Below are 55,492 nucleotides of genomic sequence, written 5' to 3' on the forward strand. Positions count from 1 at the left end.
GCGGGACTGCTACTCGTGAAAGTTAAAACCACGCTGGAAAAGTTCACAAAGAACTGTCTCCCGTGGGAAGGACGCCACGGCCCAGCAGAAAAAAAATAAACTCCTTTCCCTAAGCGAACTGAAGAAAGATTTTTAGAAGCGACAAACTGACTAAAGAGCCCGTGTTTTGTGTCTCTGTGCTGTCAGTGGGAAAGAGGGAGGGACTGTGAAGAAAAGGTGTTCTAAAAGTTTATTTTAATTCTCATTACCCTTTTTTTCTATTATTTCTGTTAATAATAAATTTTCTTTATACTGTTTAAGTTTTGAACCTGTTTTGCCTTAGCATGTTTTTCCTGTAATCCTTATCTCAACTCATGAAACCTTCATTTTGTTTTCCCCTCCTCTGCTCAGCTATAGCAGAAGAAAATGACTGAAACATTTCTCGTGAGTACCTGGTGCTTAACCAGCATCAAACCCTGACATACACTATCTATAAAATAACTTTGCTACTGTATTTGTTCTATGATCCTGACTACAAGTTATAATGGTTTCCTTCCTGAACTCTGTGAAACAAAAAAACACCTTGCTATTCTTCCTGGTACAAATGGTAACATTAATATTTTGTTTTGTGGAAGCTACACATTAACAAAAGCTATACATAAGATGCTACAAAAACTCTGAAATAAAATTTGATTTTTACCTTCTTTAATTTTGAGGCTGTGGGCTTGGTGTTCAAAGCAAGAGAAATTTTTGTGGATTTTTTTCTGAAGTAGCTCTCCTGTCTTCAAATGACCACTGAAACAAACCTGTGGAGAAACAGAAAGGTTGTGAGACAGATTAATTGCATTTTTACAGAAGCAGACTGTTAAAAGCTGAGGTACAAAATGGAAATTTGAGTATTCTGACAAAAAAATCCCAACAAATTAAAAGCAGTCATAATAATCATTGAAAAATCGTAACTTTATCTTTTACTTCACCTCTGCCACCTAAAATAGAGAAAGAATACCTTGTTTCAGGTTTCAAAGGACTTGAAAGCACTACAGAAACTCATGTTAATGTCATCTCTCAAAGATGAGCTCAGATTTTCTTATTTCTTTTTGAGAGTCCTGACCCTTACAGGCTTTTTTCAGGATTTACTGCAAGGTTAACTTCTCTTAGGTTGGTTTTTCTGAAGTGAAGGTATATTTAAAAGGAAATAATACACAAGTGGTGGAGAAAAACTGCCTTGGTGACTGATGGTCTGTGCTAACTGCATAGTTAGTCATCACTCCTTTGCAGAGCAGCCAGCCTGAATGGAAGGTATTTCATACATGTGCATTTTTGTTAAAAAGTTCTTGTAGTCTCTTGATATTGTTCCTTTCCCTGATTAACTTTGTGTAACTACTACTGAGCTGTCATACCTGATTTTACACCAAGCTATGTGAACATGTGAACAATTTATATATATGTGTGTGTTTGTGTGTGTATATATATATATGTATCTTCATCTACGTTTGCTAACACATGACTGCAGAGAAGCAAGTTCAAGTCCACCTGAAGAACAGAAACCTGAGCACAAATGGAACTCAGATCCTACTTATGTTACATAGACATGAGTGCTGCCAGATCTTCCTCAAACCAACAGGTCCCTAGGGTTACTCCCTTTGGCTACTAAGTATTTCAGCTTTGCATTCTACCTTATTCCTCAGTGGTCTTCATTAAGAGCAATCCCTGATACACTATAAAAACACACATCTTTAGATCAGTGAATCTGTCTGTTCATTTGTATGGCTTGCCGACAAAGTGTGGTGAGAGCAGAGATGGATGCTCTAGTAACTGTTTGTAGGGCCATGCTTTTGGTTATGGGCATGACTTTGCTTCCAGGGACATTTCCCTGCACCAGTATGAGGAGATATGCCAGTGGAAACACCACTGGATCAGGATAGCTTTATAAAAACCAGCAAACTATGCTGCTTGAAATAAAAAGATTAAACAAAGAGAAGCTGCCTACCCCTCAGCCAGGGATAAAAGGCCGTGTTTGAAGAAGGTCACAGACTTAATATTATTAGGATCAACCACTAGGCCTCTGCTCACAGTTGTTAGCAGTCTGGACTGGGCTTCCATATTGCACCTTGTCAGAGTTAGATTACCCGCTCAGTCTCCCAAACTCCAAAGAGTTGAGGAACTGGCTCTGTTTCTGGGCTTGACTAAGATGCATCCTCTGCTCTTACCTAACACACTGCAGAGATAAAGCTGGTCAAGAATGATGGAGCATGCATTAGCAGCATGGCTTTAATGGATGCTTTGACTTGTATGCCAAAGGAATATAGGAAGAGAGGATATGTAAATGTGTGCTTAGGATATATACTTCCCCTTACAGTGGAAAACCCTCTGCAGCAGTGTATGAGCATAACAATTATGAAGAAAAAAAAGCACAAAAATATGTACAGATGACTCCCACCACCTCTGGCTTCACCTTATTCCCACACAAAAGTAACAGCACTTTGTTTAGCCAATAGGGTCTAGCACTTCCAATGTGTTAGAAACTGGCAGAGCCAAAAATTCAGAACAAACTAACACCTTCCAGCAAAGCTTGGCTCACTCACAACCAGGTCACAGTATGTGTAACTCCAGCACTTTGTGCAGTTAACTTTCTGTACATAGCCTTCAGCATGGTCTGGCTTCCCATTTGGACCAACTACTACAGCAACATATTTAAAATGCTATATACTTAATCTGCCTCTGCCTTTACCCCTTATTCCTGCCATCCTAGGAAAAACCCCCAAAACCCACAATAACCAGCGAACTTACAGTTTCTTAGGCCTTCACAGTTCACCTCAGCAATGGTCTCAGTACACAAAACTGAGAGTCCTTGTGGATGTTTTACTCTTCACTATATCAAGTTCTGGAAGACGTCTTGCTACAAATTCTTTCTTCCTTGTAAAATAACATTTCAAGATTTTGTCTGCACTTCACTAGCTTTTTTAAATCTCACTTTCTAGTCAGGATTCCATTTAGGATAGACTTTCTAGGCGTGTTACTGGATACCGAAACAAAGGAGTTAATATCTGCATCCTCATTCAGGATGTGGGACAAAGGTACACAACCAGGCTGGAAAAGAGGACAAATCACTCTCCGTCAACATTGCTGAGACTCTAGTTTTCTTCCAGAATATTCCTTCCCTACCAGATATTGGCAAGTCTAAAGGATGAAAAACAAACTGATGAGAACAAATAAGTGGTTGTCTCTCAGCCAAAACCTCTCTACATGAAGGAAATGGCATGGAGAACAGACATATGCCACTGAAGGGGAAATGGGAGCATGTCATACTCAGCCATCCTCCAATGTACCATCTTGCCCTGTTGTTCAGGGTGTGAATGATCCTGAGCTTGTGACTCCAAACTGCTTCAGAAAGGGAAAGCCCAGCAGGAGTAGGCATCATGTCTCGACAACTTTGCAAAGATGAAACCAAGACTCTGCTCCAGCTAAGGGCCTCCAGGCTATGTGGGACACAGCATCCTGGAGTGTATAAGCACGTAAGTCATTGCTAGAAGCGCGTATGTGTGTTTTGGCACAAATGGTGGTGACATAGTCCTTCTGCAGGAGGCTACTCCCTCCCAAGTCATCATGGACAGGAGCTGCCTGTCTCGAAGGGATCCATGTACCATGAGTGCTTTGATGAGAGTCTGACATATGCAGTTCAATTTAAGCTTTAAACTATTCTTTGCACTTGTTTCAAGTATGAGATCAACTTTCCTGAATACCATCATCCCCAAATAGCACACTGCACTTCCAAAAATGCTTATTAGAACTTTATACAATATATTTCCTTCTCTCTGTTCTAAATATCTCCTCATGCATTCCACCTTCACACTTGCATTTCTCATCACCACACTACATTCATGATTCACAGTCATCCAGTCACCAACTGGTGCACAGAGTTATTTTCAACTTCTCTGTTATTTTCAACTAAGGAACATAGAGTCTGAAGCAGAGGCATTATTAGAGTTTGGTACTAGCTGACAATAGTTTGATTTTCTCACCCATTTCTCTTACTCCTCAAAGTCATCTGGTAAATGCAGTTTGAAATGTGATGTAATTAGTGTAATTAGGGTTCAGTTCTCCAGTTAAATTACCAACGTCAGAATCAACTGTCAGTTTTCAGTATATTTTACAATCAATTTCAACCCTCTAACCTATGCATTTTTCAGAATGCAAGAGTGCTTTTTCAAAGTCAGCTATCTAGAATATCTGGTTATCACTCTTCTGACAGAAGCCAGCTCTTTTGTATCATTAAGTACAGGCAGTACCTACACCAAAATAATAGTGGAAGGAAATAGATACAGCAGAAAGATGATACACTGCCATATGGGCTTTTTGAATAGGTACAAGCTGCTTTTTGTAATAATTAGTAATTACAGTACACATTTCTTAGTTCATACCCATAGAACAGGTTCTGCTGAGTTTCTTGACAGAAGAACCATAACATTAAAAATTACTTAAAACTACTGCATTTGCATTTATACATAGCTTATTCAAAACCTGAAGATCCAGAAATACCATAAATACATTCAGCCAAGAAAGTAGAGAAAGCATCCAGCTCCTGCCACAGCTTTAGAGAAGTCTTCTACTCTTAGTAAAGCATGCAAGAGGAATATAGGAATTCATCTGTGAACTGAAATCCCAGTTTTAAACTCTAATTCATTATTCTCTTCTGTAATGAACAGTATTAACAATTTGACATCATCATGGAAAGGCCTGCTTTATAAGAAATCGTGTCTATGAATATCCAAGCTACATCTAATGCTTATGACATGGACACACTAAATAATAAGATACTAATTCTGCATATAAATATCTGCAGTGTGTTAGGATTTCAGAGAGAAAAGAGCAGCACAGATTTTATGTCCAGTAGGGACCCCTGGTGTTTAAGGAAGTTTTAACAGGATCAACATCCCTAGCAGAAAAGGAATCCATTACTTTGGAGTCAGCTGCCTTTCTGCATCTGCACCTGTTGCATCTTCCTCTTAAATTAAGGAACAGCACATAGTTGTATTATTAATTGTGAGTGTCTTACAGATCTGTCTTAGTCTTGCAAATGCTTGCACAGCACACCTCATACTCACACAGGCCAGAAGTTGGCTACAAAGCACCTGGTTGCTCGAAGGGCAAGATTCTGGGGCTGGACTGCAAGCAAATTTAGCTAAGGCCTTGCAAATTTCCGGACACAAGGTTCTCTGCATTCTTGCAAGATACCCTAATGTCCTTGTCTTTCACAGAGGCAGCTGTAGTGAGCCAGTATGGCCTGAGAACAGACATGAAATTCTATGTAATTGCTGGCTTGGGCCAGCTTCCTTTCTGATCAACTTCATCAAAATAACTGATAAGGCCTTAAAAAAACCCAAATGAACCAACTAATTCATTATTATTGTTTTAAGTTAACTGCTATGAAGCACAGCCCACTTTCAGAGAAGCCACATATCTACCATGTAGAATGCTACAAAACCTCATACTTAAAGGTGCGTTTGTCACCCTAACCTCTGATCTATCCCAGATCTCTGTACTGTTCCTCTCCCTACACTAAGCATCTTTGATTTTATCTTAGACTCTAGCTTCTGCAGACAGTGTGTGGGGTATTCTGCCCTTTTTTAGATTACCTTGATTTTATGTCTAATTCCTGTTAGAAAATTGCCTCTGTCATTCCCAGAAATAACTAATGCTCTTGCAATTCCTAAGAGCATTCTCTGCGTCTTGAATTGGCAAGGCATTTGTAGACCTCTTCACATGGAGCTAAGTTGCCTTTGGTCTGTACTGCATTCTGGGGAATTATCAGGAGGATCTTTCCAGAGTCATCATATCCCTCCAGCATAAGTTTGAGGAATATTACAAGAGGAGAAGTACTGTAGCAATATGTCCTTATTCTATAAGCCAGCACAGAGGATTGTTAGCAAATTGAAATGTACTTCTGGCAGCATTTAACTTAACAGTATTACCATCTAACTTTGCAGACAAACATTTCACACACTTATGTAGCCTCCCATTATCTGAAGGGACCTACAAGGAAGAAGGATTCTTTATCAAGAACCTCAGTGATAGGATAAGAAACAATAAGCTCAAACTGAAAGAGGAGAAATAGATATCTGGAAGAAATTCTTTACTGTGGGGGTGGTGAGGCACTGGAACAGGTTGCCCAGAGAAGCTGTGGATTCCCCATCTCTGGAAGTGTTGAAAGCCAGGACAGGGCTTGGAACAACCTGGTCTAGTGGAAGGTGTCCAGGCACATGGCAGGGGAGTTGGAACGAGATGATCTTTAAGGTCTCTTCCAACCCAAACCATGCTGTGATTTTATGCCCTGTACCAGCTGTGGAACACTACAAATGGTACACTATGGAGAATACGTGAAAACATGGGCGTTAAGTCATTTGGGAATAAGGGGGAAGCAGCGTCACCTTGCCTCCCTTTTCTTCATTTTGCCTCTTCGGTAAACATAAGAAGCTGATTTTGTTTAGTCTTTGGTCACTAGTCAAATGACTCTGGGGAAAAAATAGACCCAATATATTTAATTCTATTATTTTCCATTTAGCTGCTTACAATGTTTTTCTATGCTTCCCGACAAGCAGGTCCCAATTAGAGTCAGACAGTCGTTGCTGCATGGCCTGTTGCCCAAAACAGCAGGGCACTGGAAACATGGATTTTCGATTTAAAGGCTGCTTTAGTTACGACAGGACGGAACGGGGGGAGCACTGCGCGCCGAGGCACCGCCCCCGGGGGGCGCGTCACCGACGGTCGGCGCGGGTCGGTCGATGCGGAGCGGTGCCGGCAGTCGCGCCATGCACTCCCTCACCCAAGAGATCCGGAGCTTCTCCAGGGCCAACCTGCGGAAGCAGCGCACCCGCGTGACGACGCTCACGGGCCGCAGGATCATCGAGACGTGGCGCGGCGCCTGCTTGCACATGGAGGAGGAGGAGGAGGCGGCGCCCGGCGGCGGCTTCGTGCAGGACCTCAGCGCCGACCTCCAGGTCGGCGTGGTGAAGCCCTGGCTACTGCTGGGTGAGTGAGCCTGGGGGCGGCGTGCAGGGAGAGGGGGTGGTGTGCCGGCCGGGCAGGGGCTCAGCGCAGCGACGGGCACGTTCTTTCTCTCTCCGTAGGGTCACAGGATGCTGCTCACGACCTGGAGACGATGAGAAAGCATAAGGTAACGTTACAGGGACATACAAATGCATCTCGCGTAATGCGTGCAGTGAGTTTCACTTGTAAATTAAAAATTCTAAAATATTCTCTAGCAAATCTGAGTAAAACTGTATTCCACTTGCATTTTCAAAAGGCTGCTCCATTTGCAGGTGGATGGGTTTCTGTTGGCTTCACGAGAAACTGAAGTGTTTTCAGAGAATACCAGAATCTTCCAAGGGACTTTTGGAGATTGTCTAGTGCAAACGCCCTGCCAAGGCAGGGTCACCCAGAGCAGGTGACACAGGAATGTGTCCAGGTGGGTGTAGAATGTCTCCAGACAGGGAGACTCCATGACCTTCCTGGGCACTTGTTCCAGTGCTTGGCCACCCTCAATCTAAAGAAGTTCTTCCTCATGCTGAGGTGAAACTTCTTATGTTTTAGTTGATGGCCAATGCTCCTCGTCCTGTTGCTAGGTACCACTGAAAAGAGTCTTGCTGCCCTGCAAGAATGATGATTGTTTAGAGCTGTTTAATGGAACAGATTTCTATGCTGCTATATGTGTTTCCACTTCAGACACTAAGCAGCACCATTCCCTCTTGCCTTATGGGCATTGATGAAACTAGAAAAACAAAGCAGCTTCTCTAAGTCTGTCCCAAACTTTTGTTTTTCTCTCCTGCAGTAATGGGGTGATAAGGCCTTTGAACAGTGGTGCTTCTGCAGGACAGAGTGTGCACCAGGTTGGCATCTGGTGCCATCTAAATGTCAATTTACTGTAACTTAACCCACAACCTGACTGTAGCCTGGACAGAGCAGAGATGGCAGGAGGCCAGAGGTGGTGTCGCCTGCCAAGAACAGTTTACTCTGTAATCTTTCTGCTTCAGCAAGTGGTTCTGGTAACCAACCAGAAGGAACATTGAGCTGATGGGTTAGAGCAGGCTTGAAATTTGGGGGATTGTTGGGTGGTCTGCTTTCATTCCTATTTTATTTTCCAACCATATGCTGACAACTCCCTTTTCTGCTGAAAATCCACTTTTTAGTCTGCATTTGAGCAATGATCTTTTCATTTCCTCTCAGAAAAACCCTGAGATTTATCACAGTATGTTTTAGCACACTTTGAAACTTTGCTTGGAGAAAAGCATACCACAGACAGCATATGTATGTAAAACTGGACGTTGCATCTTGTGTAAGGTAGAGTCTCTATATGCCTGAAGATTAACTCACCTTTGTTACTACTCATTTAGTTTGCTGTCTTCAGAAAATGCCTTTTTTTTTCTTTTCTTTTTTTTTTTTTACTTAGGTCACTCATGTTCTAAATGTGGCATATGGAGTCCAAAATGCCTTCCTCAATGACTTTATATACAAGACCATTTCCATTCTGGACCTCCCAGAAACTGATATTACCTCCTATTTCCCTGAATGTTTTGAGTTTATTGAGAAAGCCAAGATCCAGGTATGGTCTATCAATAATTACTGTTAGTAGTTATCCTGTTTAGATTATTTATTACACTATTCAAGAACTGAAGCAGCTTCTTTTGCTAAAAGAAAATACGGTACCAAATGAATAGTTTTTCCATTGTCTTTTTAAATTTTAAATAGAAAATCCAAGTAAATTCTAAGCATTCCTAGAGACATGGCACTGCTGTTAATCTTCATTCCCTCCAGCACTGCTTTTTCAGGATGACTGTCTTGAGTTTTAGAGAAATGCTTCTTTAATACAGTTAGACCAGGGGTTGAGTTTAGATAGAAAAATTGCATCCTAAATCCAAGTCAGTATCCCTGACAGAAGGAAATGGAGGAAATTTACATATCCATTGGGGATGTTGTTTTGGATTAGAAACCAGCATGGATTAGAAGCAAGAAACAGGCTTTTACAGATCTGTGTGGTTTATCATCAGCTGTTCACCATCTTTGTGCTTTTCATCATAGAATCATTGAATGGTTTGGGTTGGAAGGCACTTTAAAGATTATCTAGCTCCAACCCCCTGCCATGGGCAGGGACACCTCCCACTAGACCAGGCTGCTCAAAGAAGAGGCTGTGAATCCAAATATATACCAAGAATATCAGAGAATGTGTTAGTAGTTTTGGAGCCAAAAGTGATTTTAACTGCTCACAAAATCCTGAAAGGATGTGACATAGAAAATAGGCTGAAAAACCCTTCTTGGGGTTGCTTGGCAGAGTTATCTGTAACCAGGAACATGCTCAACTCACAGCTGTTAAATTCAGGCTTACTGTTTAATTTACGACAACCGTTGTTTTGGTATCCAAACTATAACTCAACAATCAAACATTATTGCATGTTATTCTACCATATCTGTCAGGTTCATTGTTTATGTAGATTGGGATTAAAGATGATCTTGCCCCAGTTTTCTTTGTGTCACAGTGTTCTTTCCTTCTCTCATTTATAATTTACAAGCTATGTGATAACATATTGTCACTTAATGACCTTTTCAAGGTTTCTAATTACGGTTTCCAGTTCATTTCTAAATGAGAGTGTCCATTCATAACGGCTCAATTTTGCTTTCTGCCTCTGGTGTTTATGTCCCAGTTACTATTTTGTAAGTTAAGGAGTTTTCAGGAAAACTTTTACAGCAATATTAGTAATTTTCTGATGGGAGAGGTGAATGAAAGAGAAGGTAATTGATGGAATAGTTGTTCTCCAGGATCCGTTCAAAAAGCACATGATAGTGGTATACAGAGACAGATCTCTGGGTGGTTTGAATTACTTTATTTGCTTTGTCAAAATAGTGTTAAAAGAGCTTATGATAAATTGTGTCATGAAGTGCTCTTCTGTTTAAGTAATCACAGAGATACTACTGTTTCATCTCCTAAAATGGGGGAGGAAGAGATGTTCACTGGTGAGAGAACATGATATATGAGAAATTATTTCTAGAACGTGGTTAACTCAATGAAGGAAGTATGAGAGCACGTGAATTTGAGGATGCAAGTGAAGCCTGCACTGTTCTGTAAGTCATTGCCAGCTGGGTATTTGTAACAGGATTCACTTTTCTAAGATTGTAATGGCTCAAGTCTCTAGACACCATGGTACGGATTCTGATACTGATCAGAGCTCAACTTTTCTTCTAGGCTCCAAACTGGTAGGCAGGTTTTCCATGACATGTTCAGTGACCCATGTCACGTCATAATACTGAGGGAATATGAATGAGGGATACTTTTTTATATGTTTAATATCTAATAATAAAACTTCTGAAATCTTGTGTTTCCAAAGAGAAAATCTTTGCTTATTCATGAACAACGCTTCTTATTGCTCCCTCTGTCTTTCCTAAGGAAAAAAGCCTCTGTTCCACTGCTAAGTAAAATGGATCCATAAAGACTATATTAGTCTTCAACTTCACCAAAAACGTTATGCTACTTTTAAATTTCTTTCCTTGATGAGGCTTTTTGCCCACTGTGTATAACCACTGTATAAACCTTTTCTGTTGGTGGAAGGTGATTTTGCTTCTCTCTCCATAAAAATTAAAAAAAAAGCCCCAACTTGTTCTTGAATCTTATATGGTTCTTGCAAGTCCATAGACCATTTCTAGGCAGGAAAACTTAGGGTATCAGGATCAGAGCAAGGAGTTCTTGGTAAATAGAGATGAGTTTTCTATTTGCAATCTGTTTCTCACTTTTATTCTGTATTCATAGCTAATACAAAAGTAGTTAAGAATGACATGCCAAATTTGGTTTTGTATGAATTGTAAACAATGGACTTTAGCAAGGAAAGATAAATATTCTCAGTATTACAGTTGGTTTAATATTATGGCCCAGATTAATTCATGTTCAATAATTTTCAGGATTCATGGGTATCACTATATAATTTTTGGCAGTGCAAAACAAAACAGTTATTTAAAAAGACACATCAAACTTAAATGTGAAAGAGGGAAACAAAGTATGAACTGTACAAAGGAAAAGAAAAATTGCTTCCAATGCATATTATTTACCCATGTTATTTTTGTCTCTGGGTAAAATTCCCATTAAGTAACTTGTGCCTGTTAAGGGCAGACAGAAAACAGGCTCTTTATAACTAGAATAGTTCTGTTTAGCCTCAAGTATCTGAGCACATCACGTCACGTTTCAGTATCTTCATTCAGAATATGGAGGTGCTGGGGATTTGGTGGTTTCTTTTTGTGTCAAAGGGGCATTTGGCAGACAGTGTGGACTGAGCCCTTTCCAGATCATAGTCTGACATACAAATATGACAACATCACAAAGCCTGGGCCTTGCAAATATTGCTTAAGATGTGCTAGATTGTCTAGTTGTCTTTGCATTAATTTGGGTGTGTTATTTCATAACAAAACTTGCAGTGCCTAAAAAGAGCCATTCAGGTGTCTCAAAGGTTGTGTGGGAAATGTTTAAGTAGGATAAAAACCATTAATTTTATATATAATTCAGGATAAGCCTGAATTCAACCCCCAGAAGAAGCATTTGTGAGTTTATGGGAGGTTTAGTAGTTTTGGATTCTGCACCCTCATTCCCAGTTAAGGGACCTTAGTTGTACCAGCTATACCAGCTGCTGCAGTTGTACCAGTTGTGTGATGGGAAGGAAGAGATCTGTTGCAAATCACATGGTATCTTTTCTAATTTTTCTGTTCCTGTGCATGATCCCTGTTACCCAGAATCTTCCGTGCAGAGTACACAAGAGACATGCGACTGGAACTACAAGATGTTCTAAAATCTGCCTCTGTGCCTAGCTGTTTGCTGCCTTGCTATGTTTTTAACCTTTAACAAGATCCTGTCAAGTTCCTTTCCATATTGAAAATAAAATCTATTTCAAAATTGCCACCCAGTTAGATCAGATACTTCAGTATCCCAGGTGTCTGTGATTTAGTTTTAAATGAAGGGCCTCAGGAAGAAGGACAGAGGATGTGTTTTACTAATATGGTATGAATTAGGTTTGAAGAATTTGGTAATAATAAAGGGTTTGGGGTAGAAAAGTACTTAATTTCACACTTATGCTTATATCTGTATTTGGACTTATATGTGTAAATATTTGCTTTGAGCTCAGCAAGGAGCTTTCAGTAAGTCTTAAAAGAATTTTATATAAAGTTTCTTACACTTGTTATCTACCTAATGACTATCCCAACTTATATTTCATTTCTTTCTTGGAGGATGGCGTGGTACTGGTTCACTGTAATGCAGGAGTCTCCCGTGCAGCGGCTGTAGTCATTGGTTTTCTAATGAATTCAGAAAGACTGAGCTTTGCCAGAGCCTTTTCCTTGGTGAAAAATGCAAGGCCTGCGGCTTGTCCAAATCCTGGCTTCATGGAGCAGCTTCACAAGTACCAAGAACAGATTATAAAGGCAAACGGAAGCATAAACAATCATGACTGATCCAAAGGGAGAAGTGAAATAATCTGTTTTGACTATACAGGAACATATGTTGGTTATACTTTAATGTGTCATTTTGAAATCCCCTTTCACATGTGCATTTTCAAGTCTTTATGTACCCTCCTTTGACCCTCTTTTTTCCAGCATGTCATCAAAAAGCCAAATGGTGTTGTACTGACTTCAAAGAAGTTTTGCCTAAAACCAGGGCACTAATAAAAAGATAAAGCTCAGTTTTCCTTGAAATATTAGAAAACAATATAATTATGGTTTGCTTACTGAACCATCAGAAAATGCAGGCAGTAGAGAAAGGAAATAAAATAACTGAAATAAATTGCTTTCTTTCCAAATCTGTGCATTCCTAGTTGGTTGTAAAATCTAGATAATAAAATGTTCATATAATGAAGTACCTTGATACTGGATTTTAAAATTATATTGCAACTATAGATGATATAACGGAATTTTGTGGGCTAGCAAGCCATTAATTTTTTTTTGAAATTAAAATGATGGGTCTTTTGAGGATGCTCAAAATGCTTAGGATGCTTTAATACTTTGTGTATTTATACTGTTTTTCATCTAGTAGTGATTTGAAGTGCATTATCGTGATGATTCCAGTCTTGGAACTAGCAGGTTTGGGGTTTTTTTGTAAATCATTTCAGCAGCGATTAAAAAAAATGTTGATCTGTCTCTGCTCATGGTACTGTCTTTTCTTCACATTTGGTCCTCACATGCTGTCCTCTCACTCCATTCCACATGATATGGAAAGAACAGACATCATAGGGTATGTAATTTTGACCCTCCTGAGAGACTCCAGGCTGAAATTACTGTCTTAATATGTCATGTTTTAAAAAAAAAAAAAATCTGTACAAGACTTTAATAGTATTTTGTGGCCTTCATGCCAGCTCTTAATGCTTTGATATATTAATATGCAGCAAAATAAAGAGAACACTGTGTTTGGATAAATTGTGTGATAAAGTGATTTTAAAGGTTTGGTTTCAAGATTGGTGTTCTGTCCTGGTACCAGTAGTTTGAACTGTAGCATATCATTATGTTTGAACCACGACCTCTCTTGTTCTCAATATGAATTGCTCATGCTCAAGAACATGTAGTGCCAGGACAAGGGGGAATGGATTCAAAGAAAGAGAGTAGGTTTAGATTAGATTATTTACAGTGAGGATGGTGAGGCCCTGGCACAGGTTGCCCAGAAGAGCTGTGGCTGCCCCATCCCTGGAAGTGCCCAAGGCCTGATTGGACGGCGCTCAGAGCAACCTGGGAGAGTGGAAGGTGTCCCTGCCCATGGCAGGGGATGGAGCTGGATGAGCTTTAAGATCCTTTCCAAGCCAACCCATTCCATGATTCTATGCTAAACCTTAATGCGGGGTTTAGGCAACCCCGCTGCATCTGATCGCTGGTCGTGGTCATCGTTCCCCCGTGTCCGTGCGGGTACAGCTCACTGCGTTGTCCCGGCGGATGCGGGTGGCTGTGGTGCTGGCAGCCTTGGCAATGACTGACAGCCCTTTCCCTGGGGAGGCAGTGTAGAGAAGCTGCTCTGAGTTCTCAGCCTGTGGAAGCAACCCAGGACAATCCCCTTAACGGTAACCGCGGTTCCTTCAACTCCGTTCACGACCTGGCCCTCCACGGGGGGACCGTTTGCCGAGGAGCCGTGAGGCGACAACCCGGGCCGGCCTCATGCCCGGCCCCGAACACCTCACCCCCGCGACGAAGTTCCGCCCGCCCCGCTTCATCACAATATGTCAGGGGGCGGGTCGGAAGTGACGGCGGCAGGAAGCTCTGTCTCGTTTGAAAGTGCTTGGCGGAGGCACTGCCGCCCCCTTCTTTCCGCCATCCGGGCCGATATGGCCGCCTTCGCCATGGAGCTGCCGCCCGCAGGTGAGCCGGGCCCACGGGCTCCCTCCCCACTCACGCCGTGCTTCGGCTTTGCTGGGCGCCGCTTCAGAGGGCTCCGTTTCCCGGCCGGAGGTGCCCGGCGGGTCTCCCGGCGCTGCCTGCTCTCCGGGAGAGGGGAGTGGGGCCGGGGCCGACCTCCTGCTCTAGGCGAGGGAGTGTGGATGCTGCTGAGCTGGAGTGGGCAGTGGGAGATGACGCCGGGAAGGGGCGGTTCGCGCTGGGGTGAAGCGAAAGAGGAGGGGGTTTAAATCGATCGGCCGCCACTTGTAGTTGCGAAAAATGCACGGTTGTGATAAACTTGGCTTGCCTGTAAAATGAATGATTAAACCGCCTTCGATCTCATCAATAGTTGTAAATATCTCAAAGGCGGGTGCCAAGAGGGCGGTGCCACGCTCTTTTCGGTGATGCCCAGCGACAGGGCGAGGAGCAATGCCCATAAAGCAAAACATAAGGAGTTCTATCTCATCATGATGAAGAAATTCTTTACACTGTAGGTTGCCGAGCACTGGAACAGGCTGCTCAGGGAGGTTGTGGAGTCTCCCTTTCTGGACACATTCCAAATTCACCTGGAGACGTTTCTGTGTCTCCTGCTCTGGGTGACCCTGCCTTGGCTGGGGGTCTGGACTAGATGTTCTCCAGAGGTCCCTTCCAACCTTAGCGATTCTGGGATTCTGTGATCTTAATCACTTATTGTATCTTGTGTTACATTTCTTTAATAGAACCTACAATGGGAAAAGTTAGCTCACTTGTCTTTTTCATATTTTAAAATTTTGTTTCAGGAGCTGAACCAATGACTCTTGGCTCCCCAACGTCTCCAAAACAAGGAACTAGTGCTCAATTTCTCCCTGGGTTTTTGATGGGTGACTTACCTGCACCAGTGACTCCGCAGCCACGTGCTTTATATGGCCCTTCAGTTGGTGTAATGGAAACAAGGTCTCCACTACTTGCAGGTCAGAATATGTTAAATGCTGAAAAATTGTCCTGAAACCAAAAAATTGGTTTGTCTCATTGTTCTGCATGCTGTTGCAGACTTGAATCCTTACAGTTTTATATCTTTCTATAAGCAAACTCCACTGATTGAATAAGTGGTGAACTCAGTGTATTTGATTATAATAAATGTTTTAAATGTGGCAGTTTTGGTATCAGGAAAAGTTTGTTTTACAGGAAAGGTAATAGGAACCTCTCCTAATACAGTATCAATTTATATGACTCTTTACAAGTCAGTTACACATATATTGATGTGTTCTGTTTGTTTAAAACGGAGATATCTGCTGCCAAACTAAACGCAGCTTGTGCAAACTGCTAATTTCTTTGCAGAAATTTTTCTATTTCTTTGAATTCTAAAAGGCCACTTACAGATTGTCAAACTTAAAAAAACTGGGTGGAGAAAAACTAAAAATATACTTCTTAATTAGTATCTAGTGGTTGTAGCTACAGTCTTGATATCTGCTGTCATTGGACTGGAGTAGTGACTTTTCCTAGCTGTAGATACTCATTTCTCTTCAACCACCTAATTAATCAGACTAGGAGAAGTTCTTTACCCATGTTAGTATTGTATGTTTGTTTTCTTCTCTGAGAAGAATGAGTGAGTAGTTGGCATGTCATGGGTAATCTTGGCTTTTGTACTAAATCAGTTGGCATAATATAATATCTGATGGTGTTAATTTGCTAGTCATTTTGAAGGAGAAATTGAGGATTAAAGTACTGCAAAAATTTATCTTAATAAAATATTCTCTTCTTTGAATGTCAGGCAGAATTGGATTTGATTTTCTTTCTAGGTCCCTACCAACTTAAAATGTTCCATAATTGGAGGTTTGTTGGTCTGCTTCTTGCTCTTGTCTGCCTGCCCTTATCTGTCTGGGGAGCAAACCTCTTATGAAAATATATATGAAATTGAAAGTAATCACATAAATTTCACCTAATTGTTTTTTAAAGGGTTTATTGCAGCCTCAGAGTATCAATTTTAGGAAAAGGGGAGCCAGTAAGATACTAACACAGAATTCCCAAAGGGAGTGATCAAGTAGATCACTTCAACTGAAAACCTTGATGGGAGAGTGCTTTATGTAATGCACATTATTCCATGTAACAGTATCAGTTCTTATATGTGTTAAACAGTTTAGTGGAGTCTTGAAGCTCAGAATTTAGGATTTAAGAGTAATTTGGAAAAGCTTCATTTCCAAATGTTTTGGAAGTGTAAACTTGATGCAAACTACTTTTTTATTCCCTGGGGTAAATCCACACAAAGTGTTAAGATACGTGAAGTTCTTTTAGGGAGTTTAATTCTCTGTTATACTGGAAGTCCCAAAGTTTACAAAATGGTAGGGCAGCTGGTTTAGCTTCATCCTGGCTATGTGCAAGCTAGCCCTGCTCTCAAGAGCTTACATTTCTATTTAATGTGAAATTAGATGGGAAGCTAAGGAATTTGGACAGTGGGAATGGGACAGCGATGTGCAATGTCTCTGTGCATTTTGGTATGGTTCTTCAACATGTAGGATATCTCAAGTCTTAAAAATCTTGCTTTTATGTCTCTACTATAGGCAAGTTAGTCTTTGAAGCAATTAAAATAGACTCCTAGCCTGGCATAAAATTGAAAGATACAGCCATGCTCAGAACTTCAGAAAAAGAACCAGTAGACAGTGAATAGAATGGGTTAATAAGAGGTCTGAAAGTTCTAAATGGTACTTCTGTAGGATGCCATTTGAGACACATGTGATGCTCCTACCTAGAACATTCAAACCTGAACAGTTTGCTAGGACAGATGGCTTTGCTAACCTCCAGTGAAACAATCAACAGTCTCAACAACAATCAACATGAGAGCATGGTTGAATTTATTATTGAAGAACAAGTAGCACCAAAGCAAATTACAAGTTTTCTCATGGTCTTTTGTTCCTTTGAATTACAGGAGGGTCTCCCCCACAACCAGTAGTTCCCACGCATAAAGATAAAGGTGGTGCTCCACCAGTTAGAAGCATATATGATGAGTTATCTAGTCCTGGGCTTGGATCAACACCTCTATCCTCAAAAAGACCAGTAAGTGTCTTCAGTACTGGCCTGTTCTTAGCAGAAGATGTGAGGCAGCTTACTGCATCAGTGAATTCTCAAACTTAGTTGTATAAACTGCTGTAGCAAAATGACTGATGATCCTTCAGATCATGCTGTTGCTTAGTCTGGGTTGTTCAGTGTACCTGTTCCTGTGTACACTAAACAAGAGGTGTGGTCATGAAGCAAATTCCTGTTGTTGCTAATTTGCAATACAGTAGGAAATGAAAAATGCAAGTCATGCCTCAGTTATGCTTTGTACATACAAATTCAGCCTTATTGCAGCTTTTCACTTTCTTGTAAGTTTATTGGGCTGCTGATTGCCAGAAGGACCCTTTCACAACCTGAAAGGAGGTTGTAGCAAGGTGGAGGCTGGTCTCTTCCCCCAGGTAACAAGTAATAGGACAAGAGAAAATGGCCTCAGGTTGCACCAGAAGATGTTTAGATTGGATATCAGGAAAAATTTCTTCACTGAAAGGGTGGTCAGGCACTGGAACAGGCCACCCAGGGAAGTGTTAGAATTGCTGTCCTCGGAAGTGTTCAAAAATGTGTGGATGTGGCACTCGGGGACATGGTTTAGTGGTCAAGATGGCAATGCTAGGTTAATGGTTGGACTTGATCTTAGAGATCTTTTCCAACCTTAATAATTTCGTGTTTCTATGATTATATTTTAGAAGGCAATAGAGGCACTTATTGAAACATAGCAAATTTTTTTCCAAGTAAAATAGCTAATCAAAGTTTTGGTAGACAGTTGGGATTAATTTTGAAAGAGGAACACTCAATTTCCTACAAGGTAAATTTTATAATAATCTCTTCTGCTTAACTGACTAATCAAGCATTACTAGGTCCTTTTTCACTGAACCCTTTTGATACAAGGAGAACACTTTTCATTGAATGAGCAGTCTTTCTATTGAGTGCTGCCTTCTGAAAAGTTTATTCTGAAAGCTGAGGTTCTCTGTGAAGGACAGAATCCAATAGTGTCTTAAAGGATTGGATATTAAATTTCAAAAAATGTTGAGCAGCTATCAGAACACATGTTCCTAGGTCTACAGGTACTCCAGGTTGTTTGATTTTGTATCTAAGAAATGCCATGATTCAGGCTAAAAATAGACTAAAATTGTTTCGGGTGTTGAAATCCTATGTTAAAACAACTACTACCATCTAAAACTCAAAGTATACTTTCCTTCTATGCACTAAATAGTTGAGCAGGAAAGTAAGTCTAGTAGTAGTCTCCCTACAAGTGGAGGTTATGTTTCCATGATTTCTGGACCCTTTAGGCAATGAAAATGCTGATAAACTTAGGATACTAATATCCTTCCCATCAGGATGCACATGAATGCGTGAATTATTAATAGAGCAGCAATAGTGACATGACTATTTTGAGAAGTTAAACTAAAAGGTTCTGAGTATTGATACTTAGACCTACTTTGTTTCACAAAGCATATGTCAAATATATTGTCAAATAACTTTTCATTAATACCTCTTGGTAATCTTTTATTAAATATACATGCGAATATCTGTTCATACCTTTAAAAGTTTGGAATAACTTAAGCCAAACGGTTAATATTATTACCTGAATGTTTAAATCACTTGAAAAATGACTCTTTTGATCTGAGCAGTATACCTATAAGAATGATTTGTTGTTTTCTGTATCTTAATGCAGGCCAGCTTTACTTTAACACAGAGCCCATCAGTTGGAATTCTTCCATTGACTCCGGGAGCAGGTAGATGTCCTGTCAAAATTTCTAATCTCTTTTCTTACTGTTTTGTTTAATACAGAAAAATCATCACTGTGCAAGCTACATCAGTTCCTTGCTAATTTATGAAGAGGTTGTGTATTTTTTAGCTTTTCAAAAGGTATATGGATATGAGTAGGAAATAATTATCCATTCTGAGCCTGACGGAGTTTCAATCAACTTTACATGTTCCTTGTTCCAAATGTGGTATTGAACTGAGCATGGGGGTGGTTGTAATTGAATGAAGCAGCTGAGACTGATGGATTGCCTTCTATCTTCACAAGGTTTGATATCTTGTCTATGAACTGGTGTCTTCTTGCTAACCTTCATTCTGTTGGCCTGTTTCTATTTGGCAACTGTATTAAGCTGTTGGTGTTTAGAAGTCAAAGAGAACACTAGGTTGCTAGTCATAAAAAATTATTAGTGTGTTTGCAGATGTGAAATTATGGTTGACTTACTTTTTGTGTCTGTGAGTAAATCCCCATCAAACTCTTCCATATACAAGTGAAATGCTTGACACTGAATTTATTCTTTTACTATAAACTTCTGTCTTGCAAAAGAAATTTGTTCAACAATACCATTTCAATTTAACAGCTTCAGGCATGTTCAGTCCTGTAAGTATTGGGCAGCCTAAGAAGACTACTCTATCTCCTGCTCAGCTAGATCCTTTTTATACTCAAGGTGATTCCCTTACTTCAGAAGATCAACTTGATGACACATGGGTAACTGTATTTGGGTAAGTTGATTTCCAAAGTGTTAGAAAATCCTGGGTGAAGTCTTTACAGCATATGGAGAAGAAATACTCGGGCATTGATGTTGTCTGGCATTGGTAGGTGCTATAGGAAATACAGCTATGGTTCAAGCAAGCAAACACACATTTCAGGGAGGCATCTTAACTTAAGGTACACATTATTTTTTCTGGTTAGAGAGGCACCATTCTACTGTGGGGGTGTGTGGTAAAGTTCCTAGAAGGTGGTATTTCTCAAGTCACTGCTTCTGATGTCATTACAGTGGTCTTTTCTGGATTTCTATAAATGCTTCATAGGGTTGTATCTTAACACCTGAATTCTTAAACTACTCATAATTTTTTGAGTATTTTTTTCTGTCTTTCAGATTTCCTCAAGCATCAGCTTCCTATATTCTTCTACAGTTTGCTCAGTACGGAAACATATTAAAGCATGTGGTATGTCTTGGTTTGACACTTAAGTCAGAAAACATTGCAAATTATGCATTTAAAAAACTACATTTCACAATGTTCACTTAATCTCATACAGATGTCCAACACAGGAAACTGGATGCATATTCGATATCAGTCTAAGCTTCAAGCCCGGAAAGCCTTAAGCAAAGACGGAAGAATTTTTGGTGAATCTATCATGATTGGTGTCAAGCCTTGTATAGATAAAGTAAGTTAATAGTTGTTTTTAGTTAAATATAAGGCACTGCTTTTGGTCTTTCTTTTTATTTTTCCTGACCTCTTTAATTTTTTTTTCTTTTGGAATTGCAAATTGTAGGTAGTTCATCTATATAAGATGTAGTCTGTTACACGTTTACGTAAGCTTTTTCTTAAGTATTTGTCAACATTTCCTGCTGAGAAGGATCATTATGGGCAATCTCTGTGCTCCTTGGAAGTTACAATGCACAGAATTATATTGCTATATGAGACAAGGAAGTGAAACCATAATGTAAGAGACGAGATAAGTTTCCTGACAGGAATTTCTGGCTTTTAGGGCCTGCAATAGAGACGTAATGGCAGATTAAGACTGTTGCTGCTCCTAACTGTCCCTCTCTATTTTTTTTATGTGACTGTGTGCTCCTGGCTCTTGAGTTTATCTTAGTACTTTGGACTGAAAATTTGTAAGCAAGAAAATCCCAATCCTATTCTCCCACCTGCCCCTAGAAAAACATGTCACTCTCTTGTAAGTAGTAGTTGGGGTAGACATGGCTGTCTTGTAGTCTTAATACTAACATGAGCTATTAGCATCTAGGTATTGGCAATGCCCTGACCTTTAATTCTTGCAGCACTTTGCACTAGGTACTTGTACATTAGCTTAAGCAAATAAGTCATTCTTCTATAGTGCACAAATTGTTTTGTCTCCTTTAAGGATACATGATACCAAAGAGTAATATAAGCTTTCCAATATAAACCATTCTGAGAAGGCAGCCCTAGAAATTGAAGTTGCAATTACTGAAGTTTTAGCAGTCTGAAACATTTCTTACACTCAATAAAATTCAGAAACAAAAGTAATTCTGTGTCCCTTTTCTCTGTGGGCTTCTGCTGGTGGCCTGTCCTTGCCTTTTTATTATTTTGGTGTCCAGTTTGTATCGAATGAATTGCCTGTAAGCTGAAGCTCTAGAAGTAATGATCTAAGACATATAATTACCAGGCATCTGATCTTCATTGCTTTTGAATTCTCATGTCTTCTGTGGCTAGTATCCACTTTCATATACCAATAAATAAACCTATAGTCATTAACTTGTATTTTTGGAGGAAAAAAATTTCAGGAGACTAATCCATTGAAGGTTTGGTTTTGGTAAGACTTCCCTGCAATTGAAAACTAGACATTACGGATTTGATATTAGCGCTTAGGCTTCTGATTTAAAAGTATTAGTTAGTTTCATGGGTTCCCCTTGTGCTAAGCAGAGAGTCAGATGCCACCCACAGTGTACACCAATCCTATTGTTTATTTTGGAAAGCACTCTTCTACCAAATGTGCTGGTAAATTTCTGCTGTCTTTAGGCTGCTTGAATGCTATGCTTCACTGAGTCTAAATGCAGCAAATCACATCTCCCCAGGCTGGTTGTTATTTACCATCTTGTTTCCCCTGGTTTGTTGTGGAACTTGTGGTTCTCATCAAGTCACTTGCTACCTCTTCATTCTACATGCATTCCTTTCTAAACATAAGCTTACAAAATGGAGCCTTCTGACTCCTTTTCTAGCATTTGCTAAGGGGACTGAGTGAAACTGCAAGTTGGTAAAGGCTTGGAGACCATACTGTATGGATCAGGTTAAATATTTTAGAAATATTTAGGAAGAGGGTGTTAGGCTACTTAGTTCATCTGGGACTGAAGCAAGTTACTACTTGAAGTTTATTGCAAGTCATACAGTATATTTTCTCTACATTGTTTCAAACTTGGTTTTTTAGTACAGACAGTGAACAGATTCCAACCTTCCATTACTTTGCAATGGCATAATTCAACGTGTAAATTATTGCAGTGAGGAAAATGCTTGGTGATCATGTGTACCTGTATGCTCTGTACCGATGCGACTTTTATCTTTTGCGATCCAAGTATGTTTTATCAAAAATGTTTAAATAGTTAGATAACTTTAGATGATAAAGGTTGGAATACTGCTTTTCAGTGTTTGTTTACATTATATTAACCCTCTATTTAAGAGTGTGATGGAAAACTTTGAAAGAAGCTCTACATCCTCAATGTCTTCAATTTTCACTCCACCTACAAAACCTGCTGGCACACCAATACAACCTGCAAATAGTACTACAAGGATTTCTACAATGAGACCTCTTGCAACAGCATATAAGGCTTCCACTAGTGACTATCAGGTATTTTCAAGGAAACAGAAACATGTTTTTGTGTTGTCTCCCCTTAGCTCTATGAGGCTGTACAGACATTAATTTCAATATGACCTTAGCTTTTATCTGTTGCTGTCAGTTCTTTAATGATGTCGTTCAAGTACAAGCTCAGTCTGTTGAGTCTCTAAAATAATCATAAAAAATACTAAATTAATGATTTGTCACTTTTCCAGGGATTAAGGGCTTGTTTTGAAAATATTTCAAGCATATTTTGTTATAATACAGTAGCGCTTAGGAAAAGAAGAAATAAATGGTTAGTGTAAAAACTATTAACTATATGTTGACTGATTCTCTGTATTTTCTCTTTTTGTTTTTTTTCCCTGCCTTGTAGGTGGTTTCTGACAGACAAACTCCTAGGAAAGATGAAAGTATTGTATCTAAAGCTATGGAATATGTTTTTGGCTGGTAATATCCAAGAGGAAGTAACACACTAAGCTGGTCAGGGTTTGAACTATGCTACTGGCATTCGTAGTTAGTTGTATAACTACTGGTGGCAGTATTTTATCTTACATAGCACCTCTTACGCCTTCAGTTAATTCAGAAGACATGTAGCTTGCACTTTAAATGATGGCAATGTACACATGGTTTTACAAACTGAGTAAGTGTAAATAAAAGTGCTTTAGCCCTATTTGTGCTCTGATGGCATGATTGTGAAAAAATGTCAGCACTGAATTTTCCTCTGTAATTGCTTTCTGTGAATTACTTCACAGTAAGTTGGAAATGCTTAAAAGGGCAGCTAAATTTACTGATGCCTTTAATTTTTTTTCCCCCTTCTGGAAAGGTGATTGGCAGCTTGCAGGAAGAACACTATGCAGAGCTGTCTACCAGGGACAGGGCCTGCTATTAGTAGGTGTGAATTTTTTAAAATTAGGATTTGTTGCTGTTTTACAATTATCTCTGGCATACTATTCTAAATGTCATAGTAACCTTTTAACTCTTTGTTTTATTAATAAAGTAAAGTTTCTTTTCTCAGGTTGTTTTTTTGAACAAGTATGAGTTCTATTAGGAAAAACTATTAGCCAGTACTCTTAACTGTTAAACATGTTGTTGTCTTATATTTATTGAAGTGTCATCAGCAGAGCAGGTGCTGCTGATTTTTACCAAAGTAGTACCAACCAGTATTCAAACTATTTGGATATTTTATAACCATTGTGCACTTACCTGTAGCTTTCTCAACTATAACATTTTTATTTGAAATAGCTGAAGTGAAAAATGCAGTGTGTCAATGATCAGAGCTTCTTTCATTTCAAGAGGTGTTTAAGAAAATTTCACTAGGGTATTGGCCGAATGGCAATTGATTTTCATATTTTTATTTTTTAAATGGAGTTTTTCCCCTGTGAAGTTTTGGAGGTGAGCCTCTCAAGTAATCATATGCTCTTTCATCTGGAAAGAGAACACATTTTTTCTGTTATACTTAGGAAACTACAGGCCACTATTCCTTTTTGTGATTTTATGTCTGTGTTAGTGTTGGTCAACATCAGCCTTTTAGTCTGGGTCGAGAGCATGTTGGCCAGGTGACTTTCCAGTCATATCCATTTCCATGCCTTTCTTCATGCTGCAGAGTGGTTTTGCACTTTGATGAAACTAGATTGAAAAATTAGACCAGAAGCATGCCTAATGTCCCTCAAGTGCTAATGACACAGTCCTGAGTAAAATCCCCAGAGCACTTAGTGAGAAGTCATGTTTCTACCTCAGAGATTTTGGAGATGCCTTTTATTAATTTGCTGGCTTATGCTTTCAGAGTATTGGTAACTACTTTGGTTGCTACAACTTGGTTGTCTGTTTGCTTTTTGATCAAAGGGAGCTGCTCAAACTTAATATCTGAATGTGTTTTCTTAAAATACATCTGGCTTTTTATTGACAAAAAATATTTGTCATGCAGGTGGCTTCAAAAGCAAAAGACAGTTCAGCTAAATTTTCGTTTTGCTAGTTGCTTTGTAGAATACACTTTTGGCTTGCTTCAGAACTGTGATGATGTGTACTGGGTTTGTTGTTGTGAAGTGATACAGAACAAGATGGAACTTGGACCAAGTAACTCTGAAGCTAAATATATAACAAAGAAGTTGGAGCCAAAGTCAGTAGTTTGGCTGACCTGTTTTACCAATAAGTACCAGACTTAAAACTGTATTGAGTTACTAGTTTTCTCAGTTTTGTTTCTCCTAGCTTTAGCAATGACTCTACTAATTGGTCATTACAGCTTCCTCTAGAGTAAAAGCACTTGGGATGTTGTTTGCTTTGCTCTGGAGTAAATAGGAGAAGAAAATTCAGAACTTGTAAATCTGTGTACTTCTGAATAGTATCATTAAGAAATTGTCATCATGTGGCTTCTGCTGGTGAAGACTGCTGGTAAGACTTAATATGTTGTCATGGTGTTGAGCACTAATTAAACACTGGTATCAATGATCTGGGCTTACGAAGTCTGAGAACATCACAGTTCCACACTGCACAAACCACTGTGCAGCTTTGTTTCAACAAACCTGATTATGGTGACTCCTCAAGCTTAGAGGCATCAGCATCCATCCCATCATGTCTCTGACTTTCTAATACCAGAGCCTCATATCTGTTATGTAAGGGAAGTTAGGGCAGGCAAGTTTAAAGGGTTCTCAGTATAATCATTGCTAAAAGTATTGCTATCAAGAATCCTAATAACAAGAAGCTTGTTCCTTACTGCTGACTCAACTGCCAGGTGGTATGCTGAATACTTTTATGCCCATTCAGTCCATGGGGTATTTAGCTGGTTGTATTACCTCCCTGTGCCCCCAGTAGATACCAAATGACACCCACACCTTCACAAGCACTGAGGCAAAGGTAATAACCACTTTGCATGCTCCTGATGCTGTGGACCTTGTCAATCAACAACCATCTTTGATGCTCATCAGCTTCATTTTTACATCCATGCTTTTCAGCAATAGATTACCTGAAAAGAAAAAAATGCTGTGGGAGCAGTCACAAGGGTTCAGTCCTTTTGTGGGCTTTCAGAGCCAAGGTTTGTCTGAATTCCTGTTACCCAACATTATCTAGTGAGAATGCTTCCTGCTGCCTGGCGGTGTCTTTGTATATGGCCCTGTGCAGAAATGTGTGAAAATAACTTGATGAAGGCGTGAGGGTGATACTAGTGGTTGCTCTGACTTACCAGTTATTCCCCCAGCATAGTAGCCAGGAGGCTGAAAATAAAATCACAGAATTACAGAAGATCTTGGGTTGGAAGGGATCTTGCAGACCATCTAGTTTCAATCTCCCTGCCATAGGCAGGGATACCTTCCAGAAGACTAGGTTGTTTAAGCCCTGTCTAACCTGGCCTTGATCACTGCCAGGGATGGGGAAATAGAGGCCAATGAGGGGTGGGTGATTCCATGGCCTCATTGGTCTGAAACAGGGCACACCAGCTTTTACAATCTTGCAGCAATGTTACTGCAAGGGGTCCAGATCTATGTAATCCTTCCCTTTGCCAGCTGTGATAAACTCCAGATAATGCAGACTGCGATACTGGAATACCCCCAGCTCAGGCCAGAGGGTACTACTCCAGTAATTCCTGCCTCCTCTCAGGCAGTAGGCAAACCCTCACTTCCAGGTTGAGATGCTAGGGCTCCCTTTCTTCAGGAGTCACCTGAAATGAGGAACTCCCTCCTACTTTACAGCCTTGGCAGCTCCCGGCCCCATGTTCAAGTTCATGGGGGTGGCCTCAGCTGGGCTGGGCACACTTGGGAGTCCCCAGAGCCAGGGACTCCAAGTGTGCCCAGCAGACCTCACCTCAACTTCCTCCAGGACCTGAAACACCCCATACACCAGGGAGTCTCTGGCCCCTCGATCTAGTCCTGCAAGTCCCAGAGTGGCAAGCACAGAGTGGGCAGGGGCATGAGACAGCCCTTCTACCTCCCCTGGGGCCACGCTTTGACAAGTGCTGCCCCATCATGCCCACAGACTCCCAAAAGCACCTCAGCAAGCATCCTGCTCCCCAGCCACAAACACAAGCGCCAGCATCCACGGGCCCCACCAGCTTGGGACACAGCTTCAGTAGCTCACATGAAAACACAGTGGTGCTTATGGTGAAAGCAGCCTGCTAGCACAAAGCAAAGCCCTCCTGTGGGACTGCCCCAGATATGGGCACTCACTAGCAGAGTTCGTTTCACCTCCCTGGCTTCGAGGAATGCCCAAAGGTGCTGCAGTCATCTGTAGCCTGGATGGCACTGCTGACCTCAGTGATCCTCTGCAACAAGGAGCACTTGAGCTGCAGGTTCTGAGGTCAAACAGCAAAGCACCTCTTGAACCATTGGGGTACAGAAAACTTATATAAAAATACAATAAAGGTATTGCATCACCGCACCTCTTGAACTCTTGGAAGGGCTGAGGGGTGAGCACTGCCAGGAGCAGCCTGTGGTGAGGATGGGGTGGGGGTGGGAAGGGCTTTGATCTGGACATTGAGGACAAACTTTGTGGGCTCTAACAACAGCACCCAGGCATCCCTGCCCCTGTGTCCCATACTTCACAGGATGTTGCCCAGGATTTCTTTATCCACACAGATGAGCAGCTGCTCCTTGGGGGCATACAGCATGGTGCCACACTAGGTGCACATGAGAGCAGTACAGGGGTCCTGGACTTTCCCCGTATGCTGCTGCTTGTGTTGGCAGATATACCAAGACATCAGCCCCAGGACCCCTGTGGGCTCCTGCAGTAGGCTGCTGCCCTATACCTTCAATACCTCCTTAATTCCCTGTGCACTTCCCAGCAGCTGCCCAAGAGCTGTGGGCCCTGGGGCCAGGAGCTGTTCCCTTCTTGCAGCAGACACTGCTGTCTGTTCTACCACTATTTTGTTGCCAGATGAAAAGTGATTTGCACCTGGAGGGTTAATACAATGCTCATTCTTCAAAACCCACTGCCCTACGGACCTGCACAATGCTTATTCTGTAGCAAAAAGAACTGGAAAGCAACCAGCCCAGTTGTGTCAACTTTTACCAGTTCACCAGGCAGTCAGGTATGACTTTTTGGTCAGGGACCACCAAAGAGACCCCCAGGACAGAAGAACACATGTAAAGGAGAGGGAAGATATGCTAATAATTTTGGGGAAATTATCCTATTGTCTTGGGGTGAGTTTATGATAATACTGTATTCCCTTATCATCTGCTTTATGCCCAGAAATGGGTCCTGCAGCTTTAAGCTGGGTCCAGGAGATGGGGAGAGAGCTGGAGAAATTCCTCAGCGCGGTTTGTGTTCAGACACACACTCCCCCATGTTGCTCAGCTTTGTGGCGGGAGAGAGTACATTCCTGCTTTTAGCTAGTTTCTTTTCATTAGCTGAGGCAAGAAGTTTTTCCAGGACTACAATAGCATTTCTCCAATGACTTCTGTGGCTTCTTCTGAGCTGTTCGATTTAGCTGTAATCTGAGAACCAGATCATCGGACGCTGTGGACTGGGGCAGTGTAGAGAGATTCCTTGTGGAACAGGGGCATATGATACCCCAGGAAAGATTGGACAACCCAGGGTTGCTGAGGAAAAACCCCTGAACTGGCCCCTGGCTGCAGGCAAGCCTGGATAACACCTGGCTGCAGACAGCCTTGAAAGTACTTGGCAAAGTTATACACTGGTCGGCTCCCCCATGGATTAGGGGCCATCTAGAGGGACTAGGGTGTGAATCTTTGCAAAGTAGATATAAGCTTGTATAGGTAAACAATAAGGCGGAGGACAATGCTCAAATCGTATTGATGTCTGTGTCGTTACTCTGGCTAGCTCCCCAGCACTTGGGACCGCACCCTGCAAAACCTGGCGCCTGAGCAGGGACTCGAGTGATTTTTCGCTTAAATGCGTTTCACTTAGATGTGGTTTGTTTTTCGCTTAAATGCATTTCACTTAAATGCGGTAAGACTCCGAAGCATCGTAAGGACGGTGAGGAGCCTGGAGAGCTGGGAGCGGGAGTGTCCTTGCAAAAAAGTTGAGTGGAGCTGGAGACCGGAGCTCGCGTGGCCAAGCGGGTCCCCGCAGGTAAGAAGCTATGGAATACGAGGCTGGCAGTCGTCTCCTAGCCAGTATCCTCTCTAAGAGAGGCGAGACTGTAAAAGATCGAGATCTCTATGCCCTAATTATGTGGGCCCGGGAACAAGAGTTTTTGAAATGCACTTTGCTTTTGTTCTCAACTGAAGAGTGATGGGAAGTGGGAAACAAACTGTGGCTGTTTTCACGATTGAGGGTGGAAAGGAAGGTAAAGAAGCTAAAGCTCTCGGATTAACTTGGAGAGCTGTGACTAATACCCTCACAGAAATGAAAGCAGAGAGGAAGGTGGCTGCGGCAGCCATGGAAGCCCTGGGGGGTGGCGGCCCCGGAAAGGAAAGAGACGGGGGTCTCACGGAGCGGCGGCCGGAGGCCAGGGCGGAGTCCAGGGTTGTGCAATTCTTTGTGCTGACCGCGGGTCGACCGATGAAGGGAACAGCAGCACCTGTCTGCTCGCTGCGGGAGCTGCTGGACGTGACAGGGAAGGAAGTTACCCCTCAGAAGTTTGAGGGAGAAATGGCTGCAAAGGCGGAAGTTCAGGCTCCCGACCCTGGGGGCGGGGCGCAGGCGAGCAGAGGAGAAACGAGCAGTCCTAGCTCCCGGCTGAAAACAGCAGCATGCCATCCCCGTCTGCTGGACAGCGGATCATCGTCCAGCTGCGAAGCAGCCTCTACGGCTTTGTCACCTGCAGAGCCAGAGCCAGCCAGGGCTGCCAGGGGTCAGCCCCAAGAGGAGGAGAAGCACCGAGAGATGATGCATGAATTAATGAAGAAGCTTGCTGAATTGTCTACGCGTCAGGACACGCTGGAGTCTAAGGCTTGCGAAACCACACCATCAGCACCGTGGCGTCCCGTGGACCCACTGGTCAAGATAGCCACCAGGACTCCTACATTCCCATTGGGAGAACCGGGCACAGTGCCTACGGCCCTTCCCTTCCTGCAAGAGGAGGTGCAGCCATCGCCTCCATCAGCCCTGATGGTGAGGACTGACCCATTGCGAAGGAGATGGAATGGAGTTGTCCATGACGCAACTATTGAAGGAGATTGGCAAGCCGTAGATGCCCTGACCTGCCCTGTACTGATACAGGGGGATACTGCAAGGTGGGAGCCCCATGACTGGAAGGTCTTGCAGCAAGCAAAGCAAACGGTCACCATGCACGGCTTACGGTCCGAAGCTACACGGAACATCCTGCAGTTTATATTTACAGCAGATGTCCTGTGTCCTAATGATTGCATCAGCATCACACAATTGTTGTTAACCCCTTCACAGTTCCTGCTCTGGGAGCAAACATGGAAGTGACTAGCACAAGAAGAAGCTAGCAAACACCAAGGTGATACACAGGACCCACTGTATGCGATCCAAGCCGACATGCTAACTGGGAGCGGGACTTTTGGAGGCGACAGTGACGCAACTGACCATGCCCACAATCATTCATCAGTTGTCACAGACTCTTGCCCATAAAGCCTTATTGTCAGTACCCAAAAAGAAGAAGTCTCCTCTGTATGCAGCAGTCTGACAGGGGCTGTCTGAGCCATATGGTCAGTTCATTGACCGTCTGTCAGCAGCCTTGAAGGATGCAACTGAGCTCTCTGAAGAGCTCCAAGAGCAAATGTTCCGGACCCTTGCCTTTGAAAATGCTAATAGGCAAACTAAGACAATTCTTGCCACACTGCCCCAGGGAGCAGGAGTATATGAGATGCTTGTGCATGCTAGCCGTGCGGAACAGTCATCTCAAACAGCTGCATTCACTGCAATGCTTCAGAATGTCCTGCAAAAACAGGGACAAGTCATCGCCGCAGCACTGACCAGAGGGGCACAAAGACAAAAGGGGGCAAAGGCCACTGGCCCACCTCCTGGTCCCCAGATGGGCAGAGTAGCCTGTTTCCGATGCGGTGAAGAGGGGCGCCTGAGGCACAGTTGCCAGAAAACGGTGTGGTGCCACAACTGCAATTCCAGCACCCATGCCACCATAGCATGCCACCATGCGGGAAATGGCCAGCGCAGCGTGGTGGGGCCATGCGCCAGGACACAAGCGAGTGCCCCAAAGAGCCATGAATTGAGTGCAACCCCAGTGGTTTCCTTCAACAGAACCAGCCAGCCACCCGAGGGAGCCTCAGAGTGGACGTGGCAACCTCAATAGAAGTCACGCTGACGAACCATCAGATCACCCTGATCCCGACCACAGCCAAGGGCCCCCTGTCATCAGACAGCCCTTGTCTGGGTGGCCTACTCATGGGGCGGTCATCAACCAGCCAGCAGGGAGTAGTGGTGCTCCCTGGAGTCATCGATGCTGACTACACCAGCAAAATTAAGATCGTGGCCTACGTGCTGCAACCACCCGTGACTATCCCTCAAGGCAGTCGCATTGCCCAAATCATCCCCATTCCCCTAATGACCAACGGGGTAACCAGCAACAGCAGCGACCGCAGAGATCACGCTTTTGGGTCCTCTGGGTTCAATGTGTTTGGACATTAAACCTGGCCCAGAGACCTCAGCAGCAAGTGATCCTGCGAAGAGGGGCAGAAGCCATCAAAATACAGCCAGTTTTTGACACATGGGCCGATGTTACCATCATTAACCAGGCGGTATGGCCACCTGGTTGGGGATTGGAAAAACCAGCCGCTGTTGGTGTGACCCAGCCCACTGAGGGGCTGGGGCAGCGTGTTGCCAATTAATCCCAGCCCTGGATCAAGTTTCCCGAAGAGGCAGACTCAGAGGGTGGGCTGAGGGGCAGCTCAGAAGCCTAAGCTGCACCTCCCCTGTGTAGTGCCTGGGTACAAGCTGCCTCCCCCGGTTCGGGAAAATTCTCGGTTACTCGGTTGTTTATTGGTTCTCTGTTGTAACTCCTGCCTCTCGGTCACCCCCCCCCCCCCCACCCCCAGTGGTTGTTGTTACATTGTATCCTCCCCCTGGCTTGTAACTCATTGGTTGTTTTCCCCTTTCACCGGGGTTTTCAAATTCCCTATAAAACTGAGGACAAGCCTCAAGGGAGGATCCCGTCCCATCCCATCCCATCCCATCCCTTCCCATTGGATTCCATCCCTCCGAGCTTGTTCGGGTCGCGAAACTTCTAACAATAAACCTGTTAGAAGCCAGACCTCAACAGCTCTCTGTTCCTTTGTCTCCGAGCTAACGTGAGCCAATGCCATCGGCTCCTGCTGTGTTCCCTCTGCAAAGAAGCCAGATAGCAAGCAGCTAGCAGCAAGCAGCTCTTTTCCTGACGCCAAAGTTGCTTCTGCAACGGGCAGAAGTAACACAGCTGGACTGTCTCTGACCTGGGGCACCCTAGAGCTCGTGCTTCGGGCACCAAGAACTGTGTTAAGCAGCCACACTGGTGGGGTAGGAGGAACACAAATCCCCCAAGTAAGTGCAACCCCAATTACCCTAGAGTTTGAGGACAATCAAACCATTGTGTGTCGCTCCTATGTCATGAAGCTGCCTCAGACCCTGCAAGGCCTGATCAGACGTGACATCCTTGCTTAGCTAGGCCTCATGCTCACCACAGACCAGCATTTATGCTGACGGCTGCTGCTGATCAGCCGCCCATACGGGCTCTCACCTGGTTAACAGATGAACTTGTCTGGGTCTAGCAGTGGCTGGTAACAGACAAAAGGCTGAAGATAGTAGAACACCTTGTTGCAGAACAGCTAGCGGCAGGACACCTCAAGCCTTCGGTCAGCCCATGGAGCACCCCCATCTTTGTGATCCCAAAGAAGTCACGAAAATGGCACCTCCTTCATGACCTTTGACAAGTGAATGCGCGCATGCAAACTATGGGGGCGCTGCAACCTGGGCTACCAGCTCCTACAATGATTCCAGCGGGATGGCAAATCACTGTAATTGACTTAAAAGACTGCTTTTTCACAATCCCATTGCATCCAAAGGACACAGAACGTTTTTCCTTTACAGTGCCCACAAAGAATCGCAGTGAGCCTACTAAGTGCTACAAGTGGGTTGTCCTACCCCAGGGGATGAAAAATTCCCCCACTCTGTGTCAGCTATATGTTGACTAGGCGCTACGTCTGATTCGATGACGCTACGCAGAAGCACTCATCTACCATTACATGGATGACATCCTGATAGCTACTGCTAAAGAGCTCCCAGATAAAGAGATGCAATGGGTCAGAGAGCAACTGCATGAGACTGGATTAGAGATCGCCCCCAAGAAGATCCAGTGGACTGCACCATGGAAGTACCTGGGCTGGCTCATATCAGAATCGCAAGTTAGGCCCCAAAAGATCGAGCTAAACACAGACATCTCCATGCTCCATGATGCGCAACGGCTGCTAGGAGATCTGCAATGGGTCCACAGAGTCATGGGAATCACGAATGCCGACCTCGCCCCTTTCCTGCCATGGCTGCATGGGACGAACGCTGCTGAACCTCGAGAATGCTCCCCGGACCAAGCAGCAGCTGTCACCAAGGTCGCAGATAAGCTGCGGCATGCATGGGTGTCGCGCAGAGAAGAAAGATTCCCATTCGTCATTCTCATCACCCTGATCGGCGCAGCAGGTTCACATGCCATCATCCACCAATGGCAAAAGAAAAAGGGGGAGGACATCCGGATTCTCAAATGGATCTTCCCGCTGACTCAGCCACGCTTCAGACTGCAGTCCAGGGTAGAGATGGTAGCGCTTTTAATCCAAAAGAGTCGCAACTGAGTGGTGGAGTTGGACGGCAGGGAGGCAGAGGACATCACTATACTGGTCCGGACAGGGGACTTGGAGTGGATGCTACGCCATGCAGAGGCACTGCAAGAAGCTCTGCTCGGATTCACCGGTGTGGTCCATAACAAGCACCCACAGGGAAGGCTGGTGCAGTTGCTGGGGCTCTATGAGTGGCTGGACTGCCTGCTGAATGTAGAATGGCCAGTACTAGGGTGCACAGTGTTCACGGATGCGGGGAGGAAGACGAAGCAGGCCACCTGTGCATGGAAAGAGAACGACCACTGGAAGACTCATGTCATAGCAGGAGAACCGGCTGACAGTCTGCAAACACTCAAGCTGCGCGCCATCATATGGGCCTTACAACAGTGGTCGAAGGAACGGTGAATGTAGTCAGTGATTCCCTATATGTCATTGGAGTAGCCTAATGGATCCATGATGCAGAAATCCGGCGTACTAACAACAAACATTTGGGCAGACTGCTTATCACATTGTGGCACATCCTGCAATAACAGACGCACCCCTACTGTATCCTGCATGTTCGGAGCCACCAGTCGAACATCGGGCTGGGAGAGGGCAATGCCCGTGCAGATGAGGTGGTGACCTGTGCCCCCATAGTGTATCTCCCGCCCGCGAGCACTTTTGAGCAAGCCAGATGTAGTCATGATTTGTTCCACCAAAACGCAAAATCCCTGCAGAGACAGTTTAGGATCCCGCTGATAGAAGCGAAAGGCATAGTGTGGGCTTGTCCCCACTGTAGCCATCACGGCCCGGGGTTGGGTGTGGGAGTTAACCCCAAGGGTTTGAAAGCCCTCGAGCTCTGGCAAATGGACGTCACTCATGTCCGAGTTCGGCCGACAGCGCTATGTCCATGTAACAATTGACACTTTTTCACACTTCCTGTGGGCTACCGCTCAGACAGGAGAGAAGGCATTGCATGTGGAGCGGCATCTGCTCTCTTGCTTCGCAGTAATGGGGGTACCCAAAAAGATCAAAATGGACAATGGGCCAGCATACACCAGCGATCGCCTAGCCAGATTTATGCAGAAGTGTGGGGTAGAACATATCACAGGAATCTCACACTCGCCTGCCCGTCAGGCAGTGGTAGAGAGAGCCCATCGTACACTAAACGAATATCTGGGCCGACAGAAAGGGGAAGAGATGGAACCAAGTAAGCAGCTAAGCAAAGTGCTGTTTACATTGAACTTCCTCTCTCTGGCTGGGGATAGGGAGGAGCCTCCAGTGGCAATCCATCATCAGATGGTTTGTAGGGGAATCGAGCGGGCCCTTCCAGGAATAAGTGTTTTGTACCGTAACCCTCGAATGGGAAGGTCCCAGCCCAGTGCTATTTAACGGCCGAGGATATATGTGTGTTTCCTCCCCAGAGGGACCGCTGTGGGTGCCCAGCGAGTGGTGCCATGCTACGCATGCAGGACCCTGAAGCGAGAAGGCGCAGTCAGCATTGGCTCCTGAAGAAAGTAACGCCACTACTACAGCAGCTGGAACTCTGGGACATCTGTCCCGAGAAGCCTCGGGAGAGGCTGCAGACGTGTCTGAGGGGACTGAGAACTTGCCAGGTCCACCACTCTCTGTAGTGGGGGAAATAGTGAGACCCTGTGGCGAATGTAACGGCTGCCCTGGGTGGTTGCTAGTGACTTGTGGTGGTTGTCGGCGGACCCTCTGGATACACCAGCTAACGTTAGAAAGCGGGTGGTATACGTGCCCGTCTTGTGCGGACCGTGATCGAAGGCAGAACCAAGAAACAGAGTTCCGTAAATTCTTGGGTATAGCACCAGACACAGAGGTAGAGTGGGGAATTGTTTTTGACTGTCTTGAGACAAGGGCATTGGTGGACATTTTTGATATGCTGTCCGCCCATTTAGACCGAGCAAAGGCAGTATGGAGTGTGGCAGTGTTAGGGCAAGAGTGTAGCACACAAGTTTGTGTCCCACAGCAGCATGTGGTAGCCCCCAAGCACTGGGAAGCGACAAAGCAGCGCTGGGCCCGCAAACATTCTGAGAGGTTTGCTTCTCGTAAGCTTCCTAACCGGGTCCCACGCAATGTTGACAGCAATCCAAAAGAGACAAAACATGTGGGTCACCCTAGCTTGTTTAACGGGGCAAGACTCCATGTGCCTGAGCCTGGCCACGCCTGGGGACCCATTTCGCACCTGCTTAATTGGGGTCCCATATTTTAACTCGCAAGACTTCCGAGGGATGCTAGGCAAGAGCTCCCTGATAGGGAACACCACAAGCAATGGCAATTGTTCAGGGCTGATCAGACTCAAGCCTGCGCAGCAGTGTGCCTGCTGGCAAGGTGCATTCTTGAAAAGCATCAATGTCACCATGGGGACACCAGAAGAGTTAGATCTACTGGGTTCCACAAACCAAACTGGGGATGGTTACATGCCATTTGAGCCTCCCACTACCAGTCAATTGAATGTTAATAGGCGCCTTTGGGCCACTGTTGACCCTCTTCCAGACTGGTTTCTGAGAAACTACGAGTCCGAAGCAATTTACTACTGAATCAACCTCATGGGTCAAGCCCCAAAACGCCTCCCCAGTGGTACATTCTTAATATGCGGGGACCGTGCTTGGAATGGGGGTTCCCACCAGCCCACATGGGGGACCATGCTACTTAGGGAAACTCACCCTGTTCCATCCAAGCCTGCATCAACTCTTAAATATCACCCACCGCACTGAAACCAGGGTGCGGCGTTCAGTCCATGAGCTCAAATGTGAAAGGACTGAAGACCCCATCTTTTGGAGTCGTAGTACAATCTGGCTAGCATCTATGTTTTTACCTGGTGCTTCAGCAGCTAGGGCACACGCAACATTACATAAACTTGCTTGCTGGGCGAGGGATGAGCTAAACATAACTTCGCAGATGCTTGACGAGATAAGCGCAGATGTCACTAGTGTTAGGCATGCAGTATTACAAAATAGGGCAGCCATTGATTTTCTACTATAAGCCCACGGCCATGGCTGTGAAGATTTCCAAAGTATGTGCTGTATGAATCTTTCTGACCACTCTGTTTCAATTCACAAGCACCTCTCTGACCTCCAGAGGGGCCTGCACAACCTTCGGGAGACAGACGACCCTGTTGGAGATTGGCTTAAGGGTCTGGGTATCACTGGATGGCTGCGTACCTTGGTAGTAGAAGGCTGCCGATTGCTATTTGTAGTTATAATAGGCTTAACAGTATTTGGGTGCATTTTTTCTTGCATTAAAGTGAGGCTGCGAAAGATCATCGACCAGGCCTGGGTTGCCCAAAAAGAAAACGGGGGATGTGTAGAGAGATTCCTTGTGGAACAGGGGCATATGATACCCCAGGAAAGATTGGACAACCCAGGGTTGCTGAGGAAAAACCCCTGAACTGGCCCCTGGCTGCAGGCAAGCCTGGATAACACCTGGCTGCAGACAGCCTTGAAAGTACTTGGCAAAGTTATACACTGGTCGGCTCCCCCATGGATTAGGGGCCATCTAGAGGGACTAGGGTGTGAATCTTTGCAAAGTAGATATAAGCTTGTATAGGTAAACAATAAGGCGGAGGACAATGCTCAAATCGTATCGATGTCTGTGTTGTTACTCTGGCTAGCTCTCCAGCACTTGGGACCTCCCCCCCCGCAGAAGGGCAGAGGCCACAGTGACACCGCATCCCAGCCGAGACCTTGGGAGAAGCCAAGCTACAGAAAGAACTCTAAATCCACCAGCTTTCTCCACAATGAAGAGGTTTAATGTCTAACATTATTATTTTTTTCCCTGTGCCTTTCAGGCACTCTGTTAAATAAACAGTTCTTTTCACTTTCATCCAAGAAATTCTTTTTGTATTGGTGGGGGAGGGAATGCCGAAACCTCCTCTTTAGAGGAGATGTTTATTCCAGAGCGTTTCCCTCCTAAACTTGTCTCAAACTGAGACAAAATTTGGTGCCCAAGGTGGGGCAGGAGAAAGTGAAAAAAACAATAATAATTACATTCTGGTTTTAAACACTTTGTATTGGGGTACAGTAGTCAGTACTCACCATGCTGTTTGATGTAAAAATGTGTACCTGGTCCCTAGGCATGTTTGCCTATCCACAGGTAGGGGCAATTTTGTCCCTGGCATATAAAGAGCAGGGATACGAATCAGGATTGGCATACTGATGTGCTTGGTAGTAATGGTTTATAGAAGGTTAGCAGAGGTACTGGGAGCTGTTGAAAATGTGTATGCTCTGTTGTTTCTCCATCCTAGTCTTGGTAGCCTGCTTTGGGGGTTTATTAGTAATTACACCCAGTCTGGTAGGGAAAAAGTAGGGGATGATGTTTCCCAGCCCTTCATCTCTTTCTTCCCCTTCCAATCTGGTACGTCACCTTTTGAGAATGTTTGGTTTCCCCTGGATGTTAAAGATACCACCTTCCTGGTGTTTTATCTGGTCAGTTTCCTCTATACAGTCTGCAGCTTGTCTAGAATGAGGGCTGAGATTTCTAGCAGGGCTGACAAGACACCTGCCCCAGGCATGGAAAATTCTGAGTTGTGGGGGGTATGGGAGGACATAGGCCAAACCCTGAAGGAATTCTCTGCCCCAATGGCCTGGAACTTTCTCCCTGAACAAATTCAAAACCCAGCTGTGGTGGGGAAATATCTGAAACAGAAGTGCAGTGACAACTCTAATGAGAAGGAACTCATTGCAATATGCTGGGCCCTGGCTAATGCTTATCATACACTGCTAGGTACTGTAGGGCAGCAGATACAGCCAGAGGGGCAGGAGGATGAATCAGCAGACACCCCAGTCACTCAGGCTGCAGCTAAACCAGACAGGGAGCCTAAGCCAACAGTAATTGCTCCTGTCCAGAAAAGGAAACACAAAACCAAATCCATCACCCAGTGGATGGTGATGGGGAGCTAGGATCCTCACAGCCAGCAGAGGAATCAGAACCAGAAATCATTATTGAATCTCTGTCCATAGAAAACCTTCATGACCTAAGAAAGGATTACACCCGACAGTCTGATGAATCTATATTAAGTTGGTTGGTCCATATCTGTGACGCCACAGGCGATAATACAATTAAAGCAAGGAATTTGGGATCCCTGTTATGTGATGTGGGTATCGACCAAGGGATGGCAAGGGAGCCCGAAGCTCTCAGTCTCTGGACATGGCTCTTAAGAAGTGTGAAGGAAAGATACCTGTGCCCAGAAGATCTCCAGGTGAAGCAAACTGCGTGGAAGACCATAGATCAAGGGATTCAGTGCTTGAGAGAACTGGCAGTGATAGAGATCGTTTTCTCAGATAACCAAACAATTAAGAGTCCAGACCTGGTAAAATGTACACCAGTGATGTGGCTAAAACTCAAACAACTTGGGCCACAAGAATATGCTTCTGCTTTAGCAATGATGAAGTGGAATGAGGGGGATGAGATTGTGATTGCTATGGCGAGAAAGCTCCGGGCATATGCAGATACCATGCATGGCTGAACACATGCAAGAAGTGCATGTGGAAACAAGTCTGTCAGAGCACATGCAGAAAATGGAAGATAGGATTGAGGAGGCTCACCAGGAACTCAGGAAGGAGTTTAAAGAGAACCTTCTCCAAATCTTGTTGGTACAGACCAGAGGCCCTGTTACCAGAAGCAGACGTCCCCCAGCTAGGGAGATAGGGTATACCCCACAAGCTGAGCTGTGGTTCTTCCTGTGTGACCGTGGGGAAAACATGAGGAGGTGAGATGGAAAACCCACTTGTGTCCTGGCAGCATGGGTGCGTTGAGTTGAAGGAGGGCAAGAGTCAGAGAGGAAGTTCCACCAGAAGGGAAGTAGTTCCTGTTGACCGTAGCCAAGCTGCCAGGCATAATGGAAGATGGTATGTCCAATCCCCTTGACAGAACCTCTAGAATGTATGCCCAAGTGTCTTGGTTTTGAAAGACAGGTGTCTGCTAAGGAAGGCAGAAGCCTCCCTTGAAGTGGCAGATATAACCCCTTTCCCTCTGAGTTATTATATTTTGAAATCAAGGGCCTTTAGGCAAAGATGTGGGAAATAGGAATAACAGTTCTTTCCTATATATATATATATATATATAGCCAGTCAAACAAAACAACAATAACTATGGCAGTAACAGCAAACACAAACCCAGTGCCAGCCTTCTCGGCTGTCAGGCCTCTTTCCCCTCGGGTGCAGTTCCGCTCGCAGCCGGCAGGGGCGCTGGTGGCTCCCGGTGAGCAGGGCAGGTGCGATGGTTCCCCCACGGCTGCAGGGGGTGCTCCAGAGTGAGCTCGGGGAGCACGTGGCACCGGTGCCCTGGGATCCCGGAGAAGGATGGAACAAAGGCTTCACAAACCACTGGGCAGCCGATCCTGGACTCTCGGGAACAGCAGGCTGGAATGGCAGGCTGGAGCGGCAGGCTGGAGTGGCAGGCTGGAGCAGCAGGCTGGAACGGCAGGCACAAACACAAATCCCAGGTGGCAGATGAGATGTATCCAAAAGGGGACCCCCCCGGAAGTCCAGGCAGGCAGGGTGAGCACGGCTACAATGCAGCGAAAGCTCGAAGCAGCAGCGGGGCAGGGCGGCCACAGCCTGGCCTCCAGCAGGGCAGGGAAAGTGGCTTTTGGGATCCCAGCGTTGTTTCCAGCAGAAAGAAAAACGGCCGAAAAAAAGGAACCAGCAGCTCCTTTCTCTCCAGCTTCTCTCTCCAGACGCTGAGAGCGAACTGAACCCACACCCAGGTGAAACAAAAGAGTGGCCAGGCCCTTTTGTCTTCTCTTAAGCACCCAGCGATTTATCATCTTAGTAACAGAATGGGGGAAAATTCCTTTAACAGAAAAAAAACTAGATCTCTTAAAACCCCAACACCAAGGAAGGAATGATAACCAGGACTAGAGGGGCCCTGTCTCTAGCCATGTAGAGGCCAGGGAAAACAGCGTCCTTTGGACTGTGTGGATTCATTGGCCTGGCACATCAGAACCACAAAAATATGAGGCCTTGGTCGACACTGGTGCGCTGTGCATGCTAATCCCATCACGACATGTGGGGGCAAAACCTGTTTCTATTGCTGGCGTGACGGGGGGATCGCAGGATTTGACCCTGGTGGAAGCTGAGGTGATCCTGACTGGAAATGAGTGGAAAAAACATCCCATTGCGACCGGCCCAGAGGCCCCGTGCATTCTGGGCATAGACTTCCTCCGGAACAGGTATTTCCAAGACCCAAAGGGACTCAGGTAGCCGTTTGAGATATCTGCCATGGAGACAGAGGGCATTAAGCAATTGAAAACCTTGCCTGGATTATCAGAGAACCCATCTGCAGTAGGCCTTCTGAAGGGGGAAGAGCAACGAGTGCCAATTGCCACCTCTACAGTGCACTGCTGGCAGTACCAGACAAATTGAGATGCTGTGATTCCCATCTATTTACGCCTAATTTGTGTCGCTTTCACCATCGTCAGAGTTCTTATTAAAGAGAGATGAGACTATTGCAGTTATACACTATTTATTACTTAAAATAACAAACAAGCATCCGTCTCAGAGGCGTGAGATTTAGTAACAAGTCGCCATGACAAGAAATAGTCACAAGATCCAAGGTTACATCGTAATTTATAACTTTCTAATCTAATAGACACTTAAAACTTTGTTTTGACTTTATGACCTATCACCTGTGGTATTCTCACCGCAGTGCGATTGTGTCTTACCCAATAGCCTGTCATGTCACGTCCATACAGAGACTACTTTTACAGCATCTAAATTCTTAACTTAACCTATAAAATCACATTATTATACTTAAAACCCTTCACCACAACACCCAGTGCATATTTTTACTTATAACTATAAAAACATAGGTTTGTAGTTTTCTTGCTTAAGGTCTATAAATCTCTGTCAATTATGCCACACCTAATCTCTTCCAGGGTTGTAAATCAAATCCTCCCCTAATTGCAGGAATTTTTACTCCTCTGTTTCCTACACCCATCCACAAGTTGATTCGTGAGCTGGAGAGCCAAGGAGTGGTCAGCAAGACCCACCCACCCTTCAACAGCCCCATTTGGCCTGTGTGCAAATCTGAAGGGGAATGGAGATTGACTGTGGACTATCATGGCTTGAATGAAGTAACTGCACTGCTGAGTGCTGCAGTGCCAGACATGTTGGAGCTCCAGTACGAGCTGGAGTCCAAAGCAGTGAAGGGATATGCCACTACTGACATTACTAATGCATTTTTCTCCATTCCTCTGGCAGCAGAGTGCAGGCCTCAGTTTGCCTTCACCTGAAGGGGTGTGCAATACACCTGGAACCAACTGCCCCAGGGGTGGAAGCACAGTCCCACCATCTGCCATGGACTGATCCGGGCTGCACTGGAAAAGGGTGAGGCTCCAGAACATCTGCAGTAGATCGATGACATCATTGTGTGGGGGAACACAGCAGCAAAAGTATTTGAGAAAGGAGAGAAAATCATCCAGATTCTCCTGGAAGCCAGTTTTGACATCAGAAAGAGCAAGGTCAAGGGACCTGCTCAAGAGATCCAGTTCCTGGGAGTGAAGTGGCAAGATGGATGGCGTCAGATTTCCACCGAGGTCATCAATAAGATCACAGCAATGTCTCCACCAACCAACAAGAAGGAAACACAAGCTTTCCTAGGTGCCATAGGCTTTTGGAGAATGCACATTCCCGAGTACAGCCAGATCGTGAGCCCTCTCTACCTGGTTACCCGCAAAAAGAACAATTTCCATTGGGGTCCTGAACATCAACAAGTCTTCACCCAGATCAAGCAAGAAATCTCTCATGCGGTAGCCCTTGGCCCCAGTCAGGGCAGAACCAGAGGTGAAGAACGTGCTCTACTCTGCAGCCGGGAACAATGGTCTGTCCTGGAGCCTCTGGCAGAAGGTGCCTGGTGAGACTCGGGGTTGACCACTGGGATTCTGGAGCTGAAGCTACAGAGGGTCCGAAGCCAACAGAGAAGGAAATCTTGGCAGCCTTTGAAGGAGTCCAAGCCACCTCAGAGGTAATCGGCACAGAGGCACAACTCCTCCTGGCACCCCGACTACCGGTGCTGGCGTGGATGTTCAAAGCAAAGGTTCCCTCTACCCACACCACTGATGCCACATGGAGCAAGGGGATTGCCCTTTAAGGCACAGCACGCCCGTATTGGGAACCTGAACTGCCCTGGGATCTTGAAAATAATCACAAATTGGCCAGAAGGTGAAAACTTTGGTCTCACTGACAAAGAGGAGCAAGAACAAGTGACAAGTGCTGAAGAAGCTCCACCGTACAACCAACTGCCAGCAGAAGAAACACGCTACGCTCTTTTCACTGACGGTTCCTGTCGCATCCTAGGGATGAACTGAAAGTGGAAAGCAGCTGTATGGAGTCCCACACGATGGGTTGCAGAAGCTACTGAAAGGAGAAGGTGGATCAAGCCAACTCGCTGAGTTAAAGGCGTTCAGTTGGCCCTGGAGATTGCTGAAAGGGAGAAGTGGCCAAAGCTCTACCTCTACACTGATTCATGGATGGTAGCCAATGCTCTGTGGGGTTGGCTGAAAAAGTGGAAAAAGGCTAATTGGCAGCATAGGGGACAACCAATCTGGGCTGCTGAAGAGTGGAAAGACATTGCTGCCCAAGTAAAAAAGCTAGTTGTGAAAGTCTGCCATGTAGATGCCCATGTCCCCAAGAGTAGGGCTAATGAGGAACACCAAAACAACAAACAGGTAGATCAGGCTGCAAAGATAGAGGTGTCCCAGATAGACTTGGATTGGCAGCACAAGGGGGAGTTATTTCTAGCTTGATGGGCCCATGATGCCTCAGGCCATCAGGGCAGAGGTGCCACCTATAAGTGGGCACGAGACCGAGGGGTGGATCTAACCATGGACAGTATCTCCCAGGTCATCCATGATTGTGAGACATGCGCTGCGATCAAGCAGGCCAAGCGGGTGAAGCCTCTGTGGTATGGTGGGCGGTGGTCCAAATACAAGTATGGGGAGGCCTGGCAGATTGATTACATCACACTGCCTCAAACCCGCCAAGGCAAGCACTATATGCCCACAGTGGTAGAAGCCACCACTGGATGGCTGGAGACCTACCCTGTGCCTCACGCTACAGCCCTGTAACACCATCCTGGGGCTTGAAAAGCAAGTCCTTTGGAGGCATGGTACAGTCCAACAATAGGACTCATTTCAAAAACAGCCTTATTAACACCTGGGCTAGAGAACATGGCACTGAGTGCATATACCATATCCCTTAATCATGCACCAGCTGCTGGGAAAGTGGAGTGGTACAATGGCTTGTTAAAAACCACCTTGAAGGCACTGGGTGGGGGAGCTTTCAAAAATTGGGAGCTGCATTTAGCAAAGGCCCCCTGGTTAGTTAACACCCGAGGTTCCACTAACTGAGCAGGCCCTGCCCAATCTGAGCCCCTGCATACAGTAGACAGAGACAAGGTCCCAGTAGTGCATGTCAGAGGTCTGTTAGAGAAGACTGTTTGGATTAATTCTGCCTCGAGTAAAGACAAACCCATCTGCGGGTTGCACATGGTGCATAATGCAGAGGGATGGAGAAACATGTTGTGTACCGTAGGGAGATCTGATGTTGGGTCAGAACCACATGTAGTGTTGGAATGCCTATAAACCACTGCTTTCTGAATGTCACTGCCACTATTTGTACATAGCTGTATATATGTATATATGTATAAATGTGTGTGTTTAGAGTTGGAATATATTAGTTTGGGCATTAAGTCAATGATATGGAATAAGGGGTGGAATGTCTTGGGGTGATTTTATGATAATACTGTATTCCCCTATCATCTGCTTATTGCCCAGAAATGGATTCCACAGCTTTAAGCTGGGTCCAGGAGAGGAAGGAGAGAAGCCGAATTCTTCAGTGTGGTCTGTGTTCAAGGACTCACACACACTCCCCCGCGTTCTCACCGCTGTAGAGCTGAGGGAGCACCTTCCTGCTTTTAGCCAGCCTGTTAGCTGAGGCAAGAAATTTTCCCAGGACTGCACACTGAAATCCTCTCGTAATTTCTTCATCTTCTTCTGGAACTGTTCAGCCTAGCTGTGATCTGAGAACCAGATCATTGGACCCTGTGGACTGGCAGGGAGGCTGCAGGGATGCTGCATCCTGGCCTTGGGCCTTGGGAGGGGCCAGCCAGCTACAGACAGGACTCTAAAACCACCAGCTTCCTCCACAGCGAGGAAGTTTATTACCTAACATTACTCATTTTTTTCTTTGCCTGCTGGCACTCTGCTTGTTAAATAAATAGTTTTTTTCACTTTCATCCAAGAAATTCCTTTCATATTGGTGGGGGAGGGAGTGCTGAAACCTGTCTTCTGGGGAGGAGACGTTCCTTCCAGAGCGTTTCCCCCTAAACATGTCTCAAACTGAGACAACTGATGGCTGCTCCTCAACAAAGAATGGTGGGGATGATGAATTGCCAGGAAACGTGTTTAGACATAAGAGTAGGTTGTGGGAAAGTGGACCGGAACAGAGAGAAAGTTTTGGGGGATTGGAGAATTTTAGTCCAATTGCAGGACACACTAGAAGGTGACGAGGAGATGACAGGGAAGTTCTTATGGCTCCCCTCTGGCAGGTGGTTGGGAATCATGGTCTAGTAATTGTGAAAACCCCAATTTCAATAGTGGATTTAATGTCATGGAAAAAGGCGGTGGGGGTTTATAGAGAAGACCCAGATGGAACTGCTAAAGTGTTTGAAACCACAATTAGGACTCAGGGCTCTGACCGGAATGATATACAAGTGATGTTAGATATATTGCTGAAAAAAAAGATAGTGTTGATCATGGCCAGAAAGGAGGTGGAGAGGGCATACGCTAAGAGGGACTTAGAAGGAACTGTAGATCAGAATTTTTCTTCACCAGACCCAAGGTTGGACCCTAATTTACCTGGGCCCTGAGATCATTTAACAAAATATCAGACATAGGTATTATTTGGTGTGAAAGCATGCTATACTGAAAGCCATGAACTAGTCAAAACTGCATGAGGTAAAGCAGGACAGTACTGAATCCCCCATGACTTTCATGGAATGATTAAAAGTGACTGCCGGAAAATATATTAATCTGGTTCCTGAGAATCCAGAGGAGGCCATACATTTAGCAACTATCTTTATAGGGCAGTCGGCCCCAGATATTGGAAGGAAACTCCAGAAAATGGAAGGAGTGCAGTCATGCACAGTGACTTAGGAAAGTTGTTAGATGAAGCTTGGAAAGCGTATCACAACAAGGATAAAGAAAAAGAAATACAACAAGCTAGAAGGGAAAATAAGAGACATGAACCTCCTTGCAACTCCAGGGTGTGCTAAGGGACCTCCAGAGGGTTCTAAGGGGAGAGGAAAGAGGGGGTTGGGAGTGGGGCGGAAGCAAGGGGAAGGGCAGGCAGTAAGGTCCCACCATTTCCCTGACAATGACTATGGAAAGACCAGAGTGCATTTTGTACGGAAAAGGGGCATTGGAAGCGAGACTGCCATAGGCTGAAAAGCTGGAGCTTGTAGGTACAAAAATGCTGTTAGTGAGGATCTTCTTGTTATTTTCTAAGTCCGTGAGAGACTTTTCTCTCTCACAGAAGAGGTAGCAGGGAATATAAACAACCAAGCCACCTGCAACCTTGGAAAGTCTTGTTTATGGTATAGTAGAAAAATATTTTGACAATGGATGTTTTGGATTTTAGCCAATCACCCCCAAGGGGTGGCTGGTCCTTTGTCCAATTAGACTATGAAGAAAAAAGTCTATAAAAGAGTTTGTAAAATAATTAAATAAATCAATCTTGCTGCACAGTTCCTGCCTGCTGGATCTTCTCCTCCTCCTCCTCCCTATGGCTGCGGGACACGGTGATATACCGTAGGAACCAGGCCTGCGGTAATAAGAGCTGGTCTTACAGGCTGTTACATTAGAAAGTGAAGATTGAAGGGAACTGGGGAATTCTACCCCAGCTGGACCCCTGGTTACACTGAGGTTGGGGAAAGAAGAAGTGGAATTTTTGGTAGACACAGGGGCAACTTATTCTATATTGAATACAAGTAAAGGAAAACTTAGTAAGCATATGGTAAATGTAATTGGTGCTACAGGAAAAAGTAAAACTTGGTCCTTTTTACACCCCACGAAATTTAAATTAGGAAAGAATTGGATTACTCATCAGTTTCTATATAAGCCTGAATGTCCAATGCTCTTTTTAGGGGGAGATTTATTGGGAAAATAAATGGATGTATTTCCAGGACAGGGAAATACAAATTCAAATAACAGAATCAAAAGCTGTCAAGGTAAAGATTTTTATGTTACAGTAATTAAATGAGGTGGAAGAAGTCCTAGAGGAGGTAGAGAATCCTGTAACTCTGCTAGTATGGGCAACTGAGATGCAGGAGTATCAAAGGTGGCTAAACCAGTGGGGAGTACTCTCAAACTTGAAGCCACACTGGTAAGGCAAAACCAATATCCTATTAGGTGGGAGGCAAGAAAAGGGTAGGAGATGCTTATAGAAAATATTTTAGAATATGGATTATTGAAAGAGTGTGAATCAGAATATAACACACCAATATTACCAGCTAAAAAGCAGAATGGGGAATATAGATTAGTACAAGATGTAAGGGCCATTAATAAAATAGTACCAGATACTCATCCAATAGTACTTAATCCATACACACACTTGACAGAACTGAAAAGGGAATATAAATAGTTACCAGTGATTGATCTTAAGGATGCCTTTTTCTGCATACTCTTGGTGGAAAATAGTAAAGCAGTATTTGCTTTTTGAATGGGAAAGTCCCACCTCTGGATGCAAAGTTCAATTAACCTGGACAGTTGCAAGCCAGGACCTTATAAACAGATTGGCTTTGGACCTATTGCTGTTACATGAACATGGAGTATGTGGTTACTTGAATTTAAACACCAATACTCGTGGTGAATATTCCAAATGGGACTGCTAAACTGGATGGTCAGGTAGAGAGGATAAAATCAGTTGCTGCATCTATAATTGATATTATTAATATCAATAGTTATTCATTTGGGGTCAGGATGTCCTAGAGACTAATATTGTGCTACATTTTTAGTGAGAAATGCTTTTCAAAGAAATCCGGGGTGCATGGATGGTGCAGAGGAATTTGTAAATTCATCCAGTGTTAAGCTCTATACTGCTTGACACAAGCACTGTCTTTACTCACATGTCTTTGCTGAAGACAAAGCTGTCAGGCTTTACGTTCTAAATTAGTAACACCCTTTCAAAGATCTGTTTATTAACTGACACCAAGATCACTTAGGAGCAACTTATGGTTGGCATGTGTAGGAGCCCAGAAAAGAAGGGGCTGATGGGGATATCTCAAACACCAAGAGCCAAGCAAAGACTGTTGGGGAAAAAGTAAGAACGAGATATGACTGGGGAAGGGGCCATGCAGACAGAGGGCTTCATTTTTATGGAAAAATACCCAGTTCCAGTACCTGGAGACAGAACAAAATCAAGACAATAAAGGAACAGGCAGAAACTGTCAACCAAAGATCAATCCAGTACTGGGGGAAGAGACCACTCAAGCCCTGAGCTTTGTGATGTCAGAGGCACCAGAGCGCATTAAAGCCAATCCCACTCCCTCTGATGTCAGAGGCGGCAGAGAGCCTCACAGCCAGTGTGGACCATTGTGGTTTCACAGGTGGCGGTGTGCCTCACAGCCAGCCTCACCCCTTCTGATGTCACAGGGAACCAGAGCGCATCACAACCAGTCCTGCCCCTTGTGATGTCAGAAACTCCAGAGCGAAACAGAGCCAGCCCCCACCATTGTGACATCTAATTCAGAATGGGCCATTACAGCCAGCCCCACCCTTTGTGTAGTAACAGGCACCAGAGTGCCACACAGCCATCCCTGCCAATTGTGATGTCACAGGGCCCATAGCACATTGTAGTACTCCTGCCCCTTGTGATATCACAGGCAGAAGAACACATCACAGCCATCACGGTCTATTGTGATCACACAGGTAGCAGAGTGCCTCATGGCCAGCCCTGCCCAAAGGGATTTCACAGGCCAAGGGTTGCATCACAGCAAGCCCTACCACTTGAGATGTCACAGGCAATAGAAAGCATCACAATAGACCCACCCCTTGTAATGTCACAGGCATCAGAGTGCCTCACAGCCAGCTTTGGCCCTTCTGATGTCACAGGCACCAGAGCGCATCACATGTGGTGACTGAGAAAGCTTGAGTCAATATTGGATGCAACACTAACTAACTTTACTTCCTTGATTAGCTCTTTGATAAGGTTACACAGGCAGATCCGACTATGCAGCCAAATAAGATATCATACATTCATGCCCATCCACACGCCAACTGGTCTTCCAAGTTGGCACACACATAACATTCCTTAATGGTGATCTTCAAGCCCAAGGACACACACTCCCTTAGAAACAGCTTATTCATCTGGTCATGATCTGTACAAAAGATACAATTATAATTAATTTAGTCATTGTTCTTTAATCATCCAGCAGATCCATTCCTTCAGTCCAGCTGCTCCCACACTTCCCCTTTTTTGTCCTGGAACACTGGACACATGACGAGGGGAGCTAGGAATTGTGCTTCTGCAGTGCATACTCTAATTATTCCCTAGAAGACTCACAAGACTATAATAAAAAACAATGCACGAACAACTCCAAAGTTAACAAAAATCCAAATAAGTAAATTTAACCCAGAGAACCAGTTTTTTGGATTCAACCATTTCACATTATCTGAAATGTCATCCCATACACTCTGTTGTGCTAGAGTTTGAGTGGTTTTCATTTGTTGTTTGATACATTGGGCACTGTTAATGTTTGATTCAAATGCCCTTTGTAAGTATGCCCTAACATCTTTCCAATTATTTATGTTATTATTCCAGGGCAGTGGGGTGACACATAGGCCATGGGATTGATGTTCACAATCGCATTGCAAACTCATTCTGGTTTTATAAGCCTCTTGGTGATCACCTAGCCAAATAACTGCAGCTTCTAAGGCATCTAAACTGGCTAAAATTTGCTGATTGATAGTTGTTTGCATTTCCATGTTTGCCAATCCATTGCCCGATATTTCAACAACTTCATGGACTGTTTTCACCAAGTGTGCTAATGCAGTGATAGCTATTGCAGCTGTGGCAGCTATAATAATTGCAAAAATAATAAAAGCAATCAAGTAGCTTAAAAACTGTTTCAATTAGTAACATGTTTGTGTAAGAATTTTTGCCAGTTTACTATATCCAGATTTACTTTCCCAAGTGTGTGTTACGTTTATAGGCATCCAAACTTCAGTCCTCTGTATTAATATCATTGCAAAGTAAAGATCATGTATTCTAACATTTTGATTTGTTAGACAGCTAAAATAATAGGGATTTGAAATTGTTATCTTAAAAGTATTATTTTCATGTAAAATTGAAAGATATGTACCACTCACAAAATCAGGAGGATGTAATGGATTAGTAAAAGACAAAAGCAACATTATAAGGAAAAAGCCACTCAATTTGCTATTGGTGAGAAGATAGCAAGGTAAGCAAGAAAGACATTTGTAGGTGTTTATGGTGCTCCTGAAGCAGCTATCATAGTACTTGCACTTTGATCTAATTGCTTCAGTTGTCCCCAGGTTATTTCTGTAGCAGGTTCAGTTGCTTCTCTCTTCCTGGTTCACTTGTGCTGCAGTGACATCTGCACCATCTGCGATAATGGGTTTTTGCCTTGATTGATCCAGATTATTCATGAGGCTGACAGCTGGTCTGAAAGCCTCACAGAGTCAGACCTAAAGACAGTCAGAATTTACCCGTGACATTTTTTACCATGAAATTTTGCAGCTTCAGTGAAACCCACAGAGAAAGCCAAGAAGATAATCAATGAGAGAAGATGTTCTGGACACAAGGAGAAGATGTTCTTGTTATGGGACGTTAAGTGTGTACAAGGAAGAACTTGCGGATAATATGCAACAACAATATTTTCGCTTGTATAGCTAATTGTTTTACTGCTTGAATGGTCATTGTTTGTTAGACAGCCTTGTCATTGTTTGCTAAGCAGCCAATCTCAATAAGCCACAGCAATTGCGAAGAGGTGTAAGAGTAGCAGTAGAGAAAATAGAAGAACTTTTATGGCTTTGGATTACAACAAGTGTCGTGCTGTTATGTCCGTCTCGACAAAGCCAGAGCTCATGACAGGGTTTGATGAACTTTGCTGGAATCCAAAAAGGTCCTGTGGGAAGCAGAACACAAGCATACCCTTTCCCCCAAGTTAGTACTTTCCCAGACCCTTCCATTAGCCTATTAGCAGGGTCTGTACACAAGACCTTCGGGTTTTTGGAAAAGGTTTAAGGGAGCATAAAAAGTCGCTCAACAGCCATCGGAAGATGCAGCTGGGAAGTGTGATTCAAAAAATTTGAAGTGTATGTGGCCATGTCTAATAGTTCTTGAGGGATACAATTCCCCCTTTTTTGTTTTAACAACATGTTTTCCAATGTGAGATGCATACGTTCCACAATTGCCCAACTGGTAGGGGTCACAGAAAGTGTGCCATATTCCCCATTGATGTAAAAACAGTCGAGTGGACTGCGCCATGTATCCAGGCCCATTTTCCTTTTTATTTCATCAGGGGCACCCATAACTGCAAAATAGCAAAGCCAGTGTCGTCGGACATCCTTGGCCTGCCCCCTGGTGAGGGCTGACTGAGACACACAGTAGGCCCAAAAATGTATCCACAGAAACATGTGCATATTTCAGGCATACAAAAGCAGACACATGAATTACACCAGGCTGCCAAATAATATCTGTTTTTAAACCTCTAGGGTTAACAGTTGCAGCAGAAGATATATTAACAAAGTGCTGAGAGTCAGGGAATGTCCGTACAATGTCCTTTCCTTGGGACATTGTCAACCCAAAAGCCTTTTGTAAAGAAGCCGCATTCTGATTAAAAAAGGAATGCAAAGCATGAGCAGATTCAAAAGTGTTAACTGGATGAGCAAAATTTACAGTAAAACTGTCTGCCAGTGCATTGCCTTCAATAATAAACCCAGGCAAGGTTGTATGAGAGCGGATATGTAAGACAAAAAAGGGATGCTGCTGTTGGAGCAGCAAATCCTGCAATTATAAAAACAACTGAACAAGGGTTCATTATCAAGTTCTTTTATAAAAACAAAACGCATTTGTTTTAATACTCCAACAACATAAGCAGAGTCAGAAATTCTATTAATAGGCTCCTGGGGAAAAAGTGAAAATGTGTGAACAATGTCTCCCAACTCGACTGACTGTGTAGATCCCATAACTCGAGTGACAGAATGTGCCCAGTCAATACTGTCATGCCATACAATAGCCACTTCATGGGATTTTCCTGATCCATCTACAAACACAGTCTGAGCACGAGCAATGGGCTTCTCTAAACATAATGATGCAGGCTGGATATCCAAAAAACATAAAGAGGATAATATCTTATCCCTGGCTAGACTGTGGAGAATTGGATTGATATAATCACCTAGGGCAATTTGTAATGACTCAGATTGTGCTAAGCAATACTCAAAATCATGGCGCTGTAATGGTAAATAAATAAAATCAGAGTCTCTGCCAAATAAAACTTGCACACGCAATCACCCCTTCATAAGTAGATTTACAACTAATTCCAAATGAGAAATTAGGATTCTGTGCTGGTTATTAGGTAAAAATATCCACTTCAAACAAAAAACTCTTGTTATGCAGCACTGACCATTGTCCAATGGGGGCTAAAGGAAATTGTAAAGCATTTAGAACAAATACAGTCGCAAGAGTACAGGGATCATCATGATGTGCTGAACCTTTGGCAATTTTTTGTGCAATTAATTCCAACTCTTGTACCGCAGCATCTGTCAATTGCCTTGAGGAAGACAAATCTGAATTACCTTTTAACAAAGAAAACAAAATAGTTAATTCAGGCATATTAATGCCTAACAAAAGTCAGACCCATTTTATTGTGTCCAAAAGTTGCTGGACATCATTCAAAGTTTCCATTTTGTTAGAGATTTTGATTTTTGAGGACACGCTGATGTCTCTGACAAGAGCCATCCAACATATTTCTATAGAGGCATTGTTTGAATTTTTTCAGGTGCAATTTGTAACCCAAATTGGGCTAAAGATAACAGCACATGTTCTAGCACCATTTGTAATTGCATAGGTTGTTCTGTGGCAATTAGACTGTCATCCATATAATGGTAAGTTAAGGCCTCTGGATAAGTAGAGTGGCTAGGTTGTAAAGCCATAGTAACTAGTCCTTGACATATAGTAGGGCTATTCCTCATGCCTTGTGGTAGGACAATCCACTCACAGTGGGGTATAGGACCAGCATTGTTCAGTACAGGCACAGAAAATGCAAAATATTACAGTCATTAGGGTGCAAGGGTATCATAAAAAAGCACTGTAATCTATAGCTGCCAATGCTTTGGTGATGCCATGAAGAATTTTTTGCCTTTTATACCGCTGTTACACCTTTTTTACAACTTCTGTATTCCTAGTGCTTTTTGCCTACATTCTTGGACTTGTTTGTCAAGCTAAGAAACTAAATGTTTTAGAAGCTTCGTAGCTAGGCATCAGTGTGCCCCAGACCCCAAGGTCCTCTCCAGAACACATTCTGTAAACTAAGATAGAACCATCCAGGGGAAGGCTCCTTGGGGAGGGGGGCTCACTTGAGCCTCTCATTGGGGAATCTTTGATAGATATGCTAATTAGTAAAACCTATAATGTTATACCCGATCTTTTGTGGGGGGATTCGGCGGGGTGCATTTCAACGCACATGACCTGGATGTGTGCACCTAAGGATCCTTAAAATAAATACCGAGGTAAAATCTCTTTTCCCCTTCTAACCATGTATGACTCTTGATTTTAAGACCAGGAAAAGGCATCATTGGGATTAAAGAAGGATTTGGTAACCCTGGTTGCATTGTTCCCATAGGTTGCATAACTGCATTAACAGCACACAGGTCTTGTAGCAAACGCCATTAGCCAGTTTTCTTTGGAATCACAAAAATGGGTGTGTTCCAGGGGCTGGTGGATGGCACAATATGTCCCAATTGTAGCTGCTCTTGTACCAGTTTTTGCGCCTGGACTAATTTTTCCCCTTTCAAAGGCCACTAATCAACCCAAACAGGCTGGTCTGTTAATCACATAAGTTTGAGCAGGGGCTTTGTATCAGTGCCCATCAGGATAAATTTTGTGGCCAGTGGTAACAGTGCCATGCCATTGCTGTAACAAATCCTGCCCCCAAAGATTAAGAGATGTATTGAGAACACATGGCTGTATCCACCCTGTTTGTTCTTCAGGTCCTACAACTGGTAGCTGTTCGGCACTTCTCATGGGTGTCTGACTGCCTCCCATGCTAGGTATTGTAGCTGACGCTGTGTTGGGGTTTTAGTTTAGTCTTAGTTTTTTTCCTGTCAAAGGAATTATTTCCCATATGCATGTTGCTAGGGGACAAATGGCTGTACTTAAGAAAGACAAAAGAGAGGGGTGGGGCGGGCCTGGCTACTTTTTTGTTTTTACCTGGGTGCGGGTTCAGTTCGCTCTCAGCGTCTGGAGCAAGAAGCTGGAGAGAAAGGAGCTGCTGGTTCCTTTTTTCGGCCGTTTTTCTTTCTGCTGGAAACAACGCCGGGATCCCAAAAGCCTCTTTCCCTGCCCTGCTGGAGGCCAGGCTGTGGCCGCCCTGCCCCGCTGCTGCTTCGAGCTTTCGCTGCATTGTAGCCGTGCTCTCCCTGCCTGCCTGGACTTCCAGGGGATTCCCCTTTTGGATACATCTCATCTGCCACCTGGGATTTGTGTTTGTGCCTGCCGTTCCAGCCTGCTGTTCTAGCCTGCCGTTCCAGCCTGCCGCTCCAGCCTGCCGTTCCAGCCTGCTGTTCCCGAGAGTCCGGGATCGGCTGCCCAGCGGTTTGTGAAGCCTTTGTTCCATCCCTCCCGGGATCCCAGGGCACTGGTGCCGCGTGTTTCCCGAGCTCGCTCCAGAGCGCCCCCTGCAGCCGCGGGGGAACCATCGCACCTGCCCTGCTCACCGGGAGCCACCAGCGCCCCTGCCGGCTGCGAGCGGAACTGCACCCGAGGGGAAAGGGCCTGACAGCCGAGAAGGCTGACACTGGGTTTGTGTTTGCTGTTACTGCCATAGTTGTTGTTTTGTTTGACTGGTTTATATATATATATATATATATATATATATATATATATAGTAAAGAAGAACTGTTATTCCTATTTCCCACATCTTTGCCTAAAGGCCCTTGATTTCAAAATATAATAACTCAGAGGGAAAGGGGTTATATCTGCCACTTCAAGGGAGGCTTCTGCCTTCCTTAGCAGACACCTGTCTTTCAAAACCGAGACAGATCTTGGCGCCCAACATGGGGCCTGAGGGCATTAAGAGATAGAGGTGAAAAAGGAATAACAGTTCCTGGATAACTTAATTTTGTGTGCTGGATATAGGAACCTTGTTAGGCAGCACTATGTGGTCTAGTTTACCCTGGTTCGGGTGGCATGTGGCCGTGGCTATATTCTTCCCCTTTGCAGCTCCTTACTTGAATATGGGTCCTCTGACTAAGGCTACCATTGCTGTTATCCAGCTTGCATTATGGGTCGAGAAGGTGAGGAATTCATGGGTTTTTAACTTCCTCCGGAATGTGGGCACATGGATAAACGGCTATCACACACTGAGCACATGTTTTTGGGGTTATGTTAACACGGTACCTTCTGTGAGGAAATGACACCAGGGGAAGTTTTCCCCCAACCCCTCAACCAGTTCTTTGGGCCCACCCCATCAATTTTCGAAGGGTTTAAATTCCCTCTGAATACTAACCATCTGCTGCTGGCAGGCCTACTCTATTTAGCCCTCAAGGGTAAGTTGAGATTGGCTTGGATGACTACCCCGACACCAGCCCCAGAGACTAGAGATCCTACTCCAGAGCCTGATCCTGCCCCAGAACCTGACACGGCCCCAGACACTAGAGACCCTGCCCCACAGCCTGATACCGCCCAACAGTCCACCTCAGAAATGGACTACCCAAACTGGGTGGGGGTACTGGCAAAAGGGATGCAGAAGATGTGCCAGGAGATGGGCCAGGTGCGCCCGGGGATGTGCCAGGAGATGGGCCAGGTGCGCCCGGGGATATGCCAGGAGATGGGCCAGGTCGCCAGGAGATGTGCCAGGAGATAGGTCAGGTGCGCCAGGGATATGCCAGGAG

At 44.3% G+C, this 55,492-nt stretch overlaps 2 protein-coding genes across 2 annotated transcripts; both read left to right on the forward strand.

The window, feature by feature from the left end:
• The first annotated feature begins 6,708 nt into the window (after window positions 1–6,708).
• Window positions 6,709–13,416, forward strand: DUSP19 (dual specificity phosphatase 19). Its single transcript, XM_010400199.3, has 4 exons — window positions 6,709–7,008; window positions 7,107–7,153; window positions 8,426–8,578; window positions 12,238–13,416. The coding sequence occupies exons 1-4, from the start codon at window positions 6,762–6,764 to the stop codon at window positions 12,457–12,459; spliced, it is 669 nt and encodes a 222-aa protein (XP_010398501.1). The 5' UTR covers window positions 6,709–6,761; the 3' UTR covers window positions 12,460–13,416.
• An 821-nt stretch (window positions 13,417–14,237) lies between these two features.
• On the forward strand, window positions 14,238–25,129 carry NUP35 (nucleoporin 35). Its single transcript, XM_039555341.1, has 9 exons — window positions 14,238–14,343; window positions 15,141–15,311; window positions 17,264–17,391; window positions 19,064–19,124; window positions 19,731–19,872; window positions 20,250–20,319; window positions 20,411–20,539; window positions 22,529–22,696; window positions 23,058–25,129. The coding sequence occupies exons 1-9, from the start codon at window positions 14,310–14,312 to the stop codon at window positions 23,133–23,135; spliced, it is 981 nt and encodes a 326-aa protein (XP_039411275.1). The 5' UTR covers window positions 14,238–14,309; the 3' UTR covers window positions 23,136–25,129.
• The last annotated feature ends 30,363 nt before the right edge of the window (window positions 25,130–55,492 follow it).

The sequence above is a fragment of the Corvus cornix genome, chromosome 7 (assembly GCF_000738735.6).
Source record: "Corvus cornix cornix isolate S_Up_H32 chromosome 7, ASM73873v5, whole genome shotgun sequence".
Classification (NCBI taxonomy): Eukaryota; Metazoa; Chordata; class Aves; order Passeriformes; family Corvidae; genus Corvus; species Corvus cornix.

Excerpts from the sequence above, each read along its gene's own strand:
- DUSP19 (XM_010400199.3), top strand. The coding sequence starts at position 6,762 with ATGCGGAGCGGTGCCGGCAGTCGCGCCATGCACTCCCTCACCCAAGAG. Across the intron at positions 7,009-7,106 it reads GAAGCCCTGGCTACTGCTGG|GGTCACAGGATGCTGCTCAC; the intron begins GTGAGTGAGCCT and ends CTCTCTCCGTAG. Across the intron at positions 7,154-8,425 it reads AGACGATGAGAAAGCATAAG|GTCACTCATGTTCTAAATGT; the intron begins GTAACGTTACAG and ends TTTTTTACTTAG.
- NUP35 (XM_039555341.1), top strand. The coding sequence starts at position 14,310 with ATGGCCGCCTTCGCCATGGAGCTGCCGCCCGCAG. Across the intron at positions 15,312-17,263 it reads AAGGTCTCCACTACTTGCAG|GAGGGTCTCCCCCACAACCA; the intron begins GTCAGAATATGT and ends TTTGAATTACAG. Across the intron at positions 20,320-20,410 it reads GAAACATATTAAAGCATGTG|ATGTCCAACACAGGAAACTG; the intron begins GTATGTCTTGGT and ends AATCTCATACAG.